The sequence below is a fragment of the Amborella trichopoda genome, chromosome 11, assembly GCF_054954075.1.
Source record: "Amborella trichopoda isolate Santa Cruz 75 chromosome 11, AtrichopodaSantaCruz75HAP2 v2.0, whole genome shotgun sequence".
NCBI classification, from domain to species: Eukaryota; Viridiplantae; Streptophyta; class Magnoliopsida; order Amborellales; family Amborellaceae; genus Amborella; species Amborella trichopoda.
The window spans coordinates 33,490,960-33,563,048 of record NC_142346.1 but is presented as its reverse complement, the minus strand read 5'-3'; the positions used below and the strand labels follow the sequence as shown (position 1 = coordinate 33,563,048).

The 72,089-nt window shown below is 35.3% G+C and overlaps 1 protein-coding gene and 2 long non-coding RNA genes across 12 annotated transcripts; 1 reads left to right on the top strand and 2 right to left on the bottom strand.

The window, feature by feature from the left end:
* Positions 1-29,269: 29,269 nt before the first annotated feature.
* LOC148779868 (uncharacterized) lies at positions 29,270-33,930 on the bottom strand. Of its 3 annotated transcripts, none has more exons than XR_016044582.1 (3): positions 33,773-33,930; positions 29,740-30,590; positions 29,270-29,580 (listed from the first exon to the last, which is right to left on the bottom strand). It is a non-coding gene; the product is annotated as an uncharacterized LOC148779868 (long non-coding RNA). The 3 variants fall into 3 exon arrangements; XR_016044583.1 differs by lacking the exon at positions 33,773-33,930 and adding an exon at positions 31,104-31,377; XR_016044581.1 differs by lacking the exon at positions 33,773-33,930 and adding an exon at positions 31,186-31,376.
* Positions 29,332-45,526, top strand: LOC18436664 (cellulose synthase-like protein H2). Of its 7 annotated transcripts, none has more exons than XM_006846886.4 (9): positions 29,332-29,588; positions 29,717-30,050; positions 30,140-30,271; positions 32,074-32,190; positions 37,235-37,447; positions 41,700-41,829; positions 42,938-43,122; positions 43,547-43,891; positions 44,940-45,526. In XM_006846886.4, the coding sequence occupies exons 1-9, from the start codon at positions 29,530-29,532 to the stop codon at positions 45,474-45,476; spliced, it is 2,052 nt and encodes a 683-aa protein (XP_006846949.3). In that variant the 5' UTR covers positions 29,332-29,529; the 3' UTR covers positions 45,477-45,526. The 7 variants fall into 7 exon arrangements, 6 of the variants coding, with proteins under 6 accessions (XP_006846949.3, XP_088708228.1, XP_020524515.2 ...); XM_088852102.1 differs by having other exon boundaries at positions 43,532-43,891; XR_016044580.1 differs by lacking the exon at positions 37,235-37,447 and having other exon boundaries at positions 43,547-44,592.
* Positions 35,959-52,818, bottom strand: LOC148779867 (uncharacterized). Of its 2 annotated transcripts, none has more exons than XR_016044585.1 (2): positions 50,809-52,818; positions 35,959-36,490 (listed from the first exon to the last, which is right to left on the bottom strand). It is a non-coding gene; the product is annotated as an uncharacterized LOC148779867 (long non-coding RNA). The 2 variants fall into 2 exon arrangements; XR_016044584.1 differs by lacking the exon at positions 35,959-36,490 and adding an exon at positions 50,257-50,584 and having other exon boundaries at positions 50,809-51,246.
* Between the last annotated feature and the right edge of the window lie 19,271 nt (positions 52,819-72,089).

Here is a 72,089-nt window from a genome sequence, read left to right as displayed (position 1 = left end):
CACTTCACCTCAATACTTCCATAGATAAAGTTCTAAGCAACACTACCCTTCTACTTAAAGCATCAGCTGCCTTATTTTGGGTTCCAGTGTTGTGCTTTAATAGGAAAGTATATTTTTGAAGGAAGGTCATCCACTTAGAAAAATCTGGTAAGGCAAGTACTGGTGCTTGCATCATCTTTTGTTTAATTAGAGTGAAGCTCTTTTCAGCAGCGGGACTCCATGAAAACTTTACAGCCCTCATACAATCAGTCGCTGGTGCTATTAGAGAGCCGAAATTTTTGATAAATCAGAGATAAAAGATCGCTAGGCCAAGAAAAGAACGCACATCAGTGAGTGACTTTGAAACCAGTCAATCAGCTATGGCCTTCACCTTTTCCTAATCCACCTTAATTCCCTCAGATGAAACAACATACCCCAAAAAGACGACATTGTCCGTCATAAATGAGCATTTCTTCAAATTCACAATTTGTGATTCCTTCCTTAACACATCAAAAACTTGTTCCAAGTGGTTAAGATGAACTTGCGTGTTACAACTAAAAACCAAGATATCATCAAAATAAACCACAACAAATTTATCAATAAAAGAACAAAGTACCTCAGTCATTAGGCTCATGAATGTGCTTGATGCATTAGAAAGCATGAATCTCATCACAAGCCACTCATATAGTCCATCTAAAGTTTTGAATGTGGTCGTCCATTCATCTCCAAGACAAATCTGAATTTGATAGTACCCACTCTTTAAATCAATATTTGAGAAAACCTTAGCTCCATTAAATATATTTAACATATCATCGAGCCTGGGTATGGAAAATCGATACTTGATTGTAATTTTGTTGATTGCTCGACTGTCCTTATACATCCTCTATGACCCATCTTTTTTTGGAGTCAGTAATGCAGGGACAGCACATGGTGATATGCTTTCTCGAATCAATCATTTCTTAAGCAAATCAACAACTTGTTTGTGCAACTCTTCATGTTCCATGGGGCTCGGTCAATGTGAAGCAGAATATTTCTCATTGAAGGAAGACCATCAGGTAATTCTTCAGTCATCAAATCTTTATATTTCTCAAGTATAGATTTAAGAGACCTAGCAATTATAGTCGGTATAGAATTTTCTTTTACAAGCAATGCATAAATCACATCCATATCCTTGCTGCCCCCTTTTAATTTTTGCACATTAAGCAACTTCGGTCTAGTTTTATGCACCATATCATGATCATCAAGCCATGGTCTACCAAGTAATATGTGACATGCATCCATAGGTGCTACATCACAGCACACTTCATCTTTATAATTAGCACCAATGGAAAAAGAGATTAAACATTGCGTAAGAATTGGTACCGCACATCCCCTCTTGAACCACTAGATGTGATATGGGCGTGGGTGCTTATGCTCTTTCAATTGAAGTTTATCCATCATCTCTTTGGACACAATGTTTTAACTGCTCCCACCATCAATTAGTATTGTGCATAACTTTCCTCTTGATGTGCAAGTTGTTCGAAAAATATTGTGTCGCAGCCATTTCTCTTCCTCACTAAGTCTTGGGGTTCCTATCATAGTTCGTTGGACAACTAAGGCTTCACCGATTTCATCTCCATACAACTCCTCAATCTCATGTTTGAAAGGCTCAGCTCCTGCATAAGATTGACTCGTCCCAATATCACCTTGGTCTTCATAGGTGTATCCTTCAACAACTTCTTCTTCAGAATTTTAGTCGGTCAAATTAACTTTGACAAGGGGTTGACGTGAGGGGCAATTGAATGCCCAATGCCCAGGCCATTGGCACTTGAAATGCACAATTTGTGTATCATCACGAGGTGCTTTAGGTGCTCCCAACCCTCTCCCAACACCACCTCTTCCCATATTAGGGTTTGACCTAGTTGGAAAATTCTGAGAGGTTTGGTTTCCACCCCCCATAGGTGATCTTCTAAAAGTTAAAGCTTGCTGCCCTTGTGTTGAAATAGAGCCTCTTGTCACTAAGTTATTTCTCCCAAGGCCGATTCATTCAAAATGCCTTGATTTAGGCCATTTAAGTAGCGACTTATTTTTTTATCTTCATACTCTTATAAATTTTCCCTAGATGTCAAAATATAGAACTCTTCAATATAATCACTTACCGACTTTTTACTTTGCTTGATGTTTTGACACCTTTGGTACAAAGTTCGAGTATAATTTACTGGTAAAATTTTTTGACACATCTTCGTCTTCATCTTTTCCCACGAAATAATTTGTTCCTTGCCTTATAGAAGACGATCCTATTGCAAATCATCCCACCAAACTAATACATGGCTAGAAAATTTTGTGGCTACTAATTTTACTTTTTTGTAATCTGCAAGATCTTTGTACTCAACACTTTCTCTACTTTACTTAGCTAATCAAGAAAATCATCTGTATGCAATCGACCTTAAAACTCTGGAATATCAATTTTTATTCCAGATTCTCTTTCTCTTTCCAACAACCTAAAAATTCGTTAATTGAATTCGTCATTACCCGGGGCCACCCGAGGATGGTTAGGAACAAGATGCATACTTCTTTCATCTATGTTGCCTTGAGTTCCAACGCAGGTCTCCAGATTGCTTCCATCCTGAAGCTAAGCGAACTTTTGTACAAGCTCGTCTACTTTTTCAGTTACGGGCATGATTTGGTATACTCTCTTTGCTAGGGTTTTCACTACTCCAGTCAATAAGTTTAATCCATCATGAGGTGTCTATTTTGAAGCCATCGAAACTCGCTTTGATACCAATTGATGTATGGAGAGAATAAACCTAGAAAAATAACAATTAAAAAAAAAAGATTGAGAGACTATACCCTCTCTCAAAGGTCTGCAAGGAAATCTACCTCAAAACAATCTTTTCACGAGACCAAATTCTATTCAATAATTCATTGATTTACAATGAAGGGAAATCTCCCTTAAATATACTAAAAAAAAGATAACCACTTTCCTATTTTATCTCTCTTCCCTATTTTCTCTTTCTTGACCTATCCCCATCTCTTAACCTCACGTACCTATTTTCTCTCTCACGTTTTTATCCAAAGCCACCAAAAAGATTTGCTTCTCACGTTTTTATCCAAAGCCTTCCTATTGCTTCCCACGTCTTTATCCAAAGCCTTCCTATTATTGAAAAAATAAAACTCCCATTTGATTTAACCTTATCCTATTTACATTCCAAACTAACCAACCCAACCAATCAATATCAAACACAGGCCCACCTAATTATCCCTACGCACTCTCTAAACAAAAGAATAATTAAAATAACCTTATTAATTCCCCCTTATTACATCATTGCCCTTTCTTTCACTCTTAGGTTCTACGACCCTTCCTGGCCCAACCACGAACTATCGGATGGGGCATCGCTGAATCAGGTTTCAATACTAAAAATCATTGTGATAGCCTTAAAATGTATTTTTATCTTTCATTATAAAATTTAAAGCTTAAAAAGTAGTTTAGATTGAGCAAATCTATGAGAATTTGAAAATTGACGATCCAAAAATGCGTTACAAGATGCACTGTTTTCAAAACTTGAAATCCATTTTTTTTTATGTCCGTGCATCATGATGTCGAGATGATCAATTTGAGGATATTTGGGCATCAAAACAACCTCTTCTAGTGATGTTTTTGAGGTGGGATCTAGTTTGATTGTTTAGAGCCTCGACACTATAAAACATTTTTCCTTGCAAATATTTGTTCTATAGGAGAATGCATATTTTTTTTCTTTTTGACATTACCAACATAATTTTGAAAGTGTTCTATGATTGGTGTTAATTTTGAAGGCCAACAGCCTGGGCCCTGGTCGGCCCTATAGTGTTCTAGCAAAAGCGTGAAAATGCTTTGGCCAGAGCCAATACCCAGCTTGAAAAAGGTATTCAAAAAGCCTGGCCTCAATATAAAGTACTAAAACCCAGCCCAGTCGCAACACGACCCATTAAGAAGCGTTTTTTATGTTTTTTTTTTTTGGTCTTTTTTTTATTTCTTTAAACTTTTCTTATTTCTAGACATAGAGAATGGATTCTAAATATAGAAAGAGGGATTGGGTTTTTAAAGAGAGAAGAGATATTGGGTTTTTAGAGAGAGAATGAGTTTTGAAGAGAGAGATTAGGTTTTTAGAGAGTAAATGAGAGATTGGATTCCAAGTTAAAGAGATAATGGATTTTTAGAGAGGGTAAGAGAGATTGGGTTTCTAGATAGAGAAAGAATGGGTTTTGAGAGTGAGATTGGGTTTCTAGAAAGAATGAGTTTTTAGAAATAGAAAGAGAGATTGGGTTTCTAAAAAGAGAAGGAGATATTGGGTTTTTTGAGAGAGAGAGAAATTTGGCAACTAGAGAGAGACAGTGAGTTATTAGAGAGAAAAAAAGAGATTGAGTTTCTAGAGAGATAAAATGGGTTTTTAGAGAAAGATAGATTGAGTTTTTAGAGAGAAAGAAAGAGAGATTAGATTTTTAGAGAGAGATAGATTCGATTTTTAGAGAGAACAAGAGAAATTTAGTTTAGAGAGAGAGATTGGGTTTCTAGAGAGAGAGTGGTGTTCTAGAGAGAGAAAGATAGGTTGAGTTTCAAGAAAAAGAGAATGGATTTTAAAGAGAGAGATTGTGTTTCTAGAGAGAGAATAGGATTTTAGAGAGAGAAATAGATATAGAATTCTAGAGCCTGAGAGATTGGGTTTCTAGAGAGAGAGAGCTTGGATTTTTAGAGAGAGAGAGATTGTATTTTTAGAGAGGATGTGTTTTTAGAGAGAATGAGTTTTAGGAGAGAAAATGGGTTTTAATTTTCTAAAAATTATTTTTGCATATCTATATATATATATATATATATATATATATATATATATATATATATATATATAAAGCTTCTAAACGGGCCGTGGCTACAAGCTTGATCAAAATGTTTTTCGGACTTACTGGGCCAATCCGGCCCAGGTAAAGGTTTTTAAGTTGGCCCGCCAGAGGTCCGGTCCGGCAAGATAAATGTTTCCTTGTGACTTTGTCTGGGCCCACCCGAAGCCCAAAACGAGCCCGATAACAACCCGGCCATGGGCATTGAACAATTAACCTTTTACCGATCTAGAGTGGTGGCTAAGTGTTCCGGATAGCTTGAATTGGTAAAAATAGTTGCTTGAAAATTAGTAATAGGCGATTTTAAAGGGGTCCATAATGCCCCCACTAAATCTAGTCTAGGTTGTTGATTCGGTTTCCGAATCAGCGGAATTTAAAACACTCGATTGCACTAAAGACTCGAATCTAGAGGATGGAAAGATGTGCTTGAGAGAGTGTGGTAATCATGGTCTTGGGGTCTGTGGACTATATGGATTGTGAAAGTGTTCGCCAAGTGGACCACAACATATAACACAATACTTTAGGAAAATCTGGCCAAAGTAAGTGCAGCATTTCTCCACCTTTTCGATTTATACCCAATCTCTCTCTCTCTCTCTTTCTGGGACACTATTTCTGTGCTGCATATAAGCAAGCACCCGCTGGCGCATAATATGGATTTGAGTGGTGGGTCAAAATCTCTCAATCACGGACCACCATTGTTTTGGAGGTGATGTGCCTCACGACAACTTATTTTCATGTGCTAATGAGTATTATAGTACTCGAACTCTTAAGGGGTTGTTTAGTTTCTCGGTAAGTTCTCTCCTAGAAAGAAATTTTCCGATGGAATATTATTTATCATGTTTGGTTTGTGATAAACTGGATCCGCCACTGTGATACTGGGTTCCCAAAATGCACTATAGAAGTGCTATTTTTTGGGAAAGTGCGTGCATAAAGAGGTACAAACCATCCAATGTGAGAAAGCTCTTTTTGGGAGCGAACTTGCAAATGAACAAAAACTCGAGTGAGATCTACAATTACATCTCTATCGTTAACTCGGCTGCTAAGTTCTTACATTAAGACATCATAATTAATAGTTCTTTCAGTAAAGGCCATAACTCTTTGGGAGTTTTGCAGCACATAAAAGCACAAGTTATTGCAGCACATTAAAGGTGGTAATTTATTCTCTTTAGAAAGAGAAAAGTTTTTGGAAAGAGAGAACAGTAAGGCTCAGAAAGTGTAACTCCTCATTGACATATTAAAGAGAGAAAATTCAGAAGAGGGAGGCATCATGGAAAGCTATCTTGGTTTAAAAGACATGAGCTATTGTATTTAGAAGGAAAAAGTTTATACAAGGTTGATACTTTAAATTGTAAAATTAAGGTGCACATTCAAATCCTTTAAAAGACTGAATTTTGATTAGAGAGAAAAGAAGCTTTCTGTAAATGTTTTTTTGTTTATTTGTTTTTTTTTTGCTTTGTTTTTTTCTCTCTGTCTTCCCATAATTATAGGAAAGAAGATAGGACCCAACGTCCCTTTTCTCAACAGGTCTCTACGACATACTCTCGGATCTCAGGGATGTTTATCCACATCTTATATGAACTTTAGAAAACTTAAAGTTATTAATTTTTTATTTATATATTACATTTAATAAACAAATTTAACAATTGATAAACATAAATATAAATGGGATTCCTCCCATAAAAGTAGATGAAGCCCATAAAAATTGACGTGAGGCCTTATGGTTACATGTGCCAATATCTCCCACTTGGCCATGACAGTCGAGTACAATAATAAGTCATAAGTACACTCCCTCTTTTAAATTTGACCTTTACGACAATATTTTGTCATGAGGTTTTTCCCACGCTTTCTTGGATACGTCTCTCACAGCAAATGTCTATAATATCCTTCATGAGGATTTTCATGCTAATGCGGATTTGTCACTCATGGAAACCAACTAACTTAAATATTTTTAAGTCTCATTTAGCTAGTGTGCTTAGAAAATGATTCAATGATTAGACATTTTGTCAATGGGTTAGCAATCATATCTGATGAGGGAAAATAACTAACATTTACTTCATTTTTCTCCATTACATCCTTAATATAGTTATATTGTACATCTATGTGTCTTCTTTTGGAGCTATTTGCTCTACTTTGTATTAATTTAATTGCAGTTTGATTATTACAAAATATTTAAATCGGTTTATCTCTTATTTATAGCTTCAAGTCATCTATAAAGTGTTTTATCCAGACGACGTAAGTACATACAATGATATATAAAATATATTATGCTTCTTGTGTATCTAGCAATACACACTTGTTTATTGCTAGACCAAGAAACAATTGCAACTCCAAAGAGGAAAAGGCCTTGAGCTGGACTGACTATCATCCTTATTCCCAGTAAAATTTACATCTGAATATCCTAGAACTTCAATCTTATTTCTTTGAAAACATAACCAAATATGCTTTATTCCCTTAATATACTTTGGAATTCTTTTGACTGCTTTTCAATGGACTATGCTTAGATTAGTTTGATATCTACTTACAAGACCTACAACATAGCTCGAATTTGGTCTTATACATCGCACTGCATATACTAAGCTATCAATAGCTTGTGCATAGGGAACATTAAGTTTTTCTTGTTCTTTTACTGGGCAATCCGTTTTAGATAACTTTACTCTCTTTTCAATAGGAATAGACAATGATTTATAATTTTTCATTTTAAATCTCTTAAGAACAGAGTCAAGATATCTATCTTGGCTCAAACATAACATTCTAGATTTTCTATCTCTAATTATTTTTGTACCTAAGATATACGATGTTTCTCCTAAATCTCTCCTCTCAAACAGAGAAAAAAGGCATGACTTAGTTATTCTGAAGTCATTTCCAGCTAATAGGATATCGTCTACATAAAATAAGTGTACGGTGAATTTACTACCACTCTTCAAAACATAAACACAATGGTGTAATCTTTTTTTTTTTTTTGAACTATTAACAATAAGTTTCATTAGATAATGGAGCAAGGCTCTTACGATACATAGTACAAGATGAAAAATAGGGAGAAGCACTCCCTAGATCCAAGAAAGACCTATCTTAATACCTAAAATACAATCCTAAAAACCTTGCAAATCCTGCACCAAAAACTACCCATCAAATCGACTCAAAAGAACTCACAAGAGCTTGAACTTCTCAAAACATCACTTCCCAACCAGTAGCCCCAAGAACACAGCTCCACTTCAACGTTCTCCTCATAGTCAGGGTTGGGGCAGAAAACCACCTACACCAATCTAACAACGCCGAAACAACTATCGATGTATGTTTGGCAGTGTAGCTGTGGCTGTCACTACTATAACCGAAAACCCAAGAATAGGGCCAAAAAGGCAACGAAAAGAGTAGGGAAGGAGGCCAAAGAAGAACAAAGCTAGAGGAAGGGCAAGAGAGGAACATGAAGGGAGAAGGAGAAGTTGAGGAAATCGAAGCCATCTCCCCAAAAAATTGTACTTGGCCAAAAAACCATAAAGTTGGAGCCTCAAATGGAAGCGCCAACCTTCAGGACAAGGTTCCTAATGAACGAGTCCAATTTTAGGAGTTAACCTAAAATGGCCTCATACACAGATCTTCTAGTCCCATGAGAAACCCCAAAGGTCCCAATAAAACCCATGACAGGGTACCAAACCCCAGAAGGGTCATCTCATCTTAGGCATTAACCTTATTGGGGGAGATGAGACGAGGAAAAGAGAGAGGTAAAGAGGACAATATAGGCTTGGACGAAGACGAGGGGTGGAAAGAAGGCAGAGGAGAGAGGTTGACAATGGAAGGGGTTCAGAGAGGGGACGAAGCGGGAGGAAGAGGAGAGGGGCAGGGGCAGGGGCAGGGGCAGGGGCAGCAGCAAGGGCAGGGGTAGGAGAAAGGATCCCCCACCCCCACCTCCACCTCCACCTCCACCTCCACCTCCACCTCCACCTTCACACAAAAGAACTTTCCCTGTTTCCCTAACTTTCTGTCTCTCTAAGAACCTACACAAAAAGGCCTACTAGAAGAGGAACAATGAGATAAAAGGGGTTGAGAAATAAGAAAGAAGGGGAGGGCAAAAAGGAGAGAAAATAACAAGAGAGAACAAAGATAACAAAAAAAAAATTAAGAGCGAGGAGAGGGAGGGAGGGTAGAGAAAAATGGAAAAACCTAAGAAACGAGAAAGAAAGAAAGTGAGTGTAAGAATAATAGAAAGGTAAAAGAAAATAGGGAGAACAAAGAGGAAAGAAAGAGAAGATAAAGGCTAAGATATGAGAGAAAACACTCAGATCTCAATAAACCACAAAAATGCTTGAGGGAAAAACACTCAAATCTACAAGAAAAACCATAAAAGGCTAAGATTTGGAAGAAAACACTCAAATCTCAATAAACCACATAAAATTATGAGGGAAACATACTCAGATCTACAAGAAAACCCATAGTCATGAGGCAGAGAGCCACAAATTAGTGACCACAAACACATATATAAGGTCGAAAAAACCAAAAAAGAGGAAAAAAATAGGCAGCAGAAATACACCAAAAGGATGAGAGAAAACCACTGAAAATCATTGAAGAGCACACAAGAGGATTGCGCTTGTAGTTGCTAGAGGTCGCTGAAGTACTTAGATGGTGGTCGCTGGCGGATGTTGGAGCTCTCGTTGGAAACCCTAAAAAGCTTTCCAAAAGTATTTCACAATGGTCCAATCTGTTTACTTTATATCCCATCTATAGGATGGCATCATAAAATATTAAGTACCATTGTCTGGAAGATTATTTTAAACAATATAAAGATTTATTTCATTTATATACTTTAATTTTCTTGGCCCTTAATTATGAAGCTCTTAGGTTGTTTCTTGTAGATGGTTTCCTTTAGTTCATCATTCAAGATTATTGTCTTTACATCCATTTGGTAAAGTTCTAGGTCATAGTGACTAACGATTACTAAAACTATATAAACATTACAATAGAGGAATAAGTGTCGACATAGTCGACTCCCTCTCTTTGGGTAAAACCATTTGCTTTATCAATTGATCCATCATATTTTAGCTTCTTTTTAAGCACCTAATTGCAACCTATCGGTTTTCTATCTGATGGTAATCACATAGATCCCAAACTATACTTTTCTCAATAGATACAATTTATTCACTCATGGAATGAAGTTATTCTTGAGATTCATGAGCTTTCATTGCATTATTGAAGTCAAAAGGATCATTGATTTCATCTAGGTCAATAAGGTTTTTTATCTCCTCACTCATGTAGAGATAGAAATCATCAAAGTCTTCTACCTATCCACGATTCATAAGGGGTAGAATCTATTGCCTTAATTGGAACCCCATTAAGTATATACATGGATGTGCTTATTGCTTATTAGGTAGATTAGCATGAGCCCTCATGGATCTAATCATTTCTAAGAGGGTTCTATAATTTCTAGGACCTTTAATGTTCCTATCAATTGGTTCATACTTTCATTCTATATATTTTAAAAATTTCTAAAGCATTTTCTTTCTATAAATTTAAAATTTTCTAAAGCTTTTGATTTATGATGGATTAGATTGATATATCCAAACCTAGAAAAATCGCTAATAAAAGTGATGAAATACGATATCCATCTATAAGTTTTAACATTGAGAGACCTACAAATGTATGAGTGGACTACATTCAATAACTCTTTAGACATCGCCCCTTTATTTAATGGCTTCCCAATTATTTTTCCTGACAAGCAATGCTGGCAAGCTAGAAATTCCACATTACTTAGATTTGGAATAAGACCTTTATGTATTAACCCATTTATTTTATCCTTCTGTATGTGGCTAGGCCTAAGATACCAAGTTTATGCATCAACAACTATTGCACAATCAACATAACCAGAATAAGTAAAAATTTTTATTTTCAACTTTCTCATTTACATAAAGAATGAACAACTGTTGATAATCAATCAAGTGTCCCCAAGGATAAATTTGTCCATGCTTTTCGATTGATACTTTCAATTATTGGAAGCGGACTTCAAAGCCCTTTTTAATGTGCAAGGGGATCAAATATATATCATTTAATACAAGATCGACTGATCCTACATATAACCTACATGATCCTACACCTAATACATCATAATAAGTGTTGTTCCCCTATGTAGATGCGTTTCTCCCCAACTGTTATTTCTTTGAAATCTTCGAAAATACTTTTCAAACTTGTTATATGACGATTAATGCTTGAAGCTACCTACCATCATTTGATGTCATGGTCTGCAAGCAAGCACTCTGAGATCACACAAACAATGTCGGGCCTCTTACTCTCATTTCCGCTAAGCTTTGGATTTCATGGGTTTTTATTCTATGGGCAATGGTTTTTGAAATAACACGGCTGACCACATCAGAAGCATTTTGAAAGTCCTTGTTTAGTCTATTAGTTTTAAGTTGTGGTTTAAAAAACGGATCGGTGCCCCGGATCGGGCACCCCAAAAACCCATCTGGACCGGTCAATGGAATCGGCGTTTCGGATATGGAATCGCGAGGAATTGGCAATTTTTATCTCAAAAAATCTTTAAAAAATCATTCAAAATCTCTAAAAATAGTGTTATTTTAATTTCTAAAAGAATTTAGGAGTGGTGCATTATGTATTTTCATTACTTTGTAAAAAGAGGTGATTACTGAGACGTTATTTTTATATCTAGATGTCTGTATAATTAAAATAAATAAATTAACAAATAAAATATAAGAATTGGTTATCATTGTAATTAGTATAATTATTAATTACAATATTATAATAAATTTGATTCAAAAAACAAGGGTATGACCCTCACAAATAAATAAATCTAATCTATAATAATTAGTATGGATACAAATATAAATTTACAATAATATTTTAATAAAATTAAAAAATAAATAAATAAATTCATACTTGTAATGTGAGGTAACTAGTTATAAACAATTCCATATTATAATATTTAAAAATTAATTTTCCGCATAAATTAGTATTACATCAAAGTATCAAACATTTCTTAATTCGTCTTACTCATCCAAAATTTTTATAACCTAACTAACTATAATAATATATATTGAAATTGAAGTTGTTGGTTTATAACTTTATATTTTATAATTATTTTAATATACTAATAAAAATATAAAATTTCTTTTAATATCATCTAATTTAAAAATTATTATTTACAATTATAATAAAAAATAATGCATTACAAAATTTATAATATAAATAATGCATTTCAAGTTGCTTTATCAATTATCCCACATTTACAAAGTTTGGTTATTAATAAATTAAAAAAATTCATATTTGCAATGTGGGATAATTGATAAAGCAACTTGAAATAAATTCTAAAGTGGTATGCATTAGTGTTATTTTTCTCTCTTAAAATATCCTCTAGGCTAATTTTTTTTAATAATCAATGGACTAGAATTAGTATTATTGTTTTGCTTTTTTTAATATCCTATGAGCTAGTACTACTTTTTTAATCATAATTAACTAATTAATTAATTATTAATTATGTAATGAAATAATCCCATGAGATAATAGCCTAATAGAGTTTTTATGTTTTTTTTTTTTAAGTAAATTTAAATTTCTTTTGTGAAAAATAGGGGTGATGGCTACCCAATTATTATTTTTAATAATTTTTTTCCTTTTTTTAATTTCTACCATCAGACGTGCACGCTTCTTACTCTTGAGACGCGTCGGATGGGCACTCGGATTGTGCATGCGACGTACAAAGTACATGTGAAAGTGGATGGGCTGGCGTGAGCAAATTTGGGGAGCGATTTCAAGTTGGCTTGGTGGTTCTCTATTTTTAGTTGACTCGATGGTTCTCTATTTTTAGTTGACTCGATGGTTTAGATGACTCGGGGGCGGGGTGTTAGTGACTCGTTGTTATTGTAGAGAACCTAATGACTCGTGGAACGATTTTAGGTTGGGGGGGGGGTGTTAGTGACTCGTGGTTACTGTAGAGAACCTGATGACTCGTGGAACGATTTTAGGTTGTGACTCAATCGGGCGACTGACTCGTGGGACGATTTTAGGTTGTGACTCAATCGGACTGTTCATCTCTATAACTGGATGGCTGACTCTGTGTATTTTAGTGGAGTCGACATGTGACTGTTCTTCTTTATAACTGGACGACTCTGCGTATTTCAGTGGAATCGACACGTGACTGTTCTTCTATATAACTGGCCGACTCTGCGTATTTCAGTGGAGACTTTGCGTATGTCAGTGGAATCGACACGTGACTGTTCTTCTCTATAACTGAGCGACTCTACGTAATTCAGTGGAATTGGTCACACTGTAGTGACTGTTCTTCTCTATAGCTGACCAACTCTGTGTATTTTAGTGGAATCGACACGTGACTGTTCTTCTTTATAACTGGGTGACTCTGTGTATTTCAATGGAATCGACAAGTGACTGTTCTTCTCTATAACTGGGCGACTCTGCATATTTTAGTGGAATCGACACGGGATGACCAATTCACTGTTTTGATGGAATCGACACAAGGTGACTGATTCGCTGTTTTTCAAAACAGCTGGTTTTAAGTCCTGGTTCCTTTATTTTTTATCCTCTTGCTCCTCATATTGATTTTTTCTTAAAATTTTTGGTTATTAGACTTGGGTTGGCTGAATTTGGTAGGTCTTTGAGCAAGCATGAGCTCTCTTTCTTCTCTTTATTTATGTGTTCTCGCTTTTAAGGCGAGTTGCATGGGCAGGTCTCCTAAAGTACGGGATTTTTCTTTCAATCAGTGTAATAGTCATCATCCTCCAAGAAGGTGGAAGACTTTTTAAGATTGTTGAAACTTTTATGCTCTCGAGAATTTTATGTTCTCAACATTGGCTAAGTCCTTAGCCATAACTAGTATTTTGTTCACGTGCTCTACTACATTGTCACCTTCCTTCATTTTAAATGAGGTATATTGCTTTAATAGAAATTGGAGATTAGTTTCAGATGTTGTATTATATTGGATGTTGCATAATGTTCGAATACATTAATAACGCCATCTTGCATAAAAGTTAGCATTGATATTTTAGCTATGAGGTCATCTTCTAATAATTTTTCTAACTTTTTATTTTCTTTTTTAGTTGGTTTATCATCAACTACTTACTAATCTTCGTTTAGTAATATAAATTTATTTCCTGAATGATGAGATATTTCATCTTCCTCTTCTACATGAAAAAATGGTCCTATTCAGTTTTCTAATTTTGAAAGTTTAGCCATATCAATTTTACTAGTCATTTACTAAGTTAAGAGTAAGAAGCTTAATACTTTCTAATTTCTAAACAAATAAGATTTTATACGAAATTAAATAAACCACCAAAAGTATTTAATATGTGCTCAATAGAGAGCTACAATTATTTCATAACTAATATCAATTATTAAGCGATGCCTTAAAATTTTTGATGTAATAGGCAAGCTCCCAATCAAGAGTAAATAAGTAAGCAGCATAATTATCAAAGATAATATAGATTCTCCTTTATTTAATTTATTTGAGGCGCATAAGCAATATCAAAGGTATGTGAGCCCTTATACTAAAGGAAAATAGTTTGATAGGGCTGCAGCCCTATTAAAATAAGTAAAGCCTCACCTTATAACTCATCGAAAATTACAGTTTGAGTATTAAAAAACCTTTACATCGATCCTCTATGCGTGAACATTATGGTTGTGAAAAACATTAGGATTTTAAGTCTAAAAATAATGTATATTACTACAAATTATCTTGACCATCCATTTCACCCAAAAAATAAGAGTTCCTTCATACTATTTTTTGAGTTTCAAATCTTATTGTCAGTATTGAAAATTGATTTTAAATCCATCATGAAGATATCTATTGCCGAAAATGATTTACATACGAGAATTTGAGGTAGCGCTGTATTTTGTTTCACAAAGCCTAGGCCTTATAGAAACTTTATCTTATACTAAAGGAGAAAATATCAAGTTTAGTATGAGAGAGCAATATCAACCAGAGTATTGCAAAGCTAATATATTCCAATGTCAAGGGAACACGAGCTTTTATATTAAAGGAAAATGTTAAGGCAATTAAAATTGAGCTACCAGCCAAATCATATAGGAAAACAGAGAAATAAGTAGATAATCAAATAATAAATGAGGCCAAATCGATTGCTTCCTAATACCAGCCAAATTGTTTACAAAAAAGAAAATAATTTCGAATGATATTCTATTTTGTGGGTTTTCCATATATATATATATATATATATATATATATATATGCTCAACATTTTTTAACACTAAAATACCTTTGAATTGTAATACAAAATTTTTCAAGTAGGTCATTTTTGGTCACTTAGAAGGGTACAATAGATATTTTTATTAAAAAATAGTGACATTCTATTAGTAGTTAAAAACAATTAATGCATCTTGTCGGTGATGTTACACACTATATCGGTGATGTCATTGTCCACTATTGTTAATAAATGTTTTTTTTTTTATTGGATATTTTTAATTTATCATTGACTAATTTCTTAAAGGGTACAGTTTGCATACGAATGCATCCGTAAGTGTAGAGGTAAGGTGCACCTTCAAATTTTACCATGGTATAAAAATTTGAGGTAAAATGTTCTTAAGATTACCTAAAAATCTATTTTTATATCTAATTATAAAATTTTAAATTTCAAAAATGGTTAAAATCAAGTAGATCTATAAACGTATGGAAATCTTGACATGGACGGTGTATATAATATGTTGTAAAATGCACTATTTCTGAGACTTAAAATATTTTTTTATATTTTTATTAGGTGAGCCTTACTAGGATGTACACACGCTTTCAATTTCAGATCATTCTGATTTGTAGTAAAAAATGAAAAATAAAACACGACCACACAATCGTGACCATACGATGAAATTTGAGCGGTGATGAGGGTAGACGAAATTACTATTTCTTTTTGCCTTTAGGTATTGGGAAGAATTTTCCCATATATATATATATATATATATATATATATATATATATATATATATATATATATATATATATATATATATATATATGTAGGAAAAGCTAGGATTAGCTCACTAGCTCATATGAGGCGTGTGTTCATAAAAAATAAATGAATTTTCAAAAAATATCAAAAAAATATTTTACATGAAATAAATTGGCCAAAATACCCCTGAAACGTTGGGCTCATATGTTCATATGAGTTGTGGGCTAACCCCTATATATGGAAAAAGCTGGGATTAACCCACTAGCTCATATGAATATATGAGCCCAACGGCTCAGATTGAATCTAGGCTGATCGGACAATCACAGATATCTGGTAACTTTTGAATTTTTGTTTTTATTATACAAATCTAAATCACTTGACATTTTTTGGCGTGTGTTCATAAAAAATAGGTGAATCTTCGAAAAATATCAAAAACATATTTTATATGAAATAAATTAACCAAAATACCCCCAAAAAGTTGAGCTCATATGTTCATATGAGCTAGTGGGCTAACCTTTATATATCGAAAAACTGGGATTAGCCCACTAGCTCATATGAATATATGAGCCTAACGGCGCAGATTGAATTTGGACCGATCTGATGATCACGGATGTTTGATAGTGGTTAAATTTTATTTATTTTACTACAAGTCCAAATCAATATAAATTTTAAGTGTGTGTTCTTATAATCTAGGCGCACCTAATAAAAATATAAAAAAATTATTCGTAAATAAAAAATGACCAAAATACCCCCTAAAACTTTTTGGGGGTATTTTGATCAATTTATTTCATGTAAATTTTTTGATATTTTTGAAAGATTCATCTAGATTTTATGAATACAAGCTTAAAATTTCAAGTGATTAGAATTTGTAGAAACAAAACCAAAATTAAAATACTACCGGACATCCGTGATCGTCAGATCGGCCCAGGATCAATCTGGAATGTTGGGCTCATATGTTCATATCAGCTAGTGGGCTAATCCCATCTTTTCCCTATATATATGTAAGTGTATGTGTGTGTGTGTAGAGTAATGATACTATGAGACCCACCCACACCTTTGTGAGTAGAACCCGAAAGGATCACCATTAAATTTTGACACAGATCTCTAGAAAAGTTATCAATAAAACCATTCACCCAAGTCCCTCACCCATGTGATAACTTTTCTAGAGATCTGTATCAAAATTTAATGATGATCATTTGGAGTCCTACTCATATGGTGTGGGATGGTCTCATATTGTCATCTCTCTCTCTCTCTCTCTCTATATATATATATATATATATTTCATTATTATAAAATATAATATATTTTTGGTATGTAAGAGATATATTTACAATACAATATATATCAAAAATTGAAATATATTTTTAGCCAAGGCTCTAAACATTGAAATTGGAGCCTACATCAAAAATTTCACTAGAAGAGGTTGTTATAATGCTCAAATATCCCTAAATTGATAATCTCGACATCATCAAATGCATGGACATGAGAAAAAAATGGATTTCAAGTTTTGAAAATAGTGTATTTTGTAACACATTTTTGGACTGTCAATTTTCAAGATTTTCAAGTTTTCGTAGATCTATTGATCTACACTATTTTTTAAGCTTTAAACTTTGTAAATAAAGATGAAAATATATTTTAAGGCTATCACGAAGATTTTCAGTATTGAAACCACATTTCTCGACATTATTTGAACATAGGCTCTAATTTGAATGTTTAGAGCTTAGGCTCTATACAAACAACAACCTTATTTTTTTTTTTTTTTTTATGTCTAATAGAAAAATAATATTTAAATAAACATGACTTTATATTCCAAAATGTTGTCGAACGCAGACACCTGGAACTTCTTTAACATTCCAGCAAGTTATCATACATATACACTCAAAACTTCATATATATATATATATATATATGGAAAAGTTTATATAGAGCCGAGGCTCTAAACAATCAAATTAGAACCTAACTAAAAATTTCACTAGAAGCGGTTGTTTTGATACCCCAACTATCCTCAAATTGATCATCTCGATATCAAGATGTAGGGACAAGAGAAAAAAAAAAGATTTCAAGTTTTGGAAATAATGTATTTTATAACGAGTTTCTGGACCAACAATTTTCAAGATTTTCAAGTTGTCATAGATCTATGGATCTCAGTGTTCGCAAAACCAGCCGATTAGAACCTGAACCGGCCGGTCAGATCACTACCAGTGGGGTGGCGAGTCCAATTAGGGCTGGTTTTATGGCACACCACATATGACGGAACTGTCCAAAAACACTCGAGATCAAAACCGACCGGTTCGAGGTCGAGCTGGTAGTATTTAGCTCAAACCGACTGGTTTTTCTAACCGGTCCGGTTTACTGTTTTAACAATGATATAACGTCGTTTTAACATATCAAATAATGGTCGTTATTTGACACGAGCCCGTTATTTTTCTCATAACAATATTTTGCAGCTTAATTTTTATTCCATTTTCCAATTTTTTTTGTTTTTCAGTCAAATATTGATGTTATACACCTGAAAGTTTCTATAAATCATAGATTATTGAATCAAAAGTCGAAAAACAAAGAGTTCTTGATGGATTGAAATGGGGATTTTTGAAAATTAGAAATTTCCACCATTCTATCAAATGTTGTTTCAATACCTCATAAATTTTCATAAAAATAGAGGGCTTTGATTAATTGTTGAATGATTCAATGTTTACATATTTCAATTTTTCCAAAAAAATGAAGAGTTGAGGTTTTTTTGAGCCCCAAGTACTGCTGCTCTAAGAACTGTTTTTTATCCAAACAAATTGATTTTTGATCGATAAATTGAATGGTTTTATTGAATTGATCATTGAATTTTGATCAAAAAGACATCATCTATCAAATAAAATAGTTACTTTGATTTACTTTTGATTAAATGTTTTTATATCAATTTTTTTTTGCGGCGTTTTTTTCCTGAAATTTTCGTGAAGTGAAAAATCCCCAATTTATTGAATAAAGATCTCACTAGTCAATTAATATTCATGAATTTTGGGGCATATGAATCTTAATTGAAGTATCTATCATATCCCCATGTCAATTTGTTCAAAAAATGGAAGATTTGGAGTTGATTTTGACTCTAAAATTTATGTGTTCTTTGGCTCGATTTTAGGGTTCTTAAAAACAATTTGTTTTTTTAATAAATTACGTTTTATTTTTAAAAAATATGTTATTTGTGATGAATATGATAACAAAGAATATCTATTTTTAAAAAAAATTTATATATTTTTTGTGAGCTTGTTGGATTATTTTTTATGTTACATATATATATATATATTTTTTAACAAAAACATGTTTTTTTGTGATGAATATGAGAAAAAAAAATATTTCTTTCTTTTTAATGTTATATATTTTTGGTTAACTTGTTGGATTGTTTTTTATATTATATATTTTTTTTGTAAAAATATTTTTTTTGTGTTGAATTTGAGAAGAAAATATTTATTTGTTTTTAAGGTTATTTTTGGTGTATGTTACTGTTGTCAGTGTTCTCAACTTCTTGTTTAGTTGTGACATTTTCTTCTACTTTGTTTTTTTATTTGTTACAAGCTATCTATCTGCAACTTCATACTCCTTAAATCTATGTATTAGCCTCTATGAAAAAAAGAGGTGGAAACTAAAAAGTGTTTTACTCATCTCTCATGTTTCCACATGCTGAAATGGATAAAAAATTAAACTGTTTTTTTTTTAAAAAATATGCATCTTGATTCTATATTTTAAAGTTGCCATCTTATATAATTTTTTCTTTTTTTTTCATGTTAAAACCGAACCCAAAAGGTTGCTAAGTAAACAAAGTTTGGCCATTTCAAAATCGACTTGGCCATTTGACAATCGATCTAACCATATTTTTTTAAAATATGCAATTTGGTCATTTGAAGCAGGACTTAACACATTGACCCACACCCTTCATTTGATAACCACGTTACCGAGTAAATGATGTGCTCTCTCTTACTACCTTGACTCACAACCCTTCGAAAAACTGGGAACATCATGCTACAAAAAAATAAGCTCTCAAATCCAATTCTAAACCGTATTAAAGGGTTTTTCAATATTAAAACAACTTTTTTCTACATCAACATTAAAACAATATAGAAGCATATATTGTTGCATCATCCATTGTTAGTTGGACTTTGTAACTTCAGCAATTGAATTTATGTGAAATTATAAATTGTCTTGCATATCTCCATAATATTCAAATATTAAATTGCATAAAAAGTTGTTTCAAATTTTTTTTATAAGATAAATGTATGTAATATGATAGTGTATACTTAATCAAAGTTTTTTTTATTTTTTTTGGGTGGTTTTGGCCCTTTTTCTTGATAAAAAAATCTACTTGACAGGTTAGTCCAGTTTGACCGATTCCGGTTCGAACCACTCCCAGCCTCACGACCGGTTAACCGTTTCGGTTCGATTTTGCGAGCACTAGTCGACCTAAACTATTTTTTAAGCTTTAAAATTTACAAATAAAGATAAAAATATATTTTACGGTTATCACAAAAAATTTAAGTATTGAAACTATATTTCTCGATACTGGTGGAAGGTAGGCTCTAATTTGATTGTTTAGAGCCTAGGCTCTATACAAACCGCACCCATATATATATATATATATATATATATATATATATATATGGGATTCCTCCCATAAAAACAAGATGAAGCCCATAAAAATGTGACACCCAACATGAGACCTCCCAGCCACAAGTGCGAACATGTTGTAAGGAAGTTTGGAGCTACACCTTACTTTGATCGCTAAACTAATGCAAACCACACCCTATTTAGACATGGGCAAGCTTTCTATGCTTCTCCTCCAATATAAAACTTATATACTGCCCCTTATTCAACCATCTATTCCTAATGGAAGGCTAAGATTACGCCAATCACAATGTCACGATTCTACACTATTTTATTTTTAATTTTATTTTCTGTAAACTATTTTGATACCAAATTTTGTACGTCTAATCCTCTATTAAAATCGCACTAGAAAAAATATAAAAACTATATTTTCAATAAAATAAATGATCAAAATACCGCTGAAAGTTTCAAGGGATATTTTGTTCATTATATTTTATCGAAAAAAAATTTTTAATATTTTTTATAGGTGTGGCCCAATGAGAAGATGATACATACTAAATTTTATTTTCATACAATTTATATAAAAAAGCTAAAAATAAAATATCCTCGAAATGAGAAAGAAGATGGTACACTTGAATCGTATTATTTAAGTGCTTCTTGCTTACCAAAGATCCTTCTTCTACATTTGGTAGGTCATCGGGTTATTCAAATAAGTCGTGTTTTCCGTGGTTTTCCCATGTTACAACTTCTGTACCAATTCGATCGATCTGGAATGGATCGGTTAAACATTCCATTAGGGAGCCCGATCTTGACTCTTCTGTGTGGTATTCATTCTCGTTCGACTCTTAGAATCACATCCAGCAGTGGTTGGAACAGCTCACAAAATCCAACCACTTCACCTACTTCATTGCCCCCAACCCTTTCCCGTACCTCTATTGAAAAAGAATGGTTTCATGTTCCTTCATCGATTAGTTATTCCTCTCCGTTCGTATCTCCTTCTCCTATTTTTGTCTCGATTAGTTCGCAAGATTGAATGGCCAAGTCATTGAAAAGCCTCGATTGTTTTGTGTTTGAAAATAATTATGAGCAGGGTATGTAAGCCTTGTAACTGGGAGGAACTGAAAAGAAGGGCCTTCAGTTCTTTGCACTTGGTGTAGCAGCTATCCTATCTTTCGATTCATCCTCTTCTTGTTTGAATAATTGGGCGTTGAACCCATATCATATGAGGGGAGTTGCCTCCTCTGTCTTGGGCACTGCTCCGCTATGCGCTATTCATGGTGCGACTAAAAAAGTGGAGAAGGCTGAATTCGAAGATGGACAAAGACATTCCGTGCTTTTGCTTTTCACCGCTTAAGAGACCTATTGGTTACTGCTAACCGCTTCTGGTCCCAAAGATGAGGGCTTGCAATTTCCGTTGGTTAGGTTACATACATCTCTTTATGTTATTTGTTCCAGTGACCGATTTATGGATGAGTACTCTTGGAGTAGTCGTTCTAGCTATGAACCTACTACGGCTTTCTTCAAAAATCATAAAAAGAAGAAGGGTCCTTCCCTTTTCCCGGCCTTCGGCCGTCCCTCTTTCTTACGCTGGGGTGGTGCCTTCGCTAAGCTCGGGGGCCCATAGAAGAGAATATCGTACAGTGAAATAGCCGCTAGTGCCATTTATAGAACTTATAAAATATAGATAGTGGGGCCCCTTGGAGAAAGAGTTGATAGGGAGGGCGAAGAAAAGAAGGAGAGGAACTGCTGCTCTGCTCGTTTTGGGATCGGTAGTTCCATGGCAGGTCAGGAGATTGAGTGGAGGAGGAAGAGTAAAAGAATCCTCCCGGTTTGAGTCAGGTCAGATCAAAGGATGTCTTCCCATGTCCAGCCAAATCCTATGAGCGGATCTACCTGTGTCTAGTAAGGGGGATCTTGGTTGATCCTCTTGTTGGGGGGGAGGCAGCTAGCAACTTCCAGCGAATCACCAACCTTTATTGATCGAAAGAGATAAAGGGCATGGCACAAAGAGTCAAAAGAAGTGCCTCTGGGAGGAGAGCTGAGATCTTCGGTAAAGGGTCAGTCCCTTCATTGCGGCGAGGCTAGGCGGCTAGGTTAGTCCTAGTGCTGGGCCTCTTTTCATTGTCTCTAGGTTGTGGGGGAAGAACAAGAGAAGTTCAATCTCGTTCTAGAATAGCTCAGCAAGCATAGGCTCGAAAGCAGTTTTCTTTGTTGGCTCGAAAGCAAGAAGCAAGGGCGCTAACGCTAGCTAGCGCATCCCTTTTCTTGTTTCTTGTAAGAAGCATAAGCAGCAAAGGAAGAGCGCGCTAACGCGAAAGCTTAAGCGGCTTTCTTGCTGGGCGCTAACGAGTGAGTGAAGTATACTACACGAGGCATTAGAGCATCCGTTTTCTTGCTCGTTGGTTTGCTTTTTTACCTTGCAAGAAAACCGCAACGGCTTTCGCGCTAGCGCACAGCAAGAAAACGCCGCGCAACGGCTTTTGCGCTAGCGCGCTCACTTTTTATCGGCCAAAAAAATATTGCTCTAGCGCTAGCGCGTTCCCCCGAGCAAGAAAGCCGCAACGGCTTTCGCGCTAGATCGCTCTACCTTTGCTGCTTATGCTGCTTACCCGAGCAAGAAAGCTGCAACGGCTCTCCCAGCAAGAAAGTCGCAGCAACGGCTTTCGCGCTAGTGCTCTCTCCCTTTGCTGCTTATGCTGCTTAGTTGCTTGGTTCTGTTCTCGCACCGTTTGCTTCGCATCGTCCCGTTTTCTTCACTTGCCTTGCGACAAATCTTAGCATTAGTATGAGTTCGTTGACAGAAAAGTCTTTCAAAAGAAAAAGTCTTTGCCTTGTGCTTAGCTTTGATTTCGAGTGCTTTGCTTTGGTCTTTGCCCTAGGGTCGGCAAATCTTACCCCACGATATCCAAGGAAAATGACGAACAAAAACTAATTGGCGCCAAGCGTGAGGGAATGCTAGACATTGAATCACGCGGAGATAAAGAAAGGCGATGGAACGTGTGTTTTTCAAAAGAAAAGGAAAAACTCTTAGATCTGTTTGCTTTGTTGGAAGGCTGAACCTGCGATATTCATCATGTGTTTCAGGACGCAAATAGAGTGGCTGACTCATTGGCTAACTTGGGAGCAGAAGGTTCGGAATTAGGTTTTTGATGCCCGAACGTAACCGAGCTACGCGGCGTAGGAGCACTGAGGGCTTCCCTTTAGCTCTCTTAATAGATCTATCATTTCCTTCCCTTTGGTCAGTCAATCCTTTCCTTCAGTCCGTCTAGCCCTTCGGTCAGTCTTTTTTCGTTTTTTTTTTATATATAATATAGTAAAGCAGCACCCCTCTACCGATCGTTTGATCGGCGGCAAACTTCCACTGCTGACTTGAGCGCTCAGGTACACCTAAAGTTTGATGCTTTAGTAGGCTTTTAGTGACTCAACTAAGCCACTCCTTCAAAACACTACATCCGTGAGGAACCAACCGCGTCGGAGCACCCCCAAAAAGAGGTGCATGACTCATCCGAAGAAGATCGTAAACCTTAAAAAGTAGACCTAAGCAAAAGAAAAGGTTCTCTTTCACTTTGCGTCGACTTGACAAGGGAACCATCTTCTTTGGCAAAAGCTCCTCAAGGGCTAAGTCGTAACAGTAAAACACACTGGCATACCATTCCAGATACTCCACATTCAGCGCCAGCCATGGTTTAATGACAAGATGGTCTTTTATCTGTTCACCTTCAGGGCTAGGATAGAACGAGAGAAGCCATTCGATCTCTTTCAAATTGAAATCTCGTGGCTTAACTCGTTCAAGTATGAAGGCCCTCACCATCCCAAACTCCTCTTGAGTCATGTAAGCGGAAACACAACCAAAGTTCAAGAGGTAAAGGGAGAATGCATAAAAAGAAAGTGACGCTTCCACCTTTTTGAGGTAGGAACGGTACGGTGACTATACACTCAATAAGATGCTCCCCTGAGTCGATACGATGTCAAAGTCATAGGACCCAAAGACGGCAAAAGAAACGAAGAGCAAGCACAATGTAACGTTCGCAAGACATGGAGTGACACAAGACTCAAATCCCGCCCACTCGCGTCACAAACGAAACGTTTAGCGAACTCAAGCGCGCCATTGTTCATTATTTAAGCTTTCGCAAGTAAAAAAACGCTAAGCTAGCCTCCTGAAGAGCTAACAAAACTGTGTTTAGAGCTTTTTTTTCTTTCAGACTCCCTCAAAAGGAAAGAAAGGCTCATGCAAAAGGTCCTACAATGGCGGGTCCGGTGATGGCCATAGGTTCAAGTCCTATTATACCCAAGAAGATTTGTATTTGTTGTTGGCCAGCTGCGTTGGCACCAAATGGCATTGCTCCTCTTGGAGTTTCGTGCCATGATTCACCACCGTTATTTACTCAAAGAAAGATGTCATTCAATTGAAGTTGAACTCCTGCATCTGCATGTCCAGTGTTACGTTTTCGAGCCCCGCTTCGAAACTGACCCACGGCACAGCACCCATTCGCTTCGCGCGCGGGAAGGCAACGAAATTCAATTCAAGAGACCGCAGCGGAGTGGAGCAGCCGCGACTAGAAAGATTGTAGAAAAATTAGTCCGTTCCAGCCCCGAACCCGCTTATTTTAGTCTTCCAAAGGCATCTCGAGGTGTCTCCATCTGTTAAACTACATGGGTAAAGAAGCAAAGGAAGAGCGCGCTAGCGCGAAAGCCGAGCAAGAAAGCCGCAAAGGCTTTCGTGCTAGCACGCTCTCTCTTTGCTGCTTATGCGGCTTTCTTGCTGAGGATGCAAAACTTTCTTTTTTCTACTATTAAGTATAAGAGAATATAACCCCGTGTTTTTTGGACGCAAGCGTTCTTTAATGGTATTTATGAACCTGCACACAGAGAAATGAATCTCTCATAATGAACTTGAACGGAAAGCGGCCACTCCCCAGGAGGTTCAGTATGTCCCCCTCTATTTAGGAAAAGCTCTGAAATATGTGGAAGAACCAAGCCCTAAAGAAAAACAAAGGTAGAATATTGAAAGGGCAAACAAAAGAGCTTCCATCAAAGAGGGAATGAGCAATGCCCTCCGGAATGAGGAAGGCTCTTGTTGGACTATCCGCTTCATCGACAAGAAACTTCCCAGACGGAGTCTCGTAGTCCACCCATTGAATACCAACCAAGATTCCAGTAATTAATTCATCTTGAGTTGTGTACATCTACTTGTGAGATGATTATTGACCTATACGATCAGACTTCTTGAACAAACCCCTAGCAAGAAAGCCGCAAAGGCTTTCGCGCGCTGCGCTCTCTCTCTTTGCTGCAAGAAAGCCATGAGAAAGAGGTCGAATGCTTAGGCGGGAGGAACGGGGAGTATGTCTTCCCTTGCGGGAAGCACCTGCATTAGCCTGCCTTCGGTATCGGTAGTTGCATGCGGTCGAATGAAAAATAGAATAAAGAAAAAATACTTACTAAAAAATAGGGTAAAGGTTTCAAAGTCAAATGCTCGTTTATTGAGAGCCGCCAATCACTTAGAGTGGCTCCACAATTACCTATTCCACCGTACTTAGACGACTCGTGGGTGAAGAAAAAGTATAAAAACCTCCCCCTTTACAAATATAAAAAGAGATAAGAGTCTTTATTCATTGATTCATTCAAAAAGTGAAGGGTGGGGTTAATAATTATTTATACTGGCAAATGCACGTGCTTATGACCTTTACTTTGTCTGGATACGTTTGGTTTTTGTCCAGGACTCCTATTTTATATCTGGTTTTGGAGCGAGATACATGGACTTTTCGACCAACCAAAAACTGGAAAAGACAATGCAACACTTCTTCCCTTCCAAGCCACACACTCCTACTCGTGTATACAACTTTCTTATAATATTTTACTACGCATTGAACATTTTCGAAATTGGATGCAAGTATAGCCTATACAACTACAAAGACTATGTGATCCATGGTGTTTCAGGAAATATTTATTTCAATGGTTGGATATTTATTAACGTCGGTGGCTGCTCTTCATCTTGTTTATAGGGAGGCCAAGGTGGATTATTTAGTGAAACTTGGGGTTAATGTTGATCGCATCTTTTATTTTGCCTTTTGTAGTGTTATGTTAATGATGTATCTTAAAGTTATTTGCCTTAGTCAAAAACAAAAAATTTGATATGTGATCTCTTCAAACACAAAAAATTCGATATGTGATCTCTTCAATCAAATTAGAGCCTTCCTTCAAAGTTTCAATATTGAAAATGTTTGTGATAGCCTTAAACTATATTTTCATCGTTATTTATAAAGTTTAAAGCTTAAGAAATAATGTGGATCGACAGATCTATGAAAATTGATGGTCCAAAACTGCATTACATAATACATTATTTCTAAAAGTTGAAATCCATTTTTTTCCCATGTCCTTCATCTTGATGGCGAGATGATCAATTTGAGGATATTTGGGCACCAAAACAACCTCTTCAAGTGAAATTTTTGAAGTAAGATCTAATTTGATTGTTTAGAGGCTCAGCTCTATATAAACTATTCCCTAAAAATAATCATCTAGTGATTTTTAGGTGGTTTTTTGACCGAGGGAACAAATGCATAATAATGCTCCTGCAGGAGCATAACATGCACTCTTCGTTGTTCTCGAGTAAAAAAAGTGAAATAAAGAAAACGGTGACTACCTTCCTGGACAAGTATACAGTATGCTCTTCGGTAATCGAGTAGCCAGCAGCATCAATGGGTTCACCCAGCGTTTTAAAAAACGTCGAGTCGAACCGGACTCGCCCGGTTCGATTCGAAAATCGCGAAAAGGGATCGGATCGGTTTAAAAATCGGAAATCGTCCGGTTCTAGAGAGAACCGGACGATTCCGCACAGTGACTCGCCGATTCACTGTGCGGAATCGGCGAGTCCGTGAAGAACACGTGTTGCACAGTGTTCTTCACGGATTTTTTGAAATTTGTCATTTTTTTATCATTTTTCTTGTTTTTTTTGGCATGTGATCTGATTTGCAGGCTGTAAACAGCTTTATTCAGCTTTTTCTAGGATTAAACGGTAGAAAGATTGGTTGTTTTTGGATCATGAAAAATTCGGTGTTTAGGGTTTCCTCCTTTTCTGAAATTTCATGCCAAATAAGGCATGAATCTTTTAAAATTTGTAGGCATTTTGATCTTAAAGCTGTGAATCAAAACCTTTTGTTACTAATTTGTGATAATCGTTGAGAAAAACAGAGTTTTTTGGAGATTGAAGGCTTCGGTTCACAAAAACAGGTAAGAACTTTGGGTTTTTTTTTTTTTCCGCCATTTGATTTATTTCAAGGCATATTTTGAACATAATGAGTTCAATAATTAGGGTTTTTAATCTTTATTGTGTCTAGTATGATTTAAAATTTTCAATTTTACGTAATCTAGTCAATTACAGCAAGAAATTTGATATGAACAGTGAGATGTCTGCGGAACCAAATTCCGCTGTTTTTTTTTTTTTTTTCCGCCTTTTGATTTTGTTTTCATGATATATTAGAAATAATGTGTTAAAAGTTTAGGGTTTTGATTCCTTATATTGTTGTTTATCAGAAAATATACTCAATTGGATGTAATTTATTCACTTAGAGGTGAATTTTTGAGTTAAAATCGCTTATGTAAAACGACTCGGTGGAGAATATTTTTTTTTTTTTTTTTTTTTTTTTTTTTTTTTTTTTTTTGTAGCCCATGATAGAATTTTTTGTAATCCATGATCGAATTTTTTGTAATCCATGATCGAAATGTTTGTTTTTTTTTCTTGTAATCCATGATCGAATTTTATTTTTTATTTTTTATTTTTGTAACCCATGATAGAATTTTTTGTAATCCATGATCAAATGTTTTGTAATCCATGATCGAAATGTTTGTTTTTTTTTGTAATCCATGATCGAATTTTTTGTTTTTTGTTTTTTGTTTTTATGTAACCCATGATAGAGTTTTTTGTAATCTATGATTGAATTTTTTGTTATCCATGATGTAATTGTTTTTTTCTTTTTTTGTAATCCACGATCGAATTTTTTGTTTTTTTTTGTTTTTTTTTTTTATAATCCATGATCGAATTTTATGTAATCCATGATCGAATTTTTTGTAATCCATGATAGAATTTTCTGTAATTCATGATCGACTTTTTTGTAATCCATGATCGAAATGTTTGTTTTTTTTACTTGTAATCCATGATCGAATTTTTTGTTTTTTTTTTTTTTTTTGTAATCCATGATCGAATTTTTTGTAATCCATGATCGAATTTTTAGAAAATTTGTGATTTTTTTTTTTAATCCATGATCGAACTTTTTGAAAATTTGTTAATTTTTTTTTTTAATCCATGATCGAATTTTTTGAAAATTTGCTGTACTTTTTTTTTTTTATTTCTTTTTATCCATGATCGAATTTTTTGAAAAATGATGATTTTTCGAAAAGATGTGAAAATCGTGATAAATTTTTGATTATCATGATGTCTTAAACCCAATTTTTAATTTTTATTGTTTGAGTTTGCTGTAACATATCAATATTCGCATATTCATTCAAAAAACATGAAAATTCTTAATGGAGTACCTCATTTCTTATTGAATTCCTAAAAAACAATATTTATAATGAATTTTAATAATTTTTTACGGATTTTTTTGAAGCTTTATTCTGACCGATTCACCCGATTTTCGATCCGAATCGCCGATTCGCCGATCCGAATCCGTTTTTTTAAAGCCCGATTCGGGTCACCAATCCGTTTTTTAAACCATTGGGATCACCCATTTCTGATCAGTCCTGATCCAAACCGATGAGAGCTCCATGCTCCTGCATAGCCTCCACGTTCCATACACGACGCTAGTGAAAATAGAGAGAGAGAGAGAGAGCCGCTTTATAAGTGAAACTGAGGCCTTCTCTCCCATTCATTTCCACTCCTCAGCTAATGCTCAGAGCCATCTCTCTCTAACTCTCTCTCTCTCTCTCTAGAATCCTGCTACAATATCTGTGCTCCAAAATGGCACCCAACTTTTCTTATCAAAGTTCTGGGAACGTTCACAGAGCCGAGGAAGAAGAGGCCGTACAAGAGAGAATTAAGGTCAACACTACATACCTCAACGCATTCTCACTCTTCCTCTTATCTCTTCTCCTCTCCTTCATCTTCTACCGTTTCTCCACCTTATCTAACCACAAAGGACTAAGTTATGTCATTTGGACCCTCGCACTTGCCTGTGAGACTTGCTTTGCTTGTCTGTGGATTTTATCAATGAACCAAAGGTGGAGCATGGTCCAGTATCGAACATACCCAAACAAGCTCCTAAAAAGGTAATAGTAAACTGTGAGTGAGATAAACACACCTTGAAACCATATCGCAATCAAGAAAAAACAACCCTACTTGCCTATGATTTAGTGAATGATATTGATTTGTAGAAATTATATTGTTGGCAATTAAGGTTGAAGACGGAATCAGAACTACCAGCAGTGGACATGTTCGTGACGACGGCGGACGCTCTGAAGGAGCCTCCGATCCTCACAGTAAACACAGTGCTATCCCTCCTTGCGGTGGACTACCCTGCGAACAAGCTTGCGTGCTATGTCTCAGACGACGGAGCTTCGCCCCTCACGTTTTACGCTCTTACAGAGGCCGTGGAGTACGCGAAACGATGGGTACCCTTTTGCAAGAAGCACGGTGTGAGTGTCAGAGCCCCCTTCATGTATTTCTCGCAGACATCTCATATCTGTAACAGTTTCTCTTCAGAATTTCTAACAGAATGGAAGAAAATGAAGGTGCATCCTCTAAACTGAACAAGGCTTCCCTATTCATTTCGATAACTGGTTTATTCTTCACATAATTTGTATGTTATGTTTATGTGAAGAGTGAATACGATGAGCTTAGCAAGAGAATCAATGAGGCAGTTAGCAGCAAGTCGGTGCCATATCCAAATATCAATGAGGAATTTGCAGCTTTCTCTCGGATGGAAAACAGAGACCATCCGAGCATCGTAAAGGTACAGGTTTGGAGATGGTTTCCGTAGACATTCTACATATGTTCGTGTAATGAACTATCGAACATTTGTTTCCACCATGAATCAACAAAATGGATGCATATACAATCTAATCTATTTACCCTTCTCTTGGAACCACGAAAATTAATTATTCATGTTTCAAAAATATGCACTCAGCGTCTCTTGGAACCACAAAGATTAATCATTCATGTTTCAAAAATCTGCCTCAGGGTCTGGCCAAGCGCGTGTCTGATTTTATCCCCAACTTCGGACTCTTCCAATATATTTTCTAGGGCAGTACCCCAAGCCTTAGAGCAGTGCCCTACAAACAAAAAAAAGTAAAAAGAAACTTAAAATTAGGTCCGAGGATGTCCTCGGATTTAGCGGTAATTTTGAAAAAAATAAAAAAAAATACTTTGACTGATATTTTTTTTGTAATTTTCACCTACAAATAAAACATTTTGTATTTTAGGATAAAATTTAGGGTCTATTATTAAACCATCGGATGAAAAATACTTTAAGGTCCAGAATCTTCATTTAAACACTTTAAATGTCACATATCTCGTTTGCAACTTATTTATTTTTTATTTTTTAAAATGTTAGGCCAAACAGAATGTGTATCAAGGGAAAATTGCTTATTATGTGTATTATCCCAACCCTATGTTATATATCGTTTCTGTCAAGGAAAGAATGCTTAAAACCCCCAAATATACGTTTCTATGCATTTTACTCCAGCCTAATTTTTTTAAACATATTTTTCCCCAAAACCAACATTTTTTAGCTAATGCCCCAATACAAAAAGTTCAATTTTTTTTTTTTTTTTTGGAGAAAATACCTCTCTCGTTCATAACAAATCATTTTCGGATCCCAATAAAGGAAAATGCCGGACCGCACTTGTACAATGCCGGACTACTCACTTCAAAATGCCGGACTGTCCCTTTAAAATGCCGTGCCACCACTTTAAAATGCCGGACTGGCCATTCAAAATGCCAGACCGCTATTTCAAAACACCAAACTGCCCATTTTTCCAATCCCCGGACCGTGACTATGAAACGCCGGACCATCCATTCCAACAAAAAAAAACACCGAACCGCCTCTTCTAAATGCCGGACTGCCCTCTCCAACGAAAATAATTTATTAGGTAAGGAAATTCTATTTTCGTCCAAAAAAAAAAAGTGAACTTTTTGTATTTGGGGTATTAGCTAGAAAAGTTGGTTTTGGAGAAAAATATGTTTGAAAACGATGGGCTGGGTAAAGTGCCTAAAAAGTATATATTTTGGGGTTTTAAGAAAATTTTCCCTTCTATCTACCATACTCAACATCGTACGGTTGAGATGTGAGCCATTCAAGCTGGTGGGGAAATGAGTAACTTGAGTTCCTCTCTTTCTCCGTACAAATTCATTTTCCTCCTCACAAATTCTATCATATTTTATATTTTGAAAAAAATCAAATAAGAGGTTGATTTGACGCCCAAATATTCTCAAATTGATCATCTCGACATCAAGATGCATAGACATGAGAAAAAAATAGATTTTAATTTTTGAAAACAGTGTACTTTGAAATGCATTTTTGGACCGTCAATTTTCAAGATTTTCAAATTTTTATAGATCTGTCGATCTACACTATTTTTGAAGTTTTAAACTTTATATATAAAAATAAAAACATATGTTATGGCTATCATAAAGATTTCCAATATGAAAACTACATTTCTCCACATTATTTGATGGTAGAATCTAATTTGACTGTTCAGAGCCTAGGCTCAATACAAACCGCAATCCTTTTATTTTTGTTTGAAAATTTTGTAGGTGATAGTAGAGAATAGGGAAAGGAGCATAGGTGGATTACCACATGTAATTTATGTGTCGAGGGAGAAGCGTCCAAAGCATCCTCATCACTACAAGGCGGGTGCCATGAACGTATTGGTATACGACAAACCCTACTTTCTCGTTTTGCCAGAGTACGACCTTTTTTTTAGTGAAATTTTATTCTGTGGTGCTCCTCCATCTCCGTATCTCTCTCTCACATTTTTGTCCTTTGTTTATTATTTTACACTTTCACTCTTTGTCTTTCTCTCTTTTTGTTTTTTTTTTTTTTATTATTATTTTAAACTTTCTCGTTTACTGTTTCATTGATTCTTCCAAATAAATAAAAAATTCTATTGTTTTTTGGCCTTTCCCACAATATTTAATTCTTAAATTCGACATGTTCATTATTGGGAAGAAAATGTGGATCCCTTCTCTATGAAATAATAATCCTAGATATGCTCCAGTTCTACAGGAAACACATGGAACTCTGTTAAGTAAAAAAAAAGTAATGTTAACCTCTTTCTTTACCTTTTCATCGACCAAATTAACAATATTTACCCTTTCGTGTTTTTCTAAGGACCATATCATATAAATTAAATTCAAGATGCTTGTTTTAACCCATGTTGGAAAAATCGGGCGACCTAACCGGTAAACGCCCGGTTAGATCAGAACCAGTTAGTGGCCCGTTTCAAGCGGTTTTGGTGATTGATTGGTATTTTTTAAACAACAAATATATATAAAATCTCAAAAATAAGGAATTTGATTTGCAATATATATTTTTAATATTCTTTACATTATAGTAAAGATTAGAAATTGTTTTGGTCATTAATACTCACTTTTATATTTTCTCTTTTTTTCAAAAAATTTTAAAAATACCCCTAGGCATCTTTAAAATCCATTTTTTTCATTAATTTTCAACTTCATTTGAATGTGTTTTGTTTTAATCGTTCTTTATATACTTTTCGTATTTTAGTAGAATTTTTTGTATCTTTTTTATTTTGTCTAACACTTTTTTACCTCCTTGGGACTTGCCCGGTTAGAACAGTTATATCAGCCGGTTAAACTGCTTCTGGCCCATGTCCGTTTAACCGTTCCGGATTAATTTTGCGAACATTGGTTTTAACCTACTCGTGAGGTTCACTAGATGAGAAAGAGATATGAGGATTCAAAGGAGGTTGCAAAAGAGAGAGAGTAGAAGAGGGTCAAGGGTGAGAAAGAGAGAGAAAGGGGTACAATTTTTAGGGTTCGATGAACAGGTCATTAGAAAAAATAAAAGCCATAAATATTGTAATTTGGACAATTAAAAAAAAAACCAGAACGGATTATTTATTTTTATTTATTTATTTATTTATTATTGTTATTTTTATTATTATTTTACTTGGAGGGAGTCTATATACTAGACGGGGGGGGGGGAGGTATTTTTAATTCTTTTTCTTTCCAGTGATCTAGATTGGTTCTCCATAAGACCATTTGTAGCCCCTGGGTACTAAAAGCCTATCACTAAGATTTTTCTTGTAAACTAGCAAATAAGAGATAATAAAATTTAAAAAAGAATAGATTGCTCCTTGAATTCCCATGTCAAAATGGCTTATAGGGAGGAACCTATATTATAGCCTTCTCCCCGCAGGATCCACCATCAAAGATGGAACACTTTTATTAAGGCCATCAACAAAGACAGAAAGTGTTGGCTGGTGAATACCTCCTCCTCCTCCATCAGACAAAATTTGTTTTGGACGGCGTGGAAGGGGCAGTGCGCGTATAATACCATATAGTGAATTCCGTCACCACCATCCAACAGTGAATTCCATCCTTGATGAGAATAGATGCCTACCATATATTTGTATAATTTGTTAGCCCAAATGAACACAAATGACTGAAACAATTTATAAATCCCCCAAAGTTGTGAGGAAATGGATAGGAAAAGATCAGTGGTTGAAAATTCAGAGCCTAAGCCTAAGCCTGATCCAAGTGACTTGGGCAAGTTGCGTCCGCTAAAAATAATAAAAATAAAAAATAAAAAAATAAATATAAAAGCTTTTGGCCCAATGCCCAATACCAGGCTTTGGCACGTAGCCAAAAGGAAGAAAGACATTTGGACAACTCTCTCTGTCCCTCACACACATCTCTCTTTCTCACCCTCACATCTATGGGATCTCTCTCCTCTCATGCATATAAATCTCTCTCCCGCTGAGGAGAGAGAGTTAGAAATAAAGGGTGGATTTCCATGACCTCCACTCCCTTTAGAAAAAGGTAAAAGGGGTAGGCCTATGCTTCATTTTAGGGGCCTGTTTCATAACTCGGAGGTAAATGTCTTTTGGAAATTGCAAGCTGGGAAGAAAGAAGTTATTTAGGGAAGTTTTGAGTATATATGTTTGATAACTTAATGTTAAAGAAGTTCTAGGTATCTGTGTTTGACAACTTGTTGAAATATTTATTTAAATATTATTAAAATATTATATATTAAATATTATTTTTATATTCGATATAAAACAAATATCGTATTGAAATATCCATTACATACATACAATATATTATACAACAAAATATATTATATTTTATATTATGTAATATTTTATATTATATTAAATAAATATATATTCTATATAATGACATAAAATACATATATGGTAATAATTTAACTATGACATTTGGAATATACTATGATATAAAATATAATGTATTTTATTTATATACTATATACTATATATATATATATATATATAATCTTATATTACATAAATATAATACATATATGGTAATAATTTAAATAAAAACATATGATATATATAACATACTATAATATATAATATAGTGTATTTTATATTTATTTTAATATATATAATAAAATATCTTATATATTTAATAAAATATATTATATTAAATAAATGTATAATATATATAATGCTATATAGTATATATATATATTGACATATTTTATATTAATTATATTATATAATATACAATAAATATACTCTATACGTCAATATATATATACTATGTAATACAAATATATAATAATAATTATAAATACGATATAGTACAAATGTATAATAATAATTTAAATATAAATACTATATAGTACAAATATATGTTAATAATTTAAATATAAATACTATATAGTACAAATATATATTAATATTTAAATATATATATATATATATATATATATATATAATATTTTTATCATATATAATATTATAAATATCTATTTCATAATAAAATAATAATATATAATATAATATATTATATATTATCTAATAAAATATAAAATATATATTATATATAACGTAATATAATATATAATATAGTGTATTTTATATTAAATATATATAATATATTGTGTAATAAATTATTTTATTAATATTTATTTTTATTATATAATAAATATAAAATAATATAATATAAATAAGTACAAATATAAATTAACAATATAAATATAAATATAAGGAGGGAGGCAAAATAGGGTTTGAGGAACCGAGTTCTTATTTTAAGTTCCATCATTTTAGATAGAACTTTTTTTTTTAAGCACAAGGGAATAAGGAAGTTCAAAGTGGAACTTCTTTACTGTATAAGTTTGTTGTATCAAACACTTCTTTTCCCAACTTCCTGTTATCAAACACAAGTTTCTTGTATCAAACACTTCTTCTCCCAACTTCATGTTATCAAACGCATCCTTAGAGAGAGAGAAAAAGAGGTAGATTTCAGCTCCCTTTTAAAGAAAGAGAGAAATTAAAAAAGGGGTGCAAAATTTGAGAGTGAGAGAAGAAGAGGTGAAAAGTGTGGGAAAAATTTGTTCCATTTGAGAAAAATAAAATAAGGGGGCCGAAATCCACCACCTTTGAGAGAGTGATGGAGTGTGTGTATGTACTTGAACGCTTTGAGGTAGGTATTAACCCCCTTCCATTATATAACTTACTCAAGAGAGTATTGTTCATACACCATCAATACCACACAACTCTGGCTTAGTTGTTTGAGTTCTATTTCACTCGGGGGATTATGAATAGTACTTGCCTGGGTATTGCTCAGTTACCCATGAACTTGAGGGATACATGGATAATCACCTCGGCACATGGTCTCAGTTGGGCGTTTATTACCCCCTTTTGTTATATAACTTACTCACGACAGTACTGTTTATACTCCCCCAGTACTATACAACTCTGGCTTACTTGTTTGAGTTGTATTTCACTCGAGGGAGTATGAATAGCACTCGTCGAGTATTGCTCATCTTACCCATGAAATCGACGGAAAGATTGGTAATCACCTTGGTACAGGGTCTCAATTGAGTAACTTTGCGAGTCCAGGTCGACTTAACCGAGCTGAAACAATGTGTAATTATCTCGGTCCTTAAGCTTTGGCAGACAAGTTGTTGGCTGCCAAGAATGTTTGAGTTCTATTTCTTTTGAGTTTTCCAGCCAACCTATAGAAAAGTCAATAAGTAAGAGGAGTTAATAAAAGGACGTGATTAGCATGCGGGCCAAGCCCGCACATGTAGAAATGCACGGCCCTTATTAAATTTAATTTTGCAATAAAATTCAATCCTAATAATTAGAGATCATATAATCTTTAACATGGAGATGATTAATTTGTAAAAATAAATAAATTCAAAAAACTAGAATAATAAATTTCTTAAAAAAACATTTGGACCGTTTCAATTCTTCTGGAGCGCGTATGTAAAAATGCGGTCCAGGCAGCGTGAAAAAATTTTCCTTAATAAAAACCATCCGAAAAGAGAAAGGGTGTCGTTGGCATACGGATGCATCCGTAGCTATAGAAGTAAGGTGCACCTTCAAATTTTATCATGGTATATAATTTTGATGTAAAATATTCTTAGGATTATCCCAAAATCTATTTTTATATCTAATTATAAAATTTTAAATTTAAAAAATGGTTAAAATCAAGTAGATCTATAAACATATGAAAATCTTGAAAATGGACGGTGTAGATAATATATTGTAAAATGCACTAATTTTGAGACTTAAAATCTTTTTATTTTTCATCGTCATACATCTCGATATCGAGATCAATCAAAGGCTTTTCAACATTAAAACAACATTTTCTGATGGATTTTTGAGGTGCATCTATAATTCTACATTATAAAGTTGTATCCTTGCATAAACTTTTCCCAAAGAGAAATGATGTGTAATTTTTGTTTATTGTACAGACACGAGTATCGGCAGTGATGACAAATGCTCCTATTATCATGAACGTCGATTGCGACATGTTTGTGAACAACCCCACTTGTTTCTATGAAGCAATGTGCCTTCTATTGGGGTTCAAAAGTGAGAGAGAGTCCGCCTTTGTTCAATTTCCCCAAGTGTTCTATGGAGGCCTCAAGGATGACCCGTTTGGAAACCAACTGAAAGTCCTCTTCAGTGTGAGTTCAACACATCACTTCTCCGACATTATTATTACATACAGTCTATAATTAAACATTAATTTGGATCAAAATCTCCCGATTTAATCCATTTTCAGGAAGAACCGATTTTGTTCCTTTTGAACATTGGGAACTGCTTGGTTCCATGGGAACCAACCAGTTCTATATAATATTTTATTTTATATACAATATTTATTTTTCAAATTTTTATTTATTAGAGGCCCCATATTTTTTATGCAGTTTTTATTTACTATAATTCTTTATTTTCTATTTTTTATTTTTTATTTTTTATTTTCAAAATTTTTATTTATTGGAGACTCACATTTCTATATGGATGATCCCACACCCACAGGATAAAACAAAGTACATATGCCTTCTTACCTCATATTCTATAGTTCAGTGGTAGCCAACTGTTCTCCAACATCCCTAACGAGGGATATTTTCTAAACTTGTAAATTTTAAACTTTCTTGGGACATGAATATATACCCCACCTAAAATCTCTCCCCCTCTCTCTCTTTCTCTCGCTCTACTTATAAAGACTAACAATGGAAATCTTCATAATCTCCTCTCTCTCTCTCCTTTTATAGACTAACAATGGAAATCTTCATGATCTCCTCCCATCGAATCAAATGGCGTGTCCACCACTCCATCAAACTTAGTGACCCAGTACTCCAAAACGTGGGTCCCAATTTTGATAGAAACTCAAAATACTATAGAAAACTCTCTTTTTATTGATTAATAAAAAATATACAAGACTCCGTATAAGTATATGGTTAATAACAGTTCTGGATAGAAACTAACAGTTATAGATAATTACTAACTAATCTTGAGATACCTATTGACACCTAACTTTATCAAGAGATATATATACCCATACAATCTATACTGATATATATATATATATATATATATATATATATATAATGATGTATATCAATATTAACAAGATATACTTACGCTAAGACTCCCCTTCAAACTCAAGATGCTTTGACACAAAGTAGTTGGAGTTTGAAACAATAAGTTGCATAAATGAAAGAGTTGGATCTTTAAGTCTTCATATGCATAGATTGCTCAAACAACAAGTATAAAAGGGCACTTAAAAGAGCCAACAAAACTTGGGGTGGATCTGTGACAAATTCAACAACTTATAGTCCAAGACAGATATAACAATGAGACAGATTCAACAACTCGCAGTCCATAATACATACCAGAACAGAGATAAAGGCTGTTTTGCAGAGAGTCGAATCATGACTCGATAGAAAGTCGACACATGACTCGGCAGTGAGTCGATACAGACTCGACAGTGAGTCAAAATAGACTCAGCAGAGAGCAGAGAGTCAAAACAGATTCGGCAGAGAGCAGAGAGTCGAAACAGACTCGGCAAAGAGCAGAGAGTCGAAACATGACTAGAAGTCCTTTGGCAGTGCTTCCTTGGTCTATGAGTTTCTCTAAATAAGTTGGGAGTGTTGATTGATTCAACCATGGACGAAAAGGAGAGCTAAAGTTTATGGACGAATGGGAAAGCTGAAGTTTTTGCATAGATCTGAGGTTGTCCGTTGTATCAAAGCCAATCAATGGCATAGGGTTGTAGCCAGAAACACATGAAGAAACGTAGAGAGAATCAGATTACTTAAGAGAGAGAGACTTTGCGTTTAGAGAGCTGATACCATAATACAACCTGAGATTAGAGGTGCGAGCTCAGATCCTGAGGTTGAGGAGCCTATCGTTCTGATACTATGTTAGAAACTCAAAATACTGCAGAGAACTTCTCTTTATTGATTAATCAAGAATATACAAGACCCTATATAAACATACAGCTAATAACAGGGTAGAAACCCACTATTATGGATAATTACTAACTAATCTTGAGATATCTATTGACACCTAACCTTATCAAGAGTTATATATACCCATATACATACATATCCATATATGGATATCTATTGACACCTAACCTTATCAAGAGTTATATATACCCATATACATACATATCTATACTGATATATGCATCCATAATGATGTATATCAATACTAACAATATATCCGTACACTAACATTATTTCCTATAGTTATAGATTTAAACCTTTGTCAACCTATGAAGAACCGAACAATAGTCAAGAGCATAAGCATGGTGTTACACTGACTCCATAACAACATTTTAGTGGATTCACCTATGTCATTTTATTTACAACTGTGAACCACAAGATTAGCCATGGTTGAGACTTGAGACTAGAGCTCCACAACACAAAAGTTAATGTGAAACTTTAGCAAACTACTTTGTTTGTTCATCACTTGCATGTAAACTTAAATTTAAATTTCCTTGTCACTTCCATCTAGAAACCAGACCAAACTGTAGAACAAGTAGAAAACTCTATCTAGCACCTGCACATGAACACTACTCATAATTTTCATAGTTATTCCTTATCAAGGCTTTAGACACATGCCCACTGCCTAACTCAATGGGTAGGCAAGATACCCTATCGTTACATGCCCAAGTGACATTGAAGATTATAAAAAAAATTTAATTAGAGAGATCTATTTTTTTGTATTAAGTTGTATTTTAAGCTTCACTTTGACTATATAATCAATGTAATGTTCAACAAACACTCAAACATGATACATGTACTTAATATTGATGTATTTTGATAAAATAATAAAAATCCACCATGCAATATCCCTATCTTTCCAGAAACTAAAAAACCTAGATTTTTAAGAAATTTTAGTATTTTTTAAAAAATTTTAAGAACCGTTTGATCAGATCCTACTCATTTGTTTTTCTTCAAACATTGATTAAATAGAACTCCTGCCCAGTAGCTAATTCATTTGAACATTAAAATTAGTAGTTTGGTCCGTACCCTTGTTTAAGATTGTTCCCTTTCTAGGGGCCCTTGCCAAAAATATCCCCTGTTAAATGACTTTAAGTGCATGAAAGCTTCGTTTTACTCAACCGTTACTACGCCCAACTTGCCAACAAACCAAAAAAATGAAAATTAAAATAAAGAAAAAAGATATGTTTAAATAGAATGGAAACTGACTTCCTAGAAGTTTAATTCTATGTAATAAGTTTTTCATTGTCTGAATTAAACTTTTCCCTTTTGTAAATAGGGTTCCATGATAACATGATAATAGTACCATATTATTTTAATTCTTCAAAGATCTGATCATCAAACCTGTATTATTTTTGGGAATCCCAAATTCATAGATCAGAGAAGGAAAATGAATTTACAGTGATTGGGAATGCATTCGAGGTCCCAAATCTATCAAAAACTAGGACACACGCTTCCTAAATCCCTCAAAAACCAAGTAAATTCATAGCTGGTGAGAAGTTTTCAAGTTTCCATGCATTTTTAATATGTTTATTGGAATGAGATGAAACGTACAGAGGCCTAAGAAGCCGATTAAATATTATAAAACTAGCCTATAGTAGATGGAAAATGATACCCATATAATGAAATTTAGGGCATGTTTAGTACACATGAAAATATTTTTGTAGAAGTATTCAATTTCGCGAGATATTTCAATTTTTTTCATGTGAAAATGCTTTCACGAAAATATTTTCACGTGTACAGTAATTAACCCGCAAGAGTCGGTGCGTTACTAGTAAGAAGAGAAAAGCATCAAGTAGTGAGTGAGGTTGAGGTATGAAGTTACTAAGCATTAGAAAAAAAAATGGGGTTGCAATTTTTAGGCTTTCATTTTATTTAACCCTAAGGAGGTTCTAAGTCCAAATCTATTTGCCTAGGCGGAGGAATCCTTAATTTTTAAGATTATTGTGATTCTTTGCCCAAATAGGTATATATCTATTCTCATTTAAAGTTCTATGGAGTTTCTGAAGTGTTTATTCCTAGTGTAACAAGGCACGTTTCCTTTGTGTTATTCATGAAAATTTTGGAATTTCGTTAAAAGGAGAATTTGGCATATGCATCAAAGCATGTTGAGATTGTGGCAAACTAGAGATATTAGATCAAGGGAACCCTTTAGCATCATATTCATGGCTGCAAAACAGGGTAGGAAAAATTTGCCATCTATATTGCTCTCTATCAAATACTTGAGTGCTCTCTTTATACCCTTATAAGTCTAAATAGCCAGCCCACTGAGTTATGATTCCTTTGGGCACCTCAATAGTGAATTACCCATGTAGGCCATCACTGGTGAAGAATTTAATGTTTCAATCCAATTTGAACCTACTTCATCAATTTCTATACAATGTACCAGGGGAGTTAAGATGTTTGGGAATGTTTTGTGCCACAGGTTGTATTGGCTGGTATTTCAGCAATACAGGGGCCATGTTATGCAGGAACAGGATGCTTTCATAGAAGAAAAACCATCTACGGTTTTCCGGCAGAAGATTCAAAAGGAAATTTTTTGGAGTTCTTCAATGGTATACACGTATTGATTTTTGTTTCTTGATACATTTGCATGATAATGTGATCCCTGATTCAAAGCATATTACTTAGGCAAGCAACTCTATAACTTATACAACTCTGAATAGAAACTCATAGAAGCAAATTCCAGCTAAATACACTCTAAGGGTCGTGAAATGACCTTTCCTTAATTACTTTTAGCTGACAAGTTTGGTTGCAAGGAAAACTACAAAGCTTTTTCAAATTAAGGTCTAGGTTTCTATTCCCACTGACGCATTCGAAAACCATTAATTATTTCTAAAAATGGGTAGGGGCTAGTATTCCTCACTTATCTACCAAAACAATAACAATAAAAAGAAATAAAAAAATCACAAAAAATTAACAAGAATTGTCATTTACAATCAGAGGATTATTTCTTGTCATGATGCACTGACAATAAATATCACATAATTTTTTGCCATCATAACAACATAAGTCAATAATGGGACATCGAGAAAACTAGAGCAATTTTGACCAATATGCAAAAACTCGGCAGAGGCTCAAGACTCCACCATGGCCCAAGCTGAGTAACAAGCCTAAAAAGGGATCAAAATTGCAAAATAAATTATAAAAAGTTGGTTTCTGTAAAAAAACTGTTGTGCAAAATATAACAAAATATATAGAGATGATGGAATCTGGAAAAAAGGATAGATTAGTTATTTAGATGGGATATAGAATATGGAATACGGATAAAATACATACGCATTAGAAAAAAACCAGTACGAGGTCAAAAGAATAATAGTGCATATTGTAATCAAAATAACAAATTACCATATAAAAACATAAACATTCAAAAGAAACATATTATGAAGAGGCATTACGTCATAAAATTCTTAATTCATCTGCAACTATCACATGTAAGATCTTAATTTCCAATTTCAGAAAAAAACAAGAAGAAGAGAGAGATAAAGTCCTATGAAAATTTGTTACACTTGATGGGTCATCAATGATTAAACCTAAATACAAGTAATAGTGTGAGAATACCTGGAACCATGCATTTTTTTTTTAAGTTGTGGTACAGTTAGGAATCAACATAGCCCCATGTATATCTTAACTGCAATTTGAAGCGTGGTCTACCTTTTTCAGGATCAAATGAAGCCAATATGGAGGAATTGATAAATAGATTTGGGCATTGTAAGGAGCTCTTGAGATCAATATTAAGTATTCATTTGAACAAGGCTGGAGACACTCTCAGCTTTGAGAGCGCTGTAGAGGCTGCACACATTGTGGCTGGTTGCAAATATGAGAACAATACTTATTGGGGAGACCAGGTAAACTTTAGTCATTGAAACACAAGTATTTCCTAAGCCTTTCCCATGAGAATTCATTTGTGTGTGTGTGTGTTTAGTATCTCTATGTGTTTGTATGTATGTATCCATGCATGCTTGCGTGTGTGTGCGCTTTTGTGCATGTGTGTCTATGGCTTCAATTTTCAGGTGTAAATGGAAGCTTAGGGAGGGAATCCCAAAAATATCAAAGAAATTTTTATCTTGGGATATATTAACTTGACTTTTCTCTCTATTGATCTTCTAAGTATGATCACTTTATATCTAGACCTACTCAAAATTCCTCTTAAAATGGGGCAGGATTTAATAGGACAAGTAAATAGACATAATTTCCTTGTCTTGCCATATTTCTTATGATTGATTGTCGAAGTTTCAACCAATAATTCAAGTGTAGATGATTATTTTTCAGGTAGGATGGGTTTATGGATCTAGTACAGAAGACCTGCTCCTATCTCTAAAACTGTTCTCCACGGGATGGAGGTCAGTCTATTGCACACCACAGCCACCGGCCTTTCTTGGTTGTGCACCCTCCAGTGGTCCTGAAACCCTACTTCAGCAAAGAAGGTGGGCCGCCGGCCAATTAGAGTTGTTCGTAGGAAGGCATAGCCCTCTCTTGTCCACCATAACAAAGAAGCTTGAGATAAGGCAATGCTTGGCTTTCCTTAGCATTTGGGCCTTGCGTCCCATCCCTGAGATTTTCTACTCCATTCTTCCTGCTCTTTCCCTCCTTACTAACACCCACTTCATGCCCAAGGTATGTAGTTACTGAACCCTCACTTTGTGGACAAGATCCAAAAGCATTCTATAATACTTTCTGAAAATTATCTAGATAACAAATTCAACAGATCTTTTGTAAGCTCTGATTTCCTCTTGTATCAGTGGAAATTGAAGGTTTTAACTTGCAACACACTCATTGTTACAATGAAATTCTTATTAAATACCACATATTATGTGAAAGGTTTCAAAGACAATATATGATGTGTCCAAGACATTCTTAATTGAAACCACCTAAGTTATATTGATAATTCAAAATGCTATGATCAATGACATCTTTGTGGCTCATTTCACTCAAAAAGTAGACACAATACATAAAAGAGTAAATTCCATTGGGCTCCAAGCTTGTGTATTTCAGGTGGGCGAAAAACTACAGTGGAACTATAATTGCGAAAATATTGTATAGTTTTTAATGGTTTTATTACTGCAATTTATACCATTCTAATTAAATATTAGTCTGTATGACTATAATGCGAAAACTATTCCTCCTTTTGAAACAGAAAAACTTCTACAGATTTTGATCAATATTGGATAAATTCCTAAGTTTACATGCCTTATTTTCCAGAAACATGTTTCAAGTGAGATCGTGAAACAATTTTCATGCCTGGCTTGTATGCATTTAACTTATGCACTTACAAGTGAAATTTTGAGTCTGCACTTCGTCCTACTTCCATGTTATAGGTACGTGGTAGTTGATTTTATTGTACACAGGAAATAATCCTATAAGACTAGGTCTTCCACAAAACATGTAATGGAGACGACTGTAACTTGTTAAGCTAAGTTACCAATACTTCCCACAATCCGTGGTAGGTCTCTAATGGTGGAGATCAGTGTCCTACATGTGTAATGTAGCACACGATCTCATAGGATCATTACTCATCCTATAGAGTTATTTTCTTCATTTTATAGATTCATAATGCTAGATATTTTGTTACTATTTAACACAACTATTTAGATCCAGACTAGGTAAAACTTAACGAAGCAAAAAAAGAAAAAAAAAATGATGATGACTTATCTTTTCACGGCAGTTTCCTGAGCCAATAGTGCTGATTCCTATCTCACTCTTCGTGCTATTCAACTTCTTCGGGTTGATGGAGTATTGGCGATGCAATCTCTCGACAAGGGAATGGTGGAATAACCAACGGATGGCTAGGATAAATTGCGCTAGTGGGTGGCTTTTTGGATTCTTCGACGTCACTTTGAAGCTACTTGGACTCTCAGACATTGTCTTTTTTGTGACACCAAAGGATGAAAGGGACAACGATCCTAATGCTGATAAGTTTACCTTCAATTCGGATGTAATGTTTATACCACCCACAACTCTGTTGTTCCTGAACCTTGTAGGCTTGGTTATTATTGCCCCTAAGTTAGCTAGGGGTGACTTTAATATGTTATTGGAAGTTCTATGTAGTGCATGGGTGGTTTCCTGCTTTAACCCTTTTCTCAAGGGACTTGTGAGGAAGGGAAGATATGGGCTTCCTTGGTCCATAATTTGCAAATCTGGGGCTCTGGCTCTCATGTTTATTTACATTTGTAAGGTGCATGTTCAAGGTGGATTGATCTAGTTTGTATCTTCATGTTATCTATGAATCTATAATTGTATTTTTTGGGAGCACCTTCAGATGTTTTGTGGCTTCTGTCTCAAGTTATTAGGTTAAAAAATGGAGAGGAGCATACCTCTTGCAAAGTATCTCATGACTAGTATATTAGAAAAATATTTTTGTGTTTAGTTGTTCTTCCAAACTTGTCCTTGGTGCCTTTACCATTATAAAACCAAGAAGTAATAGAAATTCGATTGACATTTTCTCCTTTGTTCAAGGCTTTCTTGCAGTTATACGATATTGGTTTGTATAAGTTTATGCAATGGTTCTACATTGAAATTTGTATGAAAACGGATCAACATAACCTATAGTTTTATGTATTTATTTTTTATCTTTTGGCCATGACTGGCCCAATCATGGCCCTGGCCCACCCCTAGAGTGTCGAGGCACATTTTTATAAATAAAAAAAAAAACAAAAGGCTATAAAATCAAGAAAGTAAAACACAATACAAATTTATATTACACGTTTGTAAAGACGTCTCGTACTTGACTTTCAACAACGCATTTGTAAAGACATCTCCTACTTGGTCTTAGGTCCGAGGTGGTTTCGAAACTCTATTACACCAGTTAATTACATTGAAGAAAACCCCTTGAAATCCATCTACCAATCTTTCGCAACTTGTTCTCACCTTCAAGTACATTCTCTCGAATAAAATGATGTTGCAATTCAATATGATTGATTGGAGCATGAAAGACAGGATTATATGCACTTGACGGTGCTTTCAATGTTACAAAATATCATTATCATCAATATCATCAGTGTTAGAAAATATAAGAACCAAATTTTGGTCTTCCTTGAAGATATCTCCATGAAAATTCTTTAACCATAAGCATTCTTACGCAGCTAGAGTAGTTGTTGTATATTCGGTCTCTGTGGATGAAATATCCACACTCTTGATTGCTTCTTACTACACCAACTAAATGTGGCCGAATTGGCGTCAAAAGAACACCCAAAACTAGAATGTCGTGTGTCTTGCATCGGTAAAAACAGTAAGTTGAAATTTTTCGTTATGCTCAAACAATAATTTAAAGTCACAAGCTGAGTTCACATATTTCAATTTTTTCTTAGCTACATCAAGATGTGGGTTTCTAGGAGTTTGCAAGAATTGACTGGCAACACCAATTGTATAACATAAATCTGGTCTAGTGATAGTCAAGTGAAAAAGACTACCAACTAGCATTCGATAAAAACTAACATCTTTCAACTCTTTGCCGTGATCTCTCTTGAACTTCAAAATTGGTTCCACAGGACTTGAAATAGGTTTACTCCCACTCATTCTAAACTTTGTGAGTAACTTTCTTGCAAATTGATTTTGAGATAGGAATATACCTTTATTATACTTTTCAACCTCCAAGCCAAGAAAGGACTTAGAAAAGTTCTTCATTTCTAATCAAATGCCTAATTCCTCCCGTACTCTTGCTATTTTAACTTGATTGTTCCCGGATAGAATTATCTCATCTTCTATGGAAAGCAAATCTCTATGTTTCTTGACCGATAAATTAGAATCCAACTTTCAGACAACATAACATAAAAGTAGAAGCTTTTTTAGCTGAAAAAATTGGTATGGAAACTTCTCAAAAACAAATCCGGCTGACATATAGATAACTTGATCAACCACTCCATAAGGGAAAGCATTATTTACATCAACTTGTCACATCGTCTAGCCTGTACTGGCAAGTAATAAGATGATGGCTAGAAGTGAGGAAAGTTTTGCAATAAGACTAAAGGTTTCTTCAAAATTCATTCCTTTCTTTTAGCTAAAACCACATGCAACGATTCAGGCTCTATAGATATCAATGGATCCATCCGCCTTACGCTTCAACTTGAATATCCATTTACAAGAAATGAGTGTGAAATTTCCCAAACCCTAGAGAGAGAAAGTGAACCCTCCTTCATTCAAAGCCACGAACCACTCTTCCATTTTGAGGGTAAAGAATGAAATAAATGCCCTATACAATGTTATAAATAAATACCCTATACAATGCTATGAAAGACAGTGAAGGACAATCTCTTCCTTAACATCCCCCCTCAAGCCGAGCATGCATCTTGTGCATCGAGAGCTTGTCTATGGACTCATGGTGTCTTGGTCTAGTTAGTGCTTTAGTAAACGGATCTGCCAGCTAATGGGATGAAGGAACAAAGGTTATGTAAATAGACCCTGATACAACCTTTTCTTTGATGAAGTGATAATCAACTTCTATGTGCTTAGTGCGGAAAGATAAGATTGGTGGCTAGGAGCATGGAACTTTGATTATCACACGCTAGAATGGTTGGTTTAATTGTCGAAACACTAATTTCCTTAAAGAGCATATGTAGCTAAGTAATTTCTGCCGAGACAATATTCATTGCTCTATATAAGGATTTTGTGCTCGATTTAGATACTGAGGCTTGCTTTTTGCTACTCCAAGAAATCAAAATCTTTCCTAAGAAGATACAAAAACTTGTAATTGACCTACAATCATTAGGTCACCAAGCCCAATCAGCATCAAATTATGCTTTGAGGTCAGGTGAACTTGATGAAGTATAGAATAAGCCATCATATATAGAGCCCTTTAAATACCTCAAAATCCTTTTTGCGGCTTCCCAATGAGGTTGTCGAGGAGCCTGCATAAACTAACATATTGTATTCACTGCATAAGCAATGTCAGAACACGTAAATATGAGACATTGAAAACCACCAACTACACTTTTGTACAATGAAGGATTAGCTAACAATTCTCCTTCTTCACTCCTTAACTTCCTATTTACTTCAACTAGGGTAGAAATAGGTTTGCATCCCAACATCCTTGTTTTAGAGAGTAACTCAAGAATATACTTGTGTTGGGTGAGAACAATGCCTTTTTCATTCTGATGAATTTCAATTCCCAAAAAGTATTTTAATTCTCCAAGATCCTTCATTTCAAAGTTCAGGTTCAATTCTTTCTTAATAAGTTCAATGTCTTTAATATCATTTCCAGTAACAATGATGTAGTCCACATAGATTAGAAGGACAACAATACTTGATGATGATCTTTTAATAAATAATGAGTAGTCATTCTTGCTTATTTGAAAACCAATACTATGGACTAGGGAACTGAATTTCTCAAGCCATGCCCGAGGTGCTTGTTTGAGTCCATAGATCGCCCTTTTTAATTTGTAGACATGATGTGGTCATAAGGGATCTTCAAATCCTTTGGTTATTACATATACACTTCTTCTTTCAAATCACCATGAAGGAATGCATTTTTCACTTCAAGTTGATGGAGTTTCCAATTAAACATAGATGATAAAGCCAGGATGGATCGAATAGTGGGTGCCTTCACAACTGGACTGAAAGTTTGATCATAATCAATGTCATATTCTTGACTAAATCCCTTGGCCACTAGTTTGGACGTCAACCTTTCAACTAAGCCATCTGATCTGACCTTAGCTTTGTACATCCATTTTGAGCCCACTACATTTTTTCTTGGAGGCAGTGGCACTAATTCCCAAGTGTGATTTCTTTCAAGTGCATGAATCTCTTATTTCAATGAGGCCAGCCACCCCGTGTCAACAACAGCTTCTTCATAGGTGGTTGGTTTTCGAATTTGAAAAATTTGTGTTGCAAATGCTTGATGATCGGAAGACAATATCTCTCTTAAGGTATAACTTTCAATGGGATATTTTGTTCTTAGGGTCATAGGGGTGGCGTCAGGAAAAGAAACGATGGTAAAGTAAATCTGATAATCTGACAAATGTTTAGGAGATTGTATAGAGCGAGAGGAACGATGTGGTGGTATAGGTGAAATTGCTAAGGGTTCTTTAGATAAATCATGTTGCATTATAGTGGATGCAACTAAGTTTGAAGTAGGAGAGGGAAAAGAAGGTGGTGAAACATCTGCAGAGGAAATAGGTTGATGATCATACCTATCAGAGTGAGGCGATGACTGATGAGAGTGATGCTGCTGAGATGGTTCATTTGTAATTTCAAAGGAGATAGGAGCTTATGAGTGTACTTTTTCCTATAATTGAGAAGACATTGAAATAGGTACAGACACATTATTTGACATGTTATTATTTGTGTTAGTTTGGGAACACTGGTTCTTAAAGTAAGACTTAGTTTCATCAAATGTTACATGTCGTGCAATGAAAAAGCGTCGTGACAGTTTGTCATAACATCTGTAACCTTTATGTTCGGAGCTGTATCCAATAAACCCACACTCATAAGCCTTAGGAGAAAATTTATGTCTTTGAGAGGAATAAATGTGTGGGAAGCATATGCAACCAAATACCAGGAGAAAGAGTAATCTGGTTTACTACAAAAGAGCTTTTGGAAGGGAGATATGAAGTCCAAGGTAGAGCTTGACAATCGGTTAATGAGATATACAGCAGTAGAAAAGGCTTCTGGCCAAATGAATTGAGGTAGACCACTTGCGTATGTCATGGAAAGACTACTCTCAACAATGTGATCGTTTTTGTGCTCAGCAACACCATTTTGTGTTGGAGTATATAGATATGAGTATTGATGATGAATTCCCTGCTGATTCAAATATTCTTTAAAAACATGAGAGGTAAATTCACCTCCACCAGCAGATCTAAAATCTTTGAGTTTGCGAGCAAATTGACGCTCAACATAAGTGTGAAATTTAACAAAACAATTAAACATATCAGATTTTTGCTTCAAAAAATATATCCAAGTAAATCGAGTACAATCATCCATAAAACTAACATAAAATTTAGAGCATGATAAGGAAGTAACTGGGGCTGGACCTCAAACATCACTGTGAATTAAGTCAAGAGGAGCATTAGGCTTTCTACTAGAAGAGTCAAGTGTAGACTCAAAATGTTTTCCTAACAACAAGAAGAACACAGTGAACCAGGAGATAAATCATCAACAAAATTAGGTAGAGCTAACTCTCTTCCAAGATGACGAACAGTAGTAAAACTAGGATGACTCGGACGCTCATGCCGCATAGTAGCTCATCTGCCACATAGTAGCTCATTTTCTAGCTTTGGGGATAATCGTAACAAGACAGTAGAGTTGATCATTTTGAAGCATATACAAATCTTCTCTTAGCACCCCCTCAGCAATCACCTTCCCACTTTATAGATCCTTCACACCACAACCATGAGGGGTAAATTCAAGGCAACACTTAAAATCTTTAGCAAATTGAGATATAAATATGAGTTGTTTCTTTAGTTTGGGAACAAGTAAAACATTAGGAATATTTAAGGAACCAAAGGTAATGGAAATACTCATAGTTCCAATATGGCTTATAGGTAAGACAGTACCATCTCTAGTTAATACCATACGAGAACCATAGTAAGGAATCATACCTCTAAGTTGAGAGTTATCGTCCATCATATGAGCAGTTGCACCGGAATCCATAACCCAGGAGCGATCAGTTGCGGTAGTGGTTGATAGATTGTTGAAATCATGTACTAGCGTATTATGGGACGATAAAGCATTTTTTATATCCCAGCAGTTTTTAGCAATATGTCCATGTCGCCCACAATACTAGCAAGTTACGCGAGGTATCATGCTCATTCTCGATTGAGAAAGTTGATGGAAAGGTGGGTTGGCTCCAAGAATGCCTTGCTGATTTGGATAAGGATATCTACCTCCTCTACCTCCTTTACCTCCATAACGACCACGTCCTCGAATAAATCTGTCTCTTTGCTCTGATGATGTATTCACCAAGGCTTGAGGATGACTTTCAATAACCGATGAAGATACAAACTGAGCTTCAAATGTGAGAAAAGATGATCGAAACTCTGAGAAAGACATAAATGGTGGTTTGGTTATCAAGGAAGGTCTCAAAAGACTTAAACTCTGGACCAAGACTTTTGAGGGTACAGAGGACCATATCTTGATTACTTACTGAACTACCAATTGCTGCATGGTGGTCACATATAGTTTTGAACTTGTTTAGGTATTTAGTCACTAATTGAGAGCCCTTTTGTAAATTGATCAATTATGTTTTAAGTTGGAAAACATTGGCAAATGTTTCCCTTTGATATGTGTTGTAAAGCGTCTCCCACACTTCTTGAGTGGTTTTCAGTTGCATCACCTCTGTGAGCAAGTCATCGGAGAGAGCAGAAAGTAACCAACTCAATAGTATTTTATCCTTCTTTCGCCATTCCATAAATTTGGGGTCCTTTGACAGTTCAAGCTGGGTACCTTGATTTTCTTTTGGTGCCTCAGAAATAGGGTCATTTTGTGGCTAACCAGATCCATCAAGATAACTTTCAATATTCAGGTCTTCAATACAATTGAAAACTTGGGACTTCCATTTGAGGTAGTTGTCTCTACTGGGTTTAATAGATATAAAGGATAGGAAACTTGAGGAGGCCTTAGATAAAAGGAAGAAAATCACAAACCACAAAAAGGCGAAGAGAGAAAAGAAAATACTCCTCTTGAAACCCTCAATTAGTAGAGCTAAACAGCTCCACAAACCATAAAAAAGCACCCCAAAATCCCAGTAGCCACACCAATAGCAACCAATTGTTAGCTTATTTATTTGGTTTAATTTTACAATAGCAACCATAAGAGAGATTGAGGCTTCAAAGGCCTCGAAGAGCCTAGTCTTGGAGAGAGAAGAGCAGCACCCAAAAGAAAATAGAGAGAGAGAGAACACGCAAGCCAATAATAGGAAGAAGCAATAGAGAGAGAACACAGTCCTGAATCACCCAAGTATGAGAGAGAACAAATTGCCCAGTAAGAGAGAGAAAGTGATGAGAGAGAAAACACAGTCAGTGTGAAGAGAGAGTGGCTATTTCAAACCCCAAATAAAAAACCAAGAATCCATGGGAGAACATGGATTATATGAAAATCAAAATTCACTCAAAACTCAAAACTATTAAAATCACGCCCAAACCTAACACAACAGAGAACACAAAGAGGACTTGGGTTAGTCCAAATTTCTTAGGGACTGAGTGATAAACACGCAGAGTCTAGAGAGAGAGAGGATTGTGGAGAACGCTGGAGAGAGAATGGGAGAGGGAGATTGTCAAAGAACGCTATAGAAACATAGGGAGGAGCAGAGACCCATTGAAAATGGGCCACTGAAAAATAGAGAACGCTAGAGAGAGAATAAGAGAAAAAAAAAACCTTCCTTAACAGACCAAATTGTGACTTCGAAGACAACCAGAGAGAGAAATACAGAGAGGTTGGGGAGGATTGCAGGGAGAGTGAAATACACAGAGAGAGAACAATGTAGAATCGATTGAAAGAACAATGTAGAGAGAAAGCACTTACAGATTAGATCTTTGTTTAGAAGAAGAAGATGAAAAACGTTGATACCATGTGAAATTTCCAAAACCCCAGAGAGAGAAAGTGAACCCTCCTTCATTCAAAGCCACGAACCACTCTTCCATTTTGAGCGTAAAGAATAAAATAATTACCCTATACAATGTTATGAACAAATACCCCATACAATACCATGAAAAACAGTAAAAGACATTCTCTTCCTTAACAATGAGTTCCACCCCTTTTAGTTTTTGAAATAAGTCCCATGTTTCATTTCTATTAAGAGCTTCAATCTCTTCTCTTCTTTCATAGTGCTTTATCATTCTGCATTCCCCTTTGCATCTTCAAAATATGTTGGCTTATCATCATCGAAAGGACCTACAAGGAAACATGATATATTCAAAATAATAGAGTAATTAACTTCTCCAAATCTTGCTAGTAACTTCTTTTCAACTAGGCCTTTGCTCTTTTTCTTATTTGCACTTCTTGTGATATCACGTTGAGTTGTTGATTCCACACTCCGAGCACTCCCCTTGAGACTAAAGTCTCCAATTGATTAATATTCTATGTCACTTGGGATATTATAACACGGTTATAGTTGAAAGTGGATTTTCAGTTTCAAAGCTTGAATGACCTGCATGTTCGGTTAGAGATGGATATACATAATAAAAAGAAATTACATAAAATCAATATCCCTAGAAGTTTTAGATCTGTGTTTTTGGATAAAAAAATAATCCAACATTTTCTTTGAGAATCATACCCGACAAACATACACTCGATATCTTTTTTACCCAACGTCCTTCTTTGAACTTCATGCACATGCGAAACAAGTACAACCACATATTCTAAATTGAGGAACCAAGGGTTTAATTCACTACATTATCTCATATGTGGGTTTCCATAAACACTACTAGATGTGAGTTTATTTAAAACAAAGCATGCACACAAAATTCCTCAGGTAAAGTTTTAGCATATAACCAACCTCTAATTACTTCAGAAGGACGCCTTAGCATACACTCTAAAACACCATTTTGTTATGGTATGTAGGTGCAAGTTAATTGCCTCTTAATTTTTCTATCCTCACAAAAATCCTTAGATAAATATTCTCCCCCATTATCGATTCTAAAACAATTTATCTTGTTTTGTAGTTCTCTTGCTCCCGTGGATTTAAATATTTTGAAATTAGATAACGCTTTGGATCTCTATTTGAAAAAGTATACCCATAAATATCAACAAGAACAAGCATGTATTTTAAGCTCGAGAAGCTAGTGTATGACATGGTCATAGCACATCCAGTGCGTTAACTCTTTAAGTGTTTGTGCTTTTATCAAATGGTAGTCTATGTGATCTCCCATAGTGACGTCCTTCACAAAGACCATTGACTGTCAAATTTCACAGAATTAGGAATCCCTCTTAACAAATTTATAGAGACAATTTACTTTTAACTTATTATAACAAACATGACCTAGTCTAGCATGCCATAAACTAGTACTGTCGCTTCAACTTTTCAACCTATATATGCTGACTTTACTCCCATCCCTTGGAAAACAACATCCACATCAAAAGATTTCATGTTTTCTACACATCATTAGGACTAATGAGAACATACCTCACCATTTCTAAATTTTGTGAGGTGGATACAATATTTTTCGTCATTCCATGAACATGATAGACATACGTTAGGAGTATTCCACCTATTTCTCACCCTATTTGAACCTCCACAATACCTTTGCTTTTTACCTGGTACACAATATTGTCTGCAGTAATAATGGTGTCATTTCCATTATGATTACATGATAACTTTGATTTGGTGTTAGATTATGTGAACAACATGAGTCAACAATCCAATCTTTCTTTTTCTTTTAGGGACCTTTGAATAAATTCTTTGATTCTGAAACGAAAGAAACATCCAATCTCTTGAGTCAGTTCTACTTGTCTTGAAATTACTCTCTTTTGATTTAACTCTACAATTTTTCTTTATGTGCCCCATCTCTCATGTTGATAAAATTTGACCTTGGAAGCTCCATAATTAGGATTTCCACCATGATTCTTTCTTTCCTTTCGATTTGGAGAAGGAGCTTTCTTTTTCTGAATTGAATTCGAGTCATTCTTCTTATTTTAGGGAACAATGCATGTTCTTCTTTTTCAGAGATTGATGCATCTGCCATTTGCCTTGCCGATTCTTCTTGTTAGGCTAAAAGATTTTCATAATCAACAATAGATGGATAATTAGCTCATCCTTAAAAAGAAGTTATTAAAGGTAAATACTCATTTCTAAGACCATGAAGAAGATGCCTATGGATTCGAGCCTAGCTAATAAGCTCATAAGGATCTCGATTGGAAATTTCAGAACATAAATTCTTTACCTATAACAAGTAAAAATATTTGTTTATATTTCCTTACTTTACATTTGCCATTTCATTTTTCAAAGGGAAAAGTTTATATAGAGCTGAGGCTCTAAACAATCAAATTTGAGCCTACCTCAAAAATTTCACTAGAAGAGGTTGTTTTGATGCCCGAATATCCTCAAATTAATTATCTCGATATCAAGATGCATGGATATGAGAAAAAAATAGATTTCAAGTTTCAAAAATAATATATTTTGTAACACATTTTTGGATCATCAATTTTCAAGATTTTCAAGTTTTCATAGATCTGTCGATCTACACAATTTTGAAGCTTTAAATTTTCTATTTAAAGATGAAAATATATTTTAAGGTTATCATAAAGATTTCCAGTATTGAAATCATATTTCTCTACACTATTAAAAGGTAGGCTCTAATTTGATTGTTTAAAGCCTAAGCTCTATACAAACCGCACCCTTTTTCAAAAACTGAAGACAAACCTCATACTTCTCAGAGAAAAGTTTTTAAACAATATCCCTAACTTCCTTTGGGGATTCAAGATTCTAGAAAAATCTAACACATATGTTGAGTTACATGGCTTTTTCTTAGGGCCTAAGGAATAGAGATGAATTTGCTAGAAACAAGCACCTAATTGGCACAACCTTTTCTGAACACATTCACATTAGTTCCAATACATGTTTAATTACACCTAACACCTTGCCTAAATTGCCCTCAAACATCTATTCTAAAACTACCCATTAAGACTCTATGTGTAGATATGCGGGGTTAACTGTATGCTAACAGTGTCCTAATCCATTCAAAGCGAACAGTTGGCATGAAAGGAAAATATGGTAAACGACCCGTATTAAAAAATTTCCCTTCTTTTTTAATGCCCTATGCAAGACTTGTGCAAAATTTTTAGGGCAAGGTTTGTAGACACCCCATTTTAAAATTGGCAAGTTTCATGGTTTTTCTGAAATCATGGGATCACACTATTTCAGTGGATCCCTATACCATAGACCACCGCAATCCATGGTCCCATCCTATGATCTACACCTACCAAATCCCCAACCTTTACTAGTTATACATTCTACACCTAACAAATCTCTAACTTTTAGTAGTTATCCATTCCACACCTAGCTAATCCCCATTTTTTAGTACTTATCTATTCTACATCCCTATTAGGTCTCTAAGAAAAATAAAACTGAGGTCCCTTTTTTGGGAAGGAGGTGGGACGTGGGAGATTAGGGGCACGTCTTAAAAAGGTGGGACGTGTAGGTTAAAAAAAAAGGGGCTGGGATATGGAAGGCTAGAAGTTAAAGTGAGACCTAAGAAACCCTAGTTCTAAGCTATCTTTAGATCAAAAAAACCATTCAACTAGGCTAAGGTGCGGTCAATACTTGGAGAAAGAGAGACAAAGAGGACACCGCTTTTGATATGGGCGAGCCCTCAAAGGCTCAGGAGTCCGGGGCCATCTGGCCTGATTTGATATCGTTTCTTACTCTTTTATTATTTTTTTTTATTTTTATTATATTTAAATTAGAAATAGTTAGTTTATTATTTTTTATCCAGTGTTTTGTATTTCGGGTCTATGCTGGCTCTACCACTGAACTGAGAGTAGATCTACTCATTTCTGAATAGATTTGACTTCATGTCAGAATTTTATTTTCCCTACATTCTCTATCAGTTTTTTTAAAAATCAGTTTGTGGTGTTCAGATCTGAGAGATCTTCCTCTGAAGATCTCTCTGATTTTGCACTATAAACATTTGGCACCCACCGTGGGGCATTTCGAGCTAGATCCGAACACAAAAAAAACAATTATTAGTTCTCCATTTGAGGGGCACAAAATAAAATAAAAAAAAAGAACATAATAATTAGAAAAATATGTTTGTTTTCTCTCTTCTCCAGGGTTTTTATTTTTTGGTTCCGCAGGCATTCTCTCTCTCTCCAAGTGAGTGGTTTTATGCTTCGAAGGTTCTCTTGCTTTCCACGTTTGATTCCTCTCATCAGTGGGCTTTGTTTTACATGATGCACATCATGCTGATTTTCAAAATTGATATAAAATGATGCATGTATATGCTTCCCATCAGCATCTCAGAATACGTTTTCAGTATATCACATAGCACGGTATGCTCTCTCTCTCTTTGCTTTAGGTCTTCGAGGTATACTCTAGATGTTGTTTATTTGCTATTTGCTATTTGCCATTTGCTATTTGCTATTTGCTATTTGCTAGTATGTTTGCAAGGATTTTTCTTTCTTTTTGAGGCCTTTTCATCATCTCACATTCTAGTTCCTTTTGAGGCATTATCATCATCTCAGCTTCTCGTTTTTCATTTTATTTTGACTCGCGGTGTTTAGAAAACAGAAAAAAAAGTAGGGAACGCAAGATTTTTTTTGGTTGTTTTGCTGATCTCTTGCTCATGGCCATCACGCCTTTCCATGAAGAATTTGTTAACTTTTATTATCTTGCTAAAGCATCTTCTTTCTTTTCTTTCCTAAAAAGAGAGCGTAGATCTCTTGCTCATGGTCATCACACCTTTCTATTTCTTTCCATCAAAATTTTTTTTAACTTATTATTATCTTACTAAAGGATAAGATTCTGGTCATCTTCTTCTCCTTCCTAAAAAGAGGCGCTTGATTTCTTGCCCATCCCCATCCCCATCCCCATCCCCATCCCGCCTTTCTATTTCTTTCCATCAAAATTTGTTAACTTGTTCTTATCTATTCAAACGGATAAGGTTCCAGTCATCTTATTTCTCTCGTCTTAAAAAGAGGTCTTTCTATTTGTTAAAAAAAAAAACTTCTCTTCTTTCCTAAAAAGAAGCCTTTCTATTTGTTAAAAAAAAAAACGCTTTCTTCTACAAAAAAACAAAAGTCGTCCTCTCCTTCGGAAAAAAAAAAACGAATGTCCTTTAAAGAAAAAATTGAGACCTTTTCATTTTTAAAAATAAAATAAAATAAATAGTTTTTTTACGATTAAAAAAAATATTCTTTAAGAAGTCTCTTTCTTTCAAAAAAAAAAACGAATGTCCTTTAAAGAAAAAAATGAGACCTTTTCATTTTCAAAAATAAAATAAAATAAATAGTTTTTTTACGATTAAAAAAAATATTCTTTAAGAAGTCTCTTTCTTTCAAAAAAAAAAAAAAAAAAGGCCGCTTTTCCTTCAAAAATAAAAATTTCATTCTAAGGAATTTTCGAATTAAAAAAAGAAAAAAGGAAGAATAATTTCTTCTCTTGTAACTTTGCACATGAATTAAAAAAAAAACAAAAAAACAAAAATCACTTTTGAGGCAATTTTGCTTCCCAAAAAAAAAAAATATTTTGTTTGGCCTTTATTTGTTCTATTTTCCTTCTTTTCTTAGTTAAAAAAAAATTCAGGAAAATCACTTCTTTTTTTTAAGATCTTTGCCATCTCCAAAAAAAAATAAAAAACTAAATTAATGTTTTAAAGGCAATCTTGCTTTCAAAACAAATTCAGGCATTTCTCATTTCTGAAAATTAGGCATTTTTGTCAAAAGAAAAAAAAAAAAAAAATCTTTTAAAGGCAATCTTGCTTTCAAAACAAATTCAGGCATTTCTCATTTCTGAAAATTAGGCATTTTTGTCAAAAGAAAAAAAAAAAAAAAAAATCTTTTGAAGGCAATCTTGCTTTCAAAACAAATTCAGGCATTTCTCATTTCTGAAAATTAGGCATTTTTGTCAAAAGAAAAAAAAAAAAAAAAAATCTTTTAAAGGCAATCATGCTTAAAAAAGTTTTTTTTTAAGGCCTTCCTCTTTTTTGAAAAAAGAAAATTTTTTTTGCAAGAAAAAAAAATCTTAAAGCTTATTTGGCTTCAAAAAAAAGAAAAAATACTCTTTTGCTAAAAATTACTTTTTTTTTTAAGCCACTTTCTTTTTCAAAAAAACAAAACAAAAAAATTCTTTTAAGGGCATCTTGCTAAAAAAAAAACCTTTAAAGACCTTTCTCATTTTAAAAGAGAAAATTTTATTAAAAATAAATTTTTTTTTTTTTTGGAAGTCGCTTTGTTTCAAAAAAAAAAAAAAAAAAACGGAACTTTCAGGGCCTTTCTTCTTAACAAACAAAAAAGTCTTTGCAAATAAAAAAAAAAGGAAAAAGAAAATTTTGAAGGCCTATTTTGTTAACAAAAAGAAGAAGTCAGTTTTGCTACTAAAGTTACTTTTTTTAAAGCCACTTCAGTTTCTAAAAAGGAAAAAAAGAATCTTCACTTAAAAAACAAAAACAAAAACAAATTTAAGCCTCTCCCTCTTTCCAAAAAAAAAAGGTTGTCAAAAAGAAAATATCTTGCATTTCTTTGCTTGTGATTCAATATTTGCCGCTTCTCTCTATTTGTCAAAAAAAAATCCAAGGTCACCTGCACTCTGTCTCTAATTGTGCCCTGATTGAGTCACCCTTGACTCGGGGTGCACTCGACTAAGCACGGACTGTGCTTGGTTCACTGTTTTGACTGAATACCTTCTTAAGGGTTGCTTATCCCCACATCTAAAAACCCGACCCGAAGCACACCTCACTTGACACGATTTGGACCAAGTGATCACATTTTTCTTGCATGGTGTGTTTGCATGTTTGCTATTTTTTCTTTTCACTTGCATGCTTCTTTACACACTCTTGCACACACCAGACCGGAAATGCCCAAGAAACCAACAAATATTTTCGAAACCCCCAAAATCCGCGTTAACGGAATGAGGGGAACCTAACTTTGAGAGTCAAGGTGGTTGGGATTCACGTAACTTTAATTGTGAGCACCCCTCCATAATCCTTTGCCACAAAGCAACTCCGCGTATATTAAGACCTGGTGAAAATCCTATAACAAGAGGTCAGGACCTATGTGGGGGCCTATATCAGCCTAGCTGCAATTCAATAGTTTGGAACCCACTCTCAAGCCAAGCCTACCTATAATCTAGGTCAAAACGTTTTGTGTGTTGTGCTTACTTATTTCAATTGATTAATCTTTGATCTCAATTCAAACTTGCTTTTGGTCCAAGCAAAACCATCAAGGTCCAAGCCCAGGCATGTACCCATCTTAGCCCAGGTCTGAACTAGGTTTCGCCTTGGTCCAACCTTAGGCCCCCTCTTGGTCCAAGCCGGAGGCTCATTCCTTGTTCATCTTTGATCCAGTTCGGGTCCATACCTGGTCTGATCATCAAAACTCTCTGGGTCCGAGTTCAAGCTTATACCCAGCCTAGCCCAGGTCCGAACCAAGTTCACAACCATGTCCAAACTTAGGTCCCCTTGGGTCTGAGCCAGGGGCTCATGCCTAAACTAACCTTGATCTAGTTCAGTTCCACACATGGTCTGATCATCAAAACTCTCTAGGTCTAAGTTCAGGCTTATACCCAGCCTAGCCAAGGTCTGAACCAGGTTTGCACCTAGGTCAAAAACCTTGGCCCCCTTTTGGTCCAAGCCAAGGGCTCGTGCCTAAACCAACCTTGATCCAGTCTGGGTCCGCACCCGATCTGATCTTCAAAACCGTCTTGGTCCAAGCTCAGGCTTGCACCCAGCTCAGTCTAGGTTCGAACCAGGCTCACACCTAGGTTCGAACCTAGACCCACTCTTGGTCTGAGCTGAGACTCGTACCCATCTAGTCTAGATCAACATAGGCCTTAGCTTAGAATTGCTTCTAGAGCTAGACTAGACTTGCTCTAGTTCAGGGTCTAAACCGAATTGAGTTTAGCGAGATTCATCCAACCTAGGTTCTAGCCTAGGTCTCAGTTAGGGTTTTGCCCATAGAGTCAGACTAGGTCTACCATGAGGTGTCGAGTCTAGATCTCACCGAGTCTAGAAATCATGACCCAGGATCATAGCAGAGTAAGGTCCAACCCTATGGCCACAGCTCAGTCTAGATCCAGAGAACCTAGTCAGTCCAAGAGGCACTGTCACAGTGATCCCTCACAAATCATCTATGGCACTCGTGTCAGTGAGCGGACTCTCGACCCGCATGGAACTAAACCTAGCCATCCAAACCGCCTTCAGGGCCATCATTTGGAAGTCACGAGCCAACAGGTTGATAAGGTTCGTAACACCTTGAATAGCCAAGGGGTCAGGTCGGGGGCAATCCTCCAAGGCATAGGGGTTAACCTCAAATCCAGTAAGCACAACAAGAATAAGGCCCTGACCCAAAGCTTTGAATCAGCCGATCTCAATCGTGTGAACCCCGATGGTCAATTAGCAACCCAACATTCCAGTCTTAGCAATCAGCTAGTTAGTGTGCGAGTTGGTTCACATACAACTAGGGAAAGTCTACCCAAGAAACCCCTCACTAATAAAGATTAGGGTTTTGAACTAACTCGATATAAAGACAATCCTAAGGTGCATGCTTACTTTCAAAACCTCCTCAATAGAGGATACACCATCCAACTCACTCAATCTAGGAAAGTTAGATCAGAAGCTCAAGCCATAGGCGAAGTCCAACATTTTTGCTCAAACCAGGATAATCCTTGGGTTGTTAGCATGCCAATCCAACTCACTACGGGCCAGATGTCTAGTTTTAATCATCACTCAAGCCCAAGACTACCTAGAGGGCAGACTCCCTCTGGCAGTGGTTATGGCATTCCTTCATTCTTTCAGTCCAGTACTGGGGCAAGAGAATACCTTAACCCTAGGGATAGATCATCCAATCAAGGTCAGAGGTCTAGTCATCATAGCAGCTTGAGTCGTCCATCCCAATTAAATGGTTGTAGACACCCCCTCAAAATTATGGCTAAGGGAACCCCTAAAAACCTCGATTCTGGTCCTAAAGAACCACACAAACCCTAATAGACCATAGGCAACCTAGACTCAATTTAATTAACCCAAAACTACCCAAATCCTATCCCAATTTAGAGTATAGCTCAAGAGCTTTCTAACGGTCCAAGAATCGTCTGAATTGAACGATCTAACAAATAATAATTTGGTTCATGTGGGCTGATGATACAGTCAACGTATCTGACGATGCAGTAAGCGCGTTTTCTTTAATTAGATATGGCTAAAACTTCAGGACAAATCCAAAAAAATCCGAAAAAAATCCAAAACAATTAGGAAAAATTACCAATGGAGTTCTATAAATACTCCCTTCATAACCCAGAAGAAAAAGAGGAGAAACCACAAAGGAATCCCTTAGAAATTCCCGAAATTAGAAAAATAGCCCAAAAATACCAAAAATACCAAAAATAGGAAAACCCTTTGAAAATTCCTAAAACTTTAGAAAAAATCTCAAAAAATTAGAGAAAACCCTACCTAAAATTCTCAGTTTTTCTTCTTGCCTTAGGAACCCTAGATCTAGGTCACAAGAACCTTAGATTTACCAATTCTAGCAAGCAAAGGCATCCAAAAAAAGAGATGGTGGTGTAAATTGGAAAAGCGGCCTAATCCAAGCTCGAAACTCTAGATTTCGGGTCTCTAGAGGTAAGTATATCTTTCTTTTCTTAATTTAGTTTGTTTTTCATCATTTAATTATCTGTTTTATTTTATTTTATTTTTGGAAATTAATTCATCACTAGATTTAATTAAATTTATAAGAGTTTTTTTGTAAAAATACAAATTTGGAGCTGGCACTGCCAGTGGGCTAAGAAAAAGACCGGATCTGTATAGATCTGAGATTTTTCTGAGCCTATAATTCAAGTGACCCCACTTTCTCTACCTTTTAAAAACTAGTATAGTTTTTATTAAGATTTGAGCGAATCTCATCACAGAGGCAGATCTGAGCGTAAACAGTTTGGTACCCACCGTGGGGCATCTTGAGCTTCATATCCATATTTTAACCTTAAGAAGCTTATTCTTTTTCTCATATTTATTTTTCTTACAAGAATAAAAATAAAAAGTATAAAAAAATAAAAAGAAGAAAAACAAGGTAGATTTGAAAAGATTTCTTTATTATTAGATTCGATCTTTTCTTTCTAAATCTTATTTTTTCTCTCTTCATAAAAAATTTAGGATCGTTTTCTCTTAATGTTTATGATTTTTTGGATCTTTTAGATCATATTCTTTTATATTTATCTTTTAGATCAATTATTATTATTATTATTATTATTATTATTATTATTATTATTATTATTATTATTATTATTATTATTATTATTATTATTATTATTATTATTATTATTATTATTATTATTATTATTATTATTATTATTATTATTATTATTATTATTATTATTATTATTATTATTATTATTATTATTATTACAATTATTATTATTATTATTATTATTATTATTTAGATCTTCTTTTATATCCATCTTGATCATCTTTAGCTTAAGATCATCTTTTTCTTTAGATCTTCTTTTATATCCATCTTGATCATCTTTAGCTTAAGATCGTCTTTATCTTAAGATCATCTTTTAGGTCAATCTTTTATATCTATCTTTTAGATCAATCTTTAGATCATCTTTATCTTTTTTAGATAATCTTCTTTTAGATCTCATCTTGATCATCTTTATATTTAGATCATCTTTTTAGATAATCGTTTAGATCATCTTTATCATCTAGAACATCTTTAGATTCATCTTGATTACATATATATCATCTTTATCATATTTTTCATATCCTCTTTTATTCATACTTATTTTATCTTCTTTAGATCATACCTATCTTCTTTAAGTGCATTTTTATTTTTTTAGAATACATATTTTAGAAGCATCTTTATCTATTTCAAAAAAAAAAAAAAAAGAAGAATCTTTATCTCTTTTGATAAAAAAAATTTAAAATTAAAAAAGAAAAAAAAAAAAGGATAGATCTAGGCCTTCTCTACTTTATTTGTTTAGATTAGAAATAGATTTCATTTGTTTATCTTATATTTTGTTGCTAAAACTTATCTGCATAGCTTATAATTTTCTTGACATTATCCTCTCTCTCTTTTTTTAAATAAATAAATAAATATATATATATATATATTTCTTTTAGACGCATCTTTATCTTGTTTTTGTTGTTAGATAGCTAAATAAAAAATAAGAAAAAAAAAAAAGAAGATTTTTTGTTGCATATTTTTCTAGTCATGTCTGGAGTTCGTGATGACTCAGATATTGAATCTTTTGCCTATACTAGACCCAAAGAGCTAAGTAACATGATCAATCTTTTAACGGGACCAACCCCCATTATATTTACTCATGATGACATACCTCTGGGGTTTGATCGTTTTCACACCCATCCACTTTATATCACTGTTTTCATGAGCAGTTATGAAATCAGGAAAGTGATGGTTGACAATGGGGCATCTCTGAACATCTGTCCCTTGAAAAGTATTCTAAGAATAGGGTTATCACAAACAGACATTGAGGTCTCAAACATCTCAATTGCAACCTATGATGGGACTCAAAGAAAAACCTTAGGGGTCATCCCTCTCACTCTTAAGATTGGGCCGCTGGTCCAAATAGTGAGGTTTTATGTCATTGACATTGAACATTCTTTCAATCTATTCATTGGCAAGCAATGGCTATATGAAAATCTTGTTGTGGCCTCCACTTTGCGCCAATACCTGAATGTCCCAACTGTTGAAGGAGTAGCTCGCGTATGTTCAGATGCAGTCAAAGCAGTAAAAGAGAAACTCTCTGAAAACTTGAAAATCCAAGAGATCTCACTTCTAACATATATGGAAAATTGCGCTATGATCTATAAAATGCATGAAGTGTTTGAGAAATTAAAAATTTGTTACAGTCATTATGATTTTGGTTCATCCACAGCATGGAATATGGTATTGGCTCAGGGGTACTGCCCTGGCTATGGCCTTGGAAAAAATGGGCAAGGTGTTGCTGAGGCAATTACTTATTCCCCTCATGCTAAAGTAGACACCGACGATCGAAGAGGGTTGGGTTGCCCACTTTCTAAGCTTCAATGCAAACTCATATCTTCTCGGCCTCCAGGTTTTATTCTTGGAGGAAATTAAGGTCTTGACCATCGAAAGACCGAATCTCTTCTAAAACAGAAGATCATAATTCCTCTAAAAGAAGAGCTATTAGAACGACAACTTTCTCAGCTTACACTTGTAGCCCATATTGTGGCTACCACCTCCTCAGCTCCAAGCAAACTGGGGCAATTACTAAAAATTGAAGCATTACTCCCTTATCTATTGAATCCATCAAGGGGATACAACGACACTTTCGAGTCCCTATGTCAAAAAATAGGCATCCTGCGCAAAGCCTCTCTAGCACCATTACCTTTCCGATTGTAGAAAATGCAGTCAAGACCCTTGACAAACCCAGTGAAAACTTAAACGAAGTCAAGGAAGAAAATGCAAATGAAACAAATGAGGACTCACCTACCGGCAAAAACTTCGACGTAGATGAAGAACCTCCCATTGAGGAACTCATGTTCCAAACTGAGCAGTTTAAGACAAGATTCAACGATAGCCCTACTGCTATTGTCGAAGAGACCTTAGACATTAATCTAGGAACTGAGAAAGATTAGAAGATCACAAGTATCGAAAGCTCTTTGTCACTAGAAGAATTGGGCAAGAAGATCTCCCTCTTAAAAGAATACATTGACATATTTGCATGGTCCTATGAAGATTTGTCTAGCTTAAATCCCGAATTGGTACGACAACATCTTGTACTCCATGAAGGGGCAAGAGTCATCAAACAAAAACTACATCGACAAAAGCCACACTTGGAGTTGAAGATAAAAGAAGAGATTGATAAACTTTTAAAGTCAAAGTTCATCCTACCTGTGGACGATCTGGATTGGTTAGCCAATATCTTAGTAGTACCTAAAAAAGATGAGAGAATCGGAGTCTGTATCGACTATAGAGACTTGAACAAAGCACGTCCTAAGGATGACTTTCCTCTTTCAAATATAGATGTCTTAGTTGACAACACTACTCGACACCAGATGTTATCCTTCATGGATGGCTTCTCTGGCTACAATCAGATCCTTATGACAAAAGAAGACCCAAAAAAGACTTCCTTCATCACACCATGGGGGACATACTGCTATATAGTCATGCCTTTTGGTCTTAAAAATGTTGGGGCAACCTATCAGAGGGTCATGACTGCTATATTTCATGACTTAATGAATGACATTATAGAAGACTGTGTGGATGACATCCTCGTCAAGTCCAAAACTCGGGATGCCCACCTTCCCAACTTGAAAAGAGTATTTGACCGACTTCAAGAGCATTAATTAAAGTTGAATCCTCAGAAGTGTACCTTCGATGTTGAGTCTGGCAAGCTACTTGGCTTCATTGTGAGACAAAGAGGAATAGAAGAGGACCCAATGAAATTAAGGCTATCTCAAAATGTCACCTCCAAAGAATATTCGAGAAATTCACGGGTTGCAAGGTAGAATACAGACTATTTGGAGATTTATATCCCATTTAGCTGAGAAATGTAGCCCATTTAATTGTTTGTTAAAGAAGGACACTTCGTTTATCTCGGATGAGACATGTCAAAAAGCCTTTGACCATATAAGGGAGTACCTTTCTAACCCACCGATCTTGAGTCCACTTGATCCCAACAAACTGCTATTCCTTTACCTTGCTGTAATAGATAAGACAATGGGGCCGATGTTAAGGCCATATAATGACCAAGGAAAAGAGAAGACCATCTTTTATATCAGTAACACAATGGTTGACTATGAAATACGATACTCGAATGTGGAAAAACATTGTCTAACCTTAGTGTGGACAACTCAAAAGTTGAGGCATTATGTGCTTTCTCATACCATCAAGCTAACATTTAAGATGGTTCTACTCAAGTACCTGCTAGAAAGACATGTTTTAAATGGACGATTAGGAGAATGCTCCTAAGTGAATCTGACATCGAATATATTACTCAAAAATCAGTCAAGGGGCAAGCAATTGCAGATCATTTAGTCGAACATGCCTTACCTGCCTGTGTCCCCATCAAAACAGATCTCCCTGATGAGGACATCTTTGTCATTGAGGATCACATTTGGGAGTTATACTTTGACAAGGCTAGGAATGAATATGGCACTGGTGTAGGAGTCATCTTATGCTCTCTAGAGAAAATAATGTTTCCAACCGCTATAAGGCTTAATTTTCCCTGCACAAGCAATGTTGCAGAATATGAAGCCTTAATAGCTGATCTCGAGAATGCCCGTGAACTCAAAATTGAACAATTATGGGTCATGGGCGATTCTTTACTTGTAATAAATCAAATTAACGGAGAATGGACGGTTAAAGATAAAAGCTCCGGCTCTACTAGGACTCAGTTGCAAAGTTGTCAAAATGCTTCAAAAGAGTAACCTTTCAATATGTGACTCGGGAAACAACTGGTTCATCTATACTTTGGCCACTCTCGCATCAATGATGAACATTCCTCCCGAAATGAGTGTCCAACCATTTTACATTAGACACAAGAGTAATATTTCTCCTCCCAAGATGGAGTCAGAAGAAGAAGATCAAGAATCAGAGAGGGAAGAAGAAGTGTTCACCCTCGGGGCCAACCCGATAGTCAAAGCTAAGCCTTGGTATCATGATGTATCAGTCTTACTCAAAGATGGAACGTATTCCAAAGGAGCCTCGAAGAGAGACAGGGACACCTTAAGAAGATTCTCAATCAACTGCTTGATCAAAGACGACATCCTCTACAAGAAGTCCTTTTAAGAAATCCTCCCAAGGTGTATTGACCAACCAGAGGTCAACACGGTACTCAAAGAACTACACAACGAAAGAGGACTTGCAGAGGCAACACTCCTAGCTCATAAAGTCAGAAGACAAGGATCCTACTGGACTACTATAGCCAAAGACTGTTGAAAATATGTGAAAAGATATCCTAAATGTCAAGTTTATGGGGATCTCATACATGCTCCTTCCATGCCACTCAATTCAACACCTCTACAAGAGTTAAAAGATATCAAACCCCTAGAAATTCTTAGGGGACCACCTGGGCCACTTTCAAAGGATTTTCTGAATAACCCACCTATATGGGATGAAGAACTAGACATTAAAGATAAAATCATACTATTCCCTGAAGAGAAAGGATCCAAAGAAAATGATAGGGATAGAGGCATGATTCCACTACTTGCGGCACCCCACATTCAAAGACCAACAAAAGCACCAATTTGATAGGGACCACTCCATCTGATAAAAATATTGTAGAGGCGGTCTCATCCAAGATACTGATTATCTCATCAAATGGAGAAAACCCTGCAGGAGCAGCCATGCCAAACCACTTCATAAGGGTATCCTCACTTGATGATGAAAATAAAACAGGGCAATCGGTGAGTCCCACACCTTATCTAACGACTCCCAAAACGCCTTGAAGCGATATACTCCTCAAGAACAACATGAACTTGCAACTGAAAAAGATTACTGAAAAGGTGTGGGATGATCACTTGCTCCTCCTTTCAAATAAGCCAAGTGGGGCATCCATGCTCTGCTTAGGCAGTCTACTCCATGGTATTGAAAACCTAAGGAGTTGAAAAAAAAAAACCGGAAAAAAGGATGAGCTTAGTCAATCCCAATAAGAGATTGAAGGATTAGGAAGCTGAAAGTGACTTCGAGTTTGAAGATCAAAGCTCGAGTGAAGCAATCCAAGGAGGAAAGACACTATAAAACTTCGACAACCTTTGTCAAAGAAGTATCAGATACTAACTAGAGGCAAGAAAAATCTAAGGATAACCATGACTAGGACCTCCCTATCATTTGGAAGAAAGAATGATGATCGAGTTCTTATATGTTTTTTAAGATGAAGTGCCACAAGAAGAAAAAAAAAATGCCACCGACTTTTCTCCTCCTCTTTCTACATCATCATCTTCTTCTTCTTCTTCAAAAGAAAAAAAAAAAGAAATCTGTTGGGCTGAAAATCCGAAAGGAACCCTGAACGTTGGGAAAAAAAGCCACTGGGCTAAACACCAGAAAGGGACCCTAGCGGCAAAGAAAAGAACAAAATAAAAAAATCTGTCAGGCCGAGAATCCGAAAGGAACCCCGAGCATTGGAAAAAAGGCTATCGAGCAGAACATCTAAAAGGGACCTCGGGGCGATAGAAAAATAGAACTTCTTTATCTTTTCTTCTCTTCTCAAAAATCTCCAGAAACTCTTCTCTTTTCAAGTCAGAATGGTGTCAGAAACCAAAGGAAGGTATCAATCCAAGTAAAACTTGAAGAGGCTCGACTATCTGAACTTCAAAAGAATGGTAGTGGACAGACAAAATTGGAAGTCTAAAGACATTTTGAGCACTATGAGACACATATTATATTATCCAAAACACCAGTTTGCTCGAAAAAACAAGAAAAAGTCTTTCTTGAATTGTGACATAAGAGCTAAGATTGGAAGATGAGGAAGTACTTAGTAATTCCTCGTCCTGAAAGTCCCAAGTAGATGCTCGACAAGCTCATGAAAAAAAAAGAAAGAGAGAGCTCCATTGTAGCATGAGCTTAAACTGCTTACCAAAACTTATTTTTCAAAATTTCTCATCGATCTTCAAAATTTACCCTATGTGTTTCATGAGGTTTTCAAAAACCTTAATTTCTTTAGTTAAAACGTAACCCGAAACTCTGTTTCTGTTTCAAAACTCAATCTATCTTCAAAACCTTCTAAAATATTTTTAAAAAACGAAGGAGTTTCATGAAGGCTTGGATATGATGCGTCTGCCGCCACCAAATCTTGGATTGCCATGCTTGCAAACCCATAGGAAAACAGAGACCAACCCATATGTTCCCATACGAAAAAGCTTGAACTTGTGAACCCCAATAATCAGAATCAAAAGCGAACAAGAAGTTCAATTAGCCAAAAATTCATCATCCCATAGTTTTTTCTAAATCAAACTCTCATTCGATTGGAGAATCAAACCACGAAAAAAAGGTCTAAATTCGAAAATGACTACACTGGCAGCTTCTCAAGTAGCATTAAAGTGACTATGACAAGGAGTGTCACCGGCTCAAAGATAGCACGGCTCGTGTTGACTGTCACTTCGGATTCCGATTGTCAGAGACCTCTCAACCACACTGACTCAAAGATAGCAGTGTCAGTTCAATGTCTTATGGATCAAAAGAATCCATCGGCGTACCGCCTACCCTAAGGGTACTGGTCATTCAAAAGAATGATATCTCAAAAAATATTTTCCTTCCCACCGTGTCTCAAGTGTCTACTTCTTTGCCATTCACCTTGTGCCCTAGGTGAATGCCAAAGAGGGGTAACTGTAGATACCCTCTAGAAATTCTGGCAAAAAGAACTCTTAAAAACCTCGATTCTGATCCTAAAGGACCACACAAACCCTAGTAGATTATAGGCAATTTAGACCCAATTTAATTAACCCAAAACTATCCAAATCTGATCCCAACTTGAAGTATAGCTCAAGAGCTTTCCAACGGTCTAAGAATCGCCTAAATCGGACCTACGGATAAAACGATATAATAAATGATAATTTGGTCCTTATGGGCTGATGATGCAGTCAACGCATCTGATGATGCAGTAAACATGTTTTATTTAATTAGATAAGGCTAAAACTTCAAGATAAATCCAAACAAATCCGAAAGAAACTCCAAACAATTTAGGAAAAATCACCAATGGAGTTATATAAATACCCCCTTCATAACCCAAAAGAAAAATATGAGAAACCACAAAGAAATCCCTTAGAAATTCTCGAAATTAAAAAAATAGCTCAAAAATACCAAAAATAGGAAAACCCTTAGAAAATTCTTAAAGATTTAGAAAAAATCCCAAAAAATTAGATAAAATCTTAGAAGCCATATTCAACCTCTGGAGATCCCAAAACCTTTAGAAAACTAAAGAAATTCTCCTCCAATCCCAAGAAAAGCCTAGGTAGACCCTACCTAAAATTCTCAGCTTTTCCCCTGCCTTATGAACCCTAGATCTAGGTCAAAAGAACCTTAGATCTACCAATTCCAGCAAGCAAAGGCATCCAAAAAAGGAGTTGGTGGCGTAAATCGGAAGAGCGGCCTGATCCAAACTTGAAACTCTGGGTTACGGGTCCCTAGAGGTAAGTATATATTTTTTTGCTTAATTTAGTTTGTTTTTCTTCATTTAATTATTTGTTTTATTTTTATTTTTTTTGAAAATTAATTCATCATTAGATTTAATTAAATTTAAAAGCGTTTTTTTGTGAAAAATATGGATTTGGAGCTGGCGCTGCCAGTGGACTCAGAAAAATCCCACATCCACCTGATCTGTATAGATCTGGGATTTTTCTGAGCCCATAATTCAAACGACCCCACTTTCTCTACCTTTTAAAAAATAATATAGTTTTGTTAAGATTTGAGCAGATCTCATCACAGAGATCAGCGCAGATCTGAGCGTAAACATTGGTGATCCTATTCTGCAGACCTCCTTGCGTGGCCAAGTTGTGCAACCTCCGAGTGATGGGTATTCTCTGGCCCAATTCAGCTCGGGTGAGTCTACAAGCCGACAATCGGCACATCAAGTACAACACATTCTTTCGGCTTAGTCCTTGGGGCAACCCGCTACATAGGCCAACAGCCAGTCTATACGAGCTACATACCACAAAGTCAGGTTCAACAAACCATGTAACCAAGCCAGGTCATTGTTATAACAACAGCTCAATTCGCTCACATAAAGTGCCTTCAAAACTCTTTAGAGAAAATGAGAATATGGGGTTTCTCAACTCCTAAAGCTTATGTACAAGAAATTCTAAGACACCTAGAAGATCTACCAGTGAGATTTGTGATGCCACAATTCAGAAACAGATTTTCAGGGAAAGAAGATCCTAAGGCACACATCAACGGCTACTTATTGATGATGCACATACTGCGAGACCAACCCAACCAACTTAAAGTCATGTCTCGCATAGCTTATCAGAAATACCCATGATGTGGCACCGAAGATTCATGAAGGATGACCCTCAAGCAACTCCCGATGAAATGTTCAGGAAATTTCCTCCCGTTATAGTGGAGGAAGGCCAAGACCTGTCACCCTTGGTGAGTTAACTTCCACTAAACAGAAGTTGGACGAGTCTCCTTCCCTATTTATAACCAGATGCAGAGAGGTCATTGAAACTCCACTCCCTGAAGCCGCGAAGGTAAGCATGGCGTTAGAGAACATGACTCCAAAATATGTCATGTTCTCCAGTATGGGGGCAGTCCCTTACTCATT

What these genes read in the sequence shown, in the direction of transcription:
- LOC18436664 (XM_088852102.1), top strand. Translation starts at nt 29,530, where the DNA reads ATGAACCAAAGGTGGAGCATGGTCCAGTATCGAACATACCCAAACAAG. An exon ending in AACTGAAAGTCCTCTTCAGT is followed by an intron (nt 37,448 to 41,699) that starts GTGAGTTCAACA and finishes TTTGTGCCACAG; the next exon opens with GTTGTATTGGCTGGTATTTC. An exon ending in TTTTTTGGAGTTCTTCAATG is followed by an intron (nt 41,830 to 42,937) that starts GTATACACGTAT and finishes TACCTTTTTCAG; the next exon opens with GATCAAATGAAGCCAATATG.